Consider the following 70,598-nt stretch of genomic DNA (forward strand, 5'->3'; position numbering starts at 1 on the left):
CGTTTGTGAGCACAGCACACACAAGCCAGGAAAAGATTAACACCCAGCCCAGCCAAAGTGGGAGCTTCCCCACCTTCTCGGCCACAGGTTCACGGGGCTCATGGATGGAGGAGTTTGGTGGGCTGTGGGGGCCCCTGAAGAACTAGCTCAGCGTGTGAATGAGTGACTGGGATGTATGTGGGGCCGGACTGTGGGTTGGGGTGTCCAGGGGGACCCCAGGGAAGGGACTAGGGGGATTAGGGATAGAGGAGGGTGGGGTTAGCGAGGTGCATTGTGGGAATGTGGGATTTAGAGAGCCCAGAGTGGATGGGTGGGGGGGGGTTGGAGGACCCCACAGTGGCTGAAAAGGGGAACCCGGCAGGTTGGGGGGCAGCAGCGAAGCCTGGGGGCGAGGGAACCGGGGCCCCCCCCCCACGCCGAGTCTCCGTCCCACGCTCTCTCCGCCAATCAGGGAGCGGGGAGGGGCGCGGCGAAGTGACAAGACAATAGAGGCCGCGTGTGTGTGAGAGAGAGAGAGAGAGAGAGAGAGAGAGAGAGAACTACGCTTCCCAGAGTGCACCGGGAGGGGGCGCGTTGTCTGAGCAACCGACTCGTCACTTCCGCTCTGAGACGAGCCAGGAACTACAACTCCCAGCCTGCCCCGGGCGCCTCCGTCCTCTCCAGCCCAGGTAAGGGCGGGTCCCTGGGTCAACCTGACACCTCCCCCCCCAATGCAACTCCTCATCCCCGCCCCCCAGAGAGCCCCGGCCCCGCCCCGCCCCCCTCTGGCTCCTGATGAGTCCCAACGCCCACTACCCCTGCTTCTCCCTTGGCCTCTCCCCACTCGGGGGGGGGGGGCTGTTGGATGGAGCCATATGGAACTCTGGGAGGGGGGCGGGGGGGGGTAGAGTGGGGGAGGGGTTGGGCTGCCTGCTGCCCTCTCGGTGACCAGCCCCCCCTGCAGCTTGCCCCCCCGCAACCACGCGCTGGGTGTGCTGGTGCCTGGAGCCGCCCCTGGTTCCAGCCCCTCTGCCCAGGCAGCTCCCCCAGCCTGACACACACACCCAGCCCCTGCACCCGCCCACCCCAGGGCTCCTCAGCCCAGAGGGGAGCCCCCCGGCTGAGTGGGGAATCAGAACCCCCCGAAATTACCCTGGGACCAGCATGATCTGCCTCCGCCCTGCCCTGCTCCGCATGTATTCGGAGTGAGTCAGTTTCCCTGTCCCAACATGTGTCCTGCCACCAGGGCCGGCTCCAGACCCACGCGCACGCTTGGGGCGGCATGCTGCAGGGGGCGCTCTGCCTGTCGCTGGGAGGGCGGCAGGCAGCTCTGGTGGACCTCCCGCAGGCGTGCCTGCGGATGCTCCACCGGAGCCGTGGGACCAGTGGACCCTCTGCGGGACCAGCGGACCCTCCGCAGGCACGTCTGCGGGAGGTCCACTGGAGCCGCGGGACCGGCGACCGCCAGAGTGCCCCCTGCGGCGTGCCGCCGTGCTTGGGGTGGCGAAATTACTAGAGCCGCCCCTGCCTGCCACGTGTCTCTTCTCATCCCCAGTTCCTTCCAAACCACCCCATTTCCGCTGCACCCTGGGCTGGGTCTCTGCCAACCCCCCTTCTCCCCTCCTACCCCCAATATCTCCCTGCCCCTACAGGTCTATAGGGCTGGATCCCTCCCTCCCTCATTTCCTGCCTCTGGGGGTCTATTCGGCTGGGTCTCTCCTCCCTCCATCCCCTCCCCTGCCCCCAATATCCCTCTGGGGCTCTGCGGGGCTGGGTCTCTCTCCCTGCCCCTGTGCTCCCCCCTGCACAGCATGTCCTGGGAGTGACTCAGATTCCCTGGACCAATGTTTCACACACCCCACCCCACATGTCTCCCTCCACCCCACCCCATTTCCCCTGCACCCCAGGCTGGGTCTCTAACAACCCCCCCTTCTCCCCTCCTGACCCCAATAGCTCCCTACCCCTACAGGTCTATGGGGCTGGGTCTCTCCCTGAAGCCCCGCCCCCAGCGCGGGGCTCACAGACGATCCCCGCCCGGCGGCTGTGACGTGAAGTACGATTGTGACGTATGGTGATGTGGTCACTCCCCGCAGGCAACGCCTTCACTGGAGACCAAAACGACAGAAGGTGTCACGTGTCCATGGGCGGGGTTATGCAGATGAGCAGTGTCTGGCGGCAGGACGCAGAGCAGCGAGAGGAACCGAAGGAGCCCGGCGGAGAGAATTCTCTGCGTGTGGACAGAATCCAGTGTGGGGAGTTCATGCTGTGGGTGCCTGCACCGGAGTCACTTCAGGGCAGTGATTGCCACTGAGCTACGTATTGACCAAAGGTGTGTGAATGGGGTGTGGTGCCTGGCGGGGAGCAGCTCCTGGTGAAAAGAAAGCAGCAGATCCTGTCCTAGCAGTGGTTTGTGGGGATTTGTGTGCAACCATGAGTGGGATTGTTGTGGGTGCAAATAGATCCCCCCCTCCTTTCTGGTGGGTCAGGGCTTCTACTGTCTGCCTTGGGGAGGGAGGGGTCCATGATGTCACAGCCTATGGGGGATGGGAGGGTTTAATCATGTGGGGGAGCAACTTCCCCCGCTCCCGCTCACTCTCCACTAGGGGGCTGGGCTGGGATCTCTAGGGAGGGAAGCCCAGGAAAAAAACAGTCTCCCCTATGGAACCCAGGAGTCCTGGCTCCCAGTCCCCCTGCTCTAGACCCCCTCCACTCCCAGAGCCAGGGATAGAACCCAGGGGTCCTGGTGCCCAGCCCCCTCCTGCTCTGACCACTCGACCCCACTCCCCTCCCAGGGTGGTGCAGGGGTCACTGGGTCCGTGTCCCAGATCAGCTAAGGGCCTTGGCTGATTTTCCCAAAGTGCTTCCTTCTGAATCCAGCACATCTGCCCCCCCCCGCCCTGCCCAGTCACTGCCCACCCCCGTGTGGGGGCACCAGCACTGTGCCGGGTCGTGATGGGAAATTGTCCAAGCTGGCCCAGGAGAGACGTGTGTGTCCCTGCTGCCCCCTGCTGGTGGGGCTGAGCCCTGCTCTGTGTGTGTGTTGGCTTTGCAGGCTTTTGTATCCTGCAGAAAGTGACACACACACACACACACACACATTGACGCACAAAGGGACTCACACAAGGGACTCACACAATCCCAAGAACACTCACACACAACACACCCAGAGGGGCATGCTAGCCCAACCCACAAAGAGAGAAACAATCACACCCCCAGACACACTCACAATCACACACACACACACCAGAATATTCGCAATTGTGCTCAGAGACACAACCGCACACAGTTCACTCCCACTGCTCCCAACACAAGGACCTCCTGCCCCACACAGCCTGTGCCGAGGCCTGTGGAACTCACTGCCACTGGACAGCTACCCATGAGAATGGACCTTTCCAGGAGACCAATAGACATGGCCGTGGCGACAGAGGGGGCTGGGCTCCCAGGGTCTGACCCAGGCTGAGACTGGTTCTGACCTAGAGGGGTCTATCCAGCAGGGGGCAGCGTGACCCACACACAAACCCACCAGAAGCGCCTTTCTTAGCGGGTCTCCCAGGCCATCCCCCACTCTGTCCCGGGTTGGGTAACAAAGGGGCAGTACGGGACTCTGGGCTGTGTCACAACCCGGCCCAAGCCCCTCGCTCCCACACGCTGGTGAGTTGGGTAACTGCCGAGGGATTACACAAGAGAGTCAGAGCCAGGGAGAGAACCCAGGAGTCCTGGCTCTCCCCCAACACACACCCTAACCACTGGCTCCCACTCCCCTCCCAGGGCTGGAGATAGAACCCAGGAATTCTGACCACCAGCCCCCCACCCCCGCTCTGACCACCAGACCCCACACTCCCCTTTTAGATTTTAGTCCCGCTGCCTCTTCTATCCACCCACCCCACCTGTCCATCCCTTTGCTGCAGGTTTCTGGGGTGTCACCCCTGCTCTGCACTCCCCCAGTGCAGCCCAAGGCTTTTCCTCCCCCAGCCACACATCCTCTCCCCCCTCGTGCTGGATCGTCTGCTTGGCCCCCTGCCCCCTCTCGGGGTGCGCTGTGCGGCATGGCTGGGGATTGTGCAATGGCCCAGCACCAGGCAACACAGAACGGACACCACACGCCCTGCCCCACCTCATCTGAGCTGCTCTCCAGGTGCATCGGAGCCCAGTGCCCCACACCTGGGCCCTCCTGCCCCACAGGGGGTGAGCTGCAGCCCCCGCCACACTCCGCAGAGGGGAGAAGGGTCAGGCCAGCCAGCCCTTGTAACATGGGGAAATCACCACCGGGGTCGACGGTATGGGGGCTGTAACATACAGAGAAACGGTTGTTGCACCGGCAAAGGGCAGCTGAGCATTCGCACACACATACACACACACACACAATTGCAAACATACACGAACACATGCATGAATCCAGCCACACACACACACAATTGCTAATATACACAAACACCCACACAAATCCAGCCAACATCAACACAACTACTAACAGATGCAAACACATGCACAAATCCAGCCACATGAACACACACACATTTGCACAGCCACAAACACAACCCCCACAGCTGTAATAACACCCCCCACACACAAAACCCTTGCAGAAAACCACACAAACACATGCAGAAATCAATTCATCCATCCATCCACCCACCCACACATACACCGTCCCCATTCTGTGCACACACCTTGGGTCACTGTGACACCGAAGACTTCAGTTGGATGGGGGGCCCAGCACCATGTGTCTTTCCAAGCAAGGTTGAGCAATTCCCCCTGTGTGGCCTCATGCAGGTGATGGCTGATTCCCCCAGCTTACAGCCAGTGGTGAGCTCCAGCCAGTTCACACCCATTCACAAGAGCCAGTTGTTAAATTTAGAAGCCTTTTTAGAACCGGTGGTTCCAGGACAACGGGTTCTAAAAAGCTTTTAAATTTAACAAAGGCTCAGGCAGCTGTCTGCCCGGCCCCAGCTCACCTCCCCCTCTCCCCTGAATGCTCCGCCCTCCTTCTCCCCTGCTTCCCGCAAATCAAATGTTCACGGGAAGCCAGAAAAAAGCAGCAGGGCACGGGGGCGGAATGGCTCCCTCTGGCCCTGGCCGAGTGCCCCAGCCCGGTCCCAGCCAAGCACCCCCAGCTTGGGCGCGGCCCAGGGAGTTGGGGCCCGTGTCTCCGGCCCCGGTGCCGGCGGAGCGGCTCTGGCCCCGGTGCCGGCCCGGCCCGGGGAGTCGGGCCCCGCAGGGCCGGTTGAGGTCCCGGCGGAGTGGACCCGGTCCCGGCCCCAGGCAGTGTGGTAAGGGGGCAGGGAGCAGGGAGGGGGTATTTGGTTGGTTGTGGGGGGGTGGATAGGGGTCAGGGCGGTCAGAGGGCAGAGAACAGGGGGATTGAATGGGGGCAAGGATCCCGGGGGGCAATCAGGAAGGAGCAGGGGTTGGATGAGGTGGTGGGGGCACTCAGGGACAGAGAGAAGGGGTGGTTGGATGGGGCAGGGATCCCGGGGGGCCATCAAGAATGAGAGGAGGGGTTGGATGGGGCTGCAAAGGGCAGTCAGGGGACAGGGAAAGGGGGGGATGGGTCAGGGGTCCTGGGGGGGTGTCAAAAACATGGGGGGTTGGATGGGGCATGACCTCCCGGGGGGGCACGACCCCCTCGTGAGGTGAGAAGGAGGGAACCGGTTGTTAATATTTTGGCAGCTCATCACTGCTTACAGCATAGTGACAACCATACTACACAATTCTTATAACTTCATATGCATGAATGGTATACATCTATGGGTAGATAAATGACTTTCAGCAGATCATATCCTTTCCCCTGATACCTTACAAGTCATGCTCTATATGTAAGATCACGATTATATGAAAATGAGGACTATGGGGGTTACAGCCGCTCCCCCAAAGGTCTAGAATGTCACACTAAGATTCTATTTTCATTTACGTAACCAGCTTTGACCTCTCTGCCTAACACTTATAATCACTTACAATCTATCTTTCTGTAGTTAATAAACTTATTTTAATGTTTTATACTTGTGAAATTGTCCAAAGTGCTTGGGAAAGCTGCTCAGATTAAAAAGGCTGGTGCATGTTCACTTTCTTTTTGAGGAAGTGGTGAATTAATTAATGAGCTTGCACTTTTCAAGAGGTTTTGAGCAGTGTAAGATAGTACATTTCTGAGGTGCAAGGCTGAGGGCTGGGGAGATATGCTGGTGTCTCTCTATGTATAATTGAGGAGTGGCTTATAGAGCATTCATGCAACTTAGTTGGGTGCATTGCTGCATGTTGCTGGCTGAGTGATCACAGCATATGGAGGGGATTTTGCTGCTTGTCACTAGTGCAGCATTGTAAGACATAGCCCAGGCTGGAGAGATAAGAGGACAGAGCAGTTCCACAGTTTGGGATTGTACCCCACGGATCCCACCACACAGAGATCCTGCTGTGACCAGCCGTGGTAATACTGTGCTTAGTGCTCTGCCTTGTAGCTTCAACAGCTGCACATGCAAGATGAGTTACAGTGACCTTGACCTTGTTTCCATGTTTATCCAAAGCCTCCTTTTGACACTTGTCAGCAGAAAGACCCGTTTCTTTTGCAAGCATTTGTATGGCTAGCCAGAGTCGAGCTTCTCCATTAACAAAAAAGATTGACCAAAAGGGGACAAGAAGAGGCACGTTCAGCAAGGCAGCACTGGATGCTGGATCCTGAATCTGCGCTTTATCCAGCAGCTCTCTTGGCAAGCTCTGCCATGGTGCCACGCTCTGGGACTTCTCCCCTAACTGCTCCATTTTTCATCAACAATAACATGAAAAGTGAAAGGACAGTAATTCTCCATTTCCTGCAAGCCCTGCAGAGAACCCTCTAGAAGGGGCTCTGTGCACAGATATCCCCAGTGAATTGCATGGCCGCACAACACAGGGTCTCCTGTCACAGCAAATTGCAGCGGAAGCAACCTCCTTGCCAATGCCAATAGCCTTTTCATCAACACCAGACTGAAGATTTGATTCTCTCCAATGCTCCGTTGGAAAGAAGCCTTTTTCTTCACAAGCAATTACTTGGATTGTCAAGGGAGGTCTCTTCTGTTTCCTAGGAAGAGACAGGAAAATGTGAGCAGAGGAGACAAAAGCTGTAGAACAAGGCACCACTGGGAGTTGAACCCAGGAGCTCTTGTTTACTAGTCAGGTGCTTTAGCCTACTAAGCCATGGTGCCTTCCCTAGCAGACCCTTTGCAACCGCTCCACTTGATGGTCCAAGACTACACCTTCAAATTCCAAAGTAAAAATGTTCCCCATTTCCCTCAAGACTTGCAGACCTTGAGCAGGCTGGCTCAGTGCACAGAAAGCCACAGCTGAGCTGACAGAGGGCTTCTAACATGCACTTCTCCCACAAGCTGCTGTGATCGGATACTGATTAGTGCTCTGTGTTTCAGTCACAGCAGCTTCAGCTCAACTCTGAGTCATGGTAACCTTTCCATCAGCTCCAGATTTACCACTTAACACTTTCCAAGACTTAGCTGCAAGGAAGGGTCTCTGTGTCTTGAACAAGCACTTACAAGGATTGTGCAGTGAGGTCTTTTCTTTTCATTAGAAGAAATAAAAGAAAGGAGCCTGACAGACAAACTAGGTTCAGCAAGGAAGAACTGGCAGGCCAAGCCAGGATCTCCTGGTGAATAGGAAGGCTCTTCAGCCAGCTCTTCCCAAAGATCACTATCCAGAGGCCACTTCCCACAGAGTCCAGTTATGATTACAGACCCATCCTGAAATTAGAGCAGGATATTTTAAAGCTTATTCTCACAGTAAAGTAACACAATTCAGCCATGTCGGCACAGAGGAGAAAGCACGCCATCATTTCATAGTTATTGCGACTGATCTCACTGACAAACTTCCTTTTCTCGGGGCTGCTCCCAGCACTTTAGGGAGTTTTTCCTCTTCTCCCTTCCAGCTGTGGTGATGGGACTGCAGCAGCTCCCCGGATGGCCAGCTTTGCTCTTTCACTTATATCCTTCTCTTCTTTGGCTGAAGCTGTGTTTGCCCCCAGTTTAATCTGTAACTGAGACCTCAGGTACAAGCAGCTAGTTACAAAGGCTCAATTCCCATTGCCATCAGTGGGAGGTTATCCTGGGCTGCAGGATTTAGCCCATGGACAGTCAAGGTGCTACAGCAGCTACATTCTTACGTGGTGAGTCCTGCAGCCTATTACCAAACTGCTCTGCCATAGTCTGCAGGGGGCCTGACTTGCTGAGAATCAGGGAGAAGAGAGACCCTGGAGCAGAGAAGGAAAATGTCCTCAGCAGTCACAGCTGGCAGGAGCAGCAAAGACTGAGTATCAGACACACTTTTTCACCAGGACAGTAAATGTGCACAACCCCCTGATATATTGTCAATTCACGCCCACACCCGGCTTGCTGCCTGGAATGAACGCTCCTTGAGTGGGGTGATCCACAGGGAGTAGCTCAAACCCCCAAAGTGCCTGGCCAGGGGCAGGATATTAGCACAGGAAGGGAGGGGTGTGGCAGTGACATCACAAAGGCCTTTTGCAGGACCTCAGACTATTGGTCAAAGGTGGTGGGGAGTTGGTGACCTCACAGAGAGATGCTGACATCAGCCAGGGAGGACAGGCGCGAGGGGCCAGGGAAACCTCAGAGACCCCTGTGGCTTTGCTTCAGCAAGTCTCCTTCTCCAGGTCTCTCTTTGAGGACTGAGGGAGTATTCGGGTTCAAGGACGTGAGCGCCAGGAGGAACCTCTTCGAGTTTTCTCCTTCCCTTTTCCTGATTTTACTAGAAAACAGACGTCCCTGTTAAGAGCCTCCTTGATGGAAGGGGTGTCATGGGGGCATCACAGTTTGGATGCTGGTGCCCCCCCCATAATGTATGGAAGTTCCCACCACCCTGCTCTGTGTTCGCAGGGCGGGAGAGAGCAGCATCCATGGCAGTGATTTGCTCCTGGCTGCCAGAGCAGAGCAGCAGGCTCAGCTGTCAGAACTTCCCAGAGCGATGAAAGGGGAGGGGCCCGTGGCTCTGTAGCAGGAATGCAGGGCAGGCAAGTTCACGGCAGGCATTGTGGGATACATGAGGAGGCCAGTTATGGTGATATAATGAACAGCAGCGTCTACTCTGTCACTTTAAGTTTGCTGCAAAAAGCTCCAGACTGCTCATCGAAGTTGTTTTATTTGGTCACCAAAACAGGGCAGTTTTGTCGCCAGACGTGGCATTGCAGTGTGTACACCAGCCACAAGCTGCCAAACGAGGGAGCATAGTGTGTTTTTCACACACCTGAGCAATATAATTCTGCTGAAACAACTTTGTAGTGCAGACCTGGCCAAAGAGTCACTCACACACAACTTGTAAGGGAAACGTCACCTGCTCCTCTGCTTTGCAGAATCCAAACACAAGCAAAGCTTGTCAGGCCCCAATGGCAGGGAGTCAGGTGTGGGCAGACCCTATGTTTCAGCTACCCATCAGCACCATGGCTTAGCTGGCTAAATCATCTGTTTTGTAAACAGGAGATCCTGGGTTCAACTCCCAGTGGTGCCTTGTTGACTGGTTGTTGCGGTACCTGCTATTGGCTACTGTCAGAAGACAAGTTTCAGAGCTAGATGGGCCTTTGGTCTAGCCCAGTGTGGTTTTTCTTATGGTTTAAATAACACTCACAGGCACAGATAATAGAGTTAATGAAAGTTTGGGAGTTAGGAGCGGGTAGGTCAGTGGTCCAGTCCCCACACAGATGACACCCTCCCTATGGGACAGGAGCAGGTCTGAGCTCTCACACCAAATACTCATTGTCACTGCCAGAATCTGTGGGTCGCTTGTTTAGTTTACGCCAAAGGTTGAGACCTGCTTTGTGCACCGTGTGTGAGAATGAAAATCCTAAACTGCCCTTCGAAATAACGAATGCAGCAGGACGTGTTATTGTCCCTGCCCCAAAGCAGACAGACCAATGGAGAAATGCCGTCGAGTCCAAGGTGATACTCCACTGCCATTTTACCTTTTTTGCTGGCTAAACTCCTTCTTATCTGCCCGGCCCAGGCTGTCCTCTGCCTCAGCTGCTGCTCCTGGCCTGCTCTAGAGTCAAACACGCAGGGCCCCCAGGGGAACAGAGGCTGGGACAGGGCAGCAGCCTGGGTTGGGCTGGGAAGATGCTGGGAGTTCTCGTTCTCTGAGAACTGGCCTGGCTCCCTTCTCAACAGCAAACAAATCAATTCCATGTCCCCTCCCCAGAAAAACCAGCCTGGAGCCAAGGGCAGCAGGGGACGATTCCCTCCAGTTCCCACCGAGGCAGGAGAGAAGCCAGGGTGTTTCTAGCAGAGTTTATGGAACTGACGTGGGGAAACCAGCCTTTAATAACAGGCAGTTCCAGTTTAAGCTCAGTGTTTTTAACAATTTCTACAACATTAAATAACCCTTCAATCGTAGTGTCACCATCCATAACATTGCTTCAGCCTTATAGGTTCCCAAGTGCAAAACTAAACATCTCTTGAAACACAAGGGAGTGGAGATCAGTCAGTGTTCAGAATCATCCCACATAAAAGAACCATGTTGTGGTACATACTGGCCCCATCATGTGGCCATCGCCTTTCCCTCCTCTCTTCTTAAAAGTTTTAGTATTTTGCACAGAAACTTTCTTCCCTCAGGAGAGACCTGGGAACTAGGGCTGCCAGCCAGACAAACACTTTTAGGAGAAGGCGTCATCTGTCAAAAAATGATCTCTCTCCTTCAGTTCAGTGACACCCTGAAATATTACTTATCAGGGCAGAGCCGGAGGATTGAAAGCAGCTACATCAAACCCCTGTGTAGCTAGCAGGAATGAACACAAACACTCCCTTGTATCTGAAGTGATGTTTAGTTTTACCCTTGGTAAACTACAAGACTAAAGGTAAAGGCAGCGGTGGTGCCAGATATAAAGAGTGAAACACGAGACGATCATTATAGTTATGTCCATAGTGACTGCAAAATATTTCTAAATTCTTCTTATTATCATCAGTGTATTATTTTCTCTGGAGTCTAGACATTGACTAGACCTTGACCAAGAAATCTGGATCTTGATAAAATAATCGACTATCCCTGGTTAAGGCAATGGACTTGACATCCACTTGGGTGTCCCTACACAGGTTCAAGTACTAATAACAGTGGCTGCCTTTTAGCCATAGATTTTAATCAGGGCAATAAGTCGATACGAACTCCTGTAAAATAATTTTTCAGCCCAAGTCCTTCACCCACATTCGTTAGGGCATTGGGCCACCATGTGAACATTTCATTTCCCTCCTCAATTTCATACAGAGACACAATTTCCTTTGCACAGATCCATGAACAGCAAAACCTCCCTGTGTCTCTTGTCTGAGCCAGGGCTTTCGATTCCATTGAAACCTTCTCTCCTGCAATGGCGATGGTCAGACAGAGGGGACGTGGCCACCTTCACCTCTGACAGTGAGATATTGGCTCAGCTCTTTCTTTCTGCTGCTGTTGTTAGTCCATGAAACACAAGGGATGGAATGCAAGGCTGAGCTCACGCACCAACCCCCTGAAACACTTCAGTGCCCAGAGAAATCCTGACCCCGGCTATTGGAATGATATGGTGGAGATTCGAATAGGAAAGGGACTCTCTGAATTGTCAGAGTGGGGAATGAACAACAATCTATAGCAATGTTGTTAACCACAAACACACTCTAATCATACTCCAGCCGGAAGGGAAATGGGCAGGAACTCTAGCTGTTCAGCCAAGGACACACTTACACTAATGCATAGCCGTGAGTGTGCTGGGGAAGCTGGTCTGAGCTATTTGAAGTGACAATTCTGTGAGAACAGAAACATTGTGTAGTAAAGCACTTGTACATCAAGTAGTTGTGGCTGAGTGGTTAAGGCAGTAGACTAGCAATCAATTGGGGTCTCCCCACACAGGTTTGCATCCTGCCAATTATGGAGGCATTAGTATGCTGTTAGTGCCTGAGCATCCATGGAGACAGATTTTGTCTCACTGTGAGGCTGGCTACAGTTAAAATACTGCTGTAGCACTGTGGAGTAGACAGCTGTTACAGTGATTGGAGGGGTTTTGCATCCCTGTAGTAGTTACATTGGCAGAACAATCTTTTCTTTCATTTAGCACTATCTAACCACGGCTTAGGTCAGCTTAATTATACTGGTTCTGGGGTTTTTCACACACTGAAAGACGTACTTGTTAGAGGGTTTATCCCATCACCCTCCCATTCCCTGGTCCTTCTCATGTGACCAGAGAGCAGCAATGCAGGAAGCTCAAAGGTGCAAACAATTCAATGTTTATTGGGGTAAACTTCCAGCAAGCAATGATTCCAATTTCCTTCCTCGGTGTCCCCCTTCCCAGCTCTGACACCACAGAGCCTTGCCTGTGTCCTGTTCCCCTTCCCTGTTCCTATTCCCCCCCTTAGCAAAACCAGGGGGGCTCTAGGATTTCCGCCGCCCCAAGGAGGGCGGCACGCCGCGGGGGGCGCTCTGGCGGTCTCCGGTCCCGCGGCTCCAGTGGACCTCCCACAGGCATGCCTGCGGATGCTCCATCTGAGCCGCGGGACCAGCGGCCCCTCCGCAGGCATGCCTGCGGGAGGTCCACCAGAGCCGCCTGCCGCCCTCCCGCGGGATGCCGCCCCAAGCGTGCGCTTGGCGCGCTGGGGTCTGGAGCCGGCCCTGAGCAAAACATAATTCTAATTCCCCTACCCCCATTCCCCTCCTTACTTCCTAATTGACTGCAGACTATATAGTAAAACTTGAGTTCTGCTTAGCTATACCCTAACCAATCATTTTACTGAAATGTAACTAACCAATCTTAACATACTGTAACATGATTATCTAATCAATTATACCTCACCACCTTAATTGGTTTATACCCAACAATTTAATTATACAGCAGACAGAAACAGTCATAGAACCAGACAGAGATTATACAGACAAGCAATAGGAAAGTGGGGACTACAGTGACAGAACAACAAAGAAATGGGGATTTCACGCCCCAGCTGTTGGTAAGTGAGTTGTTGCCAGACAGGATGCTATCATGGTAGGGGTTGTGGGTGCTGGTTGCTTAACTGTCTGGCCCACAGGGCAGGATTTTGAGGTTCTCCATTACTGTCTCAGAATGCCAGCACTCATCTTTTGTTCACTTAAGAAGCGAGCAGGGAGATTACCACAGAAGTCATGGAGCTCCAGGAAACGTGCAACTTTAGGTCTGGGTGAGTGTGTCTAAAATTCAGCTGTGCTGTAGAAGGTCTCTAGGGGTTGAAAGAGATGTGCCATCTTGACCTCCCTAAAGAGTCCATCAACTATTAATGAAAACTAAGGTTGATAAGTCACATTCTTTGTAGTATCAGGATGGTGGACTGGTCTAAAGTGCTAGTTTTAAAACTCTTTTTTTTCCAGTTCCTTGGGTGTTCTGGTCTCTGCATAGAGATGTGGTTTCACATCCCACTCCTGACATTACCATTGAATTCTCTCCGGAGAAAATGGCCTCACTTCAATCTCCTTTGGAACAATAGAACCACATTTGCTTAGCTTTTCTATTCCAGTAGTTGTTGTGAGAGAAGCTCCAAACCAGAGGGAAACAGGGCCTGTTCCCTCGACCGATCAATTTTTGTCTTCCTTCATTCCAAGCCATTTTCTCAGATATGTCCGTATTTCCCACACTTTTATGAAACTTTCGGGTCATCATTTAATTGCCACACAACTGTACTTATGAAGTGAAGTGAAACACAACATTTTTTGGATATTCTTACAGAAGAGTTTTGCTTTCTGATCTGGAATTGAACAGGGGCTGCCCGAGGGGGACAATGCTACTCCCTTTTCTTGACTCATCCAAAAAAACATAAGTTCATGGTGCCCTTTGTTTCCCTGTTCTTCAAACACCATCAGGGTGGCCTAAGGGAGATTTGGTCCTGACTCTCCAGGTCCCTCCCTGCTCTACCTTTCTATAGGATTCTATTGTGCGGGTTTGTGCTGTGTCGTTGTTCCACACTGAGCTGTTTTGCACAGTGTCACTGTGCACTCTGACGCATTGTTTCGTGTTGTATGGTTTTTGCACTGCCTTGTGTTGCGTTGGTTTGAGCTGAACTCTTTTGCAGTGTGTCATTTTGCCCCTTGGGGCGTTGGTTTGCATGGTGCTGAATTGTCAGGCTTTGCACTCCTACATGTTGTCACTTTGTGCTGCGGAATGTCAGTTCACGCTGAATTGTTAGATTGAAGTGTTTTCACTTTTGTTGTTGTTTATATTACATTGCAATGGCATCGAATTACAGAGCTGTATGGCTGCAAGGGCCCTGGAGAGGTCATGAAATCCAGCCCTGTCTGCTGAGGCAGGGCCAAGCAGAGATGATGCGTCAGGGGCATGTGGGGTCAAATGCCCACAGCAGTCAGCCCAGGCAGGGAGCAGAAGGAGGGAACCAGAGCCAGTTGTCTGTAAAGGTAATAATTGGAGATATACCAATCTCCTAGAACTGGAAGGGACCTTGAAAGGTCATTGAGTCCAGCCCCCTGCCTTTATTAGCAGGACCAAGTACTGATTTTTGCCCCAGAACCCTAAGTAACCCCCTCAAGGATTGAACTCACAACCCTGGGTCTTAGCAGGCCAATGCTCAAACCAATGAGCTATCCCTCCCCTTTTGGTCTGTGGGACCAAGTATATGTAAAGTATCCTTGACAGAGGTTTGTTCAACCTGTTGTTAAAAACCTCCGAGGACAGAGACTCCACAGATGCCATTGGGAGCCTATTCCAGAGCTTAACTACACTCAGAGTTAGAAAGCTGTTCCTAACATCTAACGTGAATCTCCCTGGCTGCAGATTAAGCCCATTACTTTTTGTCCTACCATCAGTGGACATTGGAGAACAATTGATCATCGTCTTATTTATAATGACCAAACTTTTCCCTTTGCAGACATCCGTTAAATGGTTATTATCCCCTCTTCTTGCCTGGGGTAGAATGGAAGAGGAGAAATTCCTTTCTTAACGGAGGGTGCAAATGTCAGTTTGGTCTCTCTTCATGTTCTACTGAAGCTCAGAGAGAGGAAGAAACATGACCTGCCGAAGAGCATAGAGAGTTTGTTTCATTTTGGTCTGTGACTATTAGCAGAAGAGTAACACCTAAGGGCTGTCGCTACCACCCACCATGGGGCTTGAATTTATGATGGTGGGATTAAGAGCATCAGGCTCTACCAACTGAGCTAGCTAGCTTGAAAGTCAGTCAACTGCCCAGTCGCAGTGTAGAAGGAGCCTGAGGGTGTTTATTTGTGAGCTGAGGTTCCCTGTCTGACATTTGCCTTCTTTCCTGGTTCGTTATGGCTCCAGCGAGCAAACCGGAGCTGTCACAAGGCTGGTTAGATGCTGCGTTTTAGACCAGAGAGTTGGGGTTGATGTAGCATGCTGTCGCCATCAGCTGGTCAGAGTAACCAGGGTGGGAGGGTGGAATTTAGGATTCTCCCACCAAGGGGAGGTGCTGTTGGACTCATCTAGTGGGGGAGAGTCTGAGTCTGAGTTCCCCACACGCCACACACACATTTTCACAGGGAATCACGTCCCCTGGGGAAAAACTCAAAAGAAGCCCAGGCCCAGAAGTGTCAGAGAAGGGAATCACTGTTTGCCTTAAGAGGTGGGTTCGGGAAACCTGCAGGTCCTTAGATCCCTCCAGCGCCTGATAGAACCATTTGTAGGGAAGGTCTGGGGAAGCCGAGGAGGACAAGGAGACGGGAAAAGGGCTTGCAGCTGTTGTGCAATCCCCATGCTCCCAGCAGAAGGGTCCGGGGGGCTCAGCACTCAGAACTCACAAGATGGCAAAGCTCAGAGCCCGGTTACACGGAGTCAGAATGTGATCAGCTCACACCAAGGGGGAGAAACACCCCTCCCTTGGTCTCTATGCCAGAGCTCCTATCAGCTCAGTCCTTCCCGCGAGAGTCGGCTGCTGATAGGGTTGCGATGGGGTAAATGAAGGCAGAGGAGGATTGTTCCTCATGGGGTTTTTTGTGTGGCTCTGTGATCCTGCTGGAGGAAGCATCATTTGAGTTTGTTTCAGTGACTTGTGTTGGGCTCAGGTTGTGACCCTGAGCACAGGGTTCCTGCACTCTCTGCTCTTAGCCCCTCAGGGAGTGGACAATGGAGCGGTTTCAGAAAGTGGCTAGAAAGTAGCCTAAGAAAGTGTAGCATAAGTGAGCAGAAAACCACCATCATCCCCTCCCTGGTGGTCTAGTCGTTAGGTTTTGGTACTTTCACTGCCCCAGCCTGTGTTCAATTCCCAGTCAGGGAAAAGTGACTTTAAACCAAAAAACCTTCAGTTAATCTTCACTTGCAGTGTAAACAAATCCATGGTTTTTTCCTGATTCCCTCATCTTCCCAGTGTCTCCATGGCAGGGCTGGCACCAGGCACCAGAGCAGCAAGCAGGTGCCTGGGGTGGCCAATAGAAAGGGGAGGCACAAAAGCAGGTCTGGCCCTCTCAGTCCCTCTTGGAGGGAAGGACTTGCCGCTGAATTGCCCCCAAAAGCAGTAGCGGTAGAGCTGCCTCCGAAGTGCCACAAATTGTGGCTTTTTTATTTTATTTTATTGTTTTTTTCAGTTGGGGTGGCAAAAACACTGAATCTGGCCCTGCTCCATGGAAGAGAATTTCTTAAATCCCAGATGAGTGCAGTTCTATCAGTTCTCAGCCTGAGTCCTTAGGTCTTAATCCTGAGGATATTGTCCCATCACAGGGCCATTTCCCGCCTCTCTTTCCTAGGGAAGCACAATTTTCCTTGCACAGACACAGGAACAGCAAGATCTTTCTCTGTCCCTTGTGCAAAGCAGGGGGCCAAATTCCATGGAAACAATGGACAAGCAGGGGGCCCTGGGCACATCCAGCCCTGGCTGTGAGATGTTCCCTCCCCTCTTTCTTTATGCCCCTGTTGTTATTTCATGGATTGTCTGGGATGGGAAAAAGCTGAGTTCACTCCAGGTGGAGGGGGAAAGAACCCTGAAAATCTCAGGACCCAACCCCCGCTACCAGGATCACCGAGGTGCTGGGGATTTGAGCAGGAAAGGGACTGTGTGAATTGTCAAGGCGGGGAATGAATAACCATCTACCACAAGATCCACCTCATTAATCACTGACACAGGCTAATCCTGCTGCCGATAGAAGGGAAACTGGGAGTGATTCTTTGCTGATCAGCCATGGAAACAGCGACCCAAGTGCACCGCAGTGAAAGTGCTGGGGAAAGCTCGACTTTACAGGCAGGTGGAAACACCTAGAACTCCCCACCCCACTTCTGCTACCAGGGTGAGGTGTTGAGCTGCTCACAGCATCCCCCACCATGACCTTGCAGCAGGGGATTGCAGCAACCCCCACCCAATGCAGGGGAGAGGGCTGAGTGTATCTCTGCACCCTGAGTCCAGGACACAAACTCTCTCTGCCCCACACATAGAATCTGGCCCTGCTGAAAAGTGACCCCTATGAGCAAGTAACCTGTGGGAGAGCAGGTCTGGCCCTCAGAGAGGGGAATGGGCTTCTTGTGAAGCTTATAGGTCACTGGATGCAGTGGAAACAGGAGGGCTCTGAGTGTAACCCATAATACACATGTTGGGGATGTAGCTCAGTGGTAGAGCACATGCTTTGCATGTATGAGGCCCTGGGTTCAATCCCCAGCATCTCCAAGCTCATTTTTTCACCCTGCTGCTTTGCTCATGCCCGGAGGGGATGTGGCCCTGCAATCTCCAGGCACCAGTTTTAGTCCCGCTCAGTGAGGGGCAAGTGCCAATTGCATGGAAGGTCTGGGGCGGTTTCTGCTCCGAAGTCACCTCAGTACATGTAAGATTCCCACCCGCTGTGTTGCTTGGGACAAGGGTAGATGAGAAGGGCGAATCCTCCAGCACTGGAGGGAAAGGTCCCATCTGCACAGACTGAGAGGCCAGGAAACAGAGGGGCAGTCAGTGCTCAGGGAGGAGAGAGGTCAGTGATTTACACCCAACAGGGGACACTGTCTTTTTGAGTATCACAGGGGTAGCTGTGTTAGTCTGGATCTGTAAAAAGAGAGAGAGTCCTGTGGCACCTTATAGACTAACAGACGTACAGGAGCATAAGCTTTCGTGGATGAATCCCCACTTCGTCAAATGAATGGAGTGGGAATTCTGTGCCTGGCTAGCCAACTACAAAAGCAGTTTCTCCTCCCTTGATGCTCACACCTCAACTGCTAGAAGAGGGCCTCATCCTCCCTGATTGAACTAACCTCCTTAACTCTAGACTGATTCTTACCTGCATATTTATACCTGCCCCTGCAAATTTCCATGACATTCATCTGACGAAGTGGGGATTCACCCAGTGATGAGCTGCCAAAATCTTAACAACGGGTTCCCTATAAAAAGTTCTGATTTAACAACGGGTTCCCTATAAAAAGTTCTGATTTAACAACGGGTTCCCTATAAAAAGTTCTGATTTAAGGGATGTTCATCCACTCATTATATTCAGCAGTTCCTGGAGCTTCATAGAGGACAGAAGATGCTTTTGTGTGGGATTTAAAGCCTATTTCAAACCCTTGGAGGGAGAGCCCTATAGGTCTTGGCTGCAGACTCAGTTCAAATAGGCAAACGGGGATATTTGCAGTAACTGTATAACAGATTGAGGAGGACAACTGGGGAAGCTGAGAAAATAGCAAAATGAGAAACCCTTGGAGACAATGCTGAGGACAGTCTCTGGCTCAATGTCCACCCAAGCAACACCCAAGGAGGAGTCCACTCAGAGTCTGACAGAGAAGGATGTTCCACACGAGCAGCCCTTCTCAGCCTGTGGATTGCTCACCACCTGGAATGAGTTGCGGATTAGCTCTGGCTGAAATCCACCATTGCACCTTTCACAAAGGCCAGGCTGTCCACATCCACAACAACACGAGCACCACCTTGTTCAAACAACCTGTCATCAGGATTGATAACTGTGTCCAAGGAAAACTTGTACTGGAATCCAGAGCAGCCACCTCCCTCCACCTGCAGCCTGAGAAACTCAGACCCTTCTATAATCTCCAGCAGCCTCTTCACACAGCTGTTGCTGAGGTAGATCTGTCCCTCGCTAGAGTCAGACACTGGTTGCCCTGGCTTAGAAGAGGATGATGCCCACTGCACCCTGATGCTTGGTACATAGGCTCCATTCTGAGAACAGGGTGGTGTTCTCACTAGGCGCAGTAAAGTAGGAGAAAGGCTGCTGCTGCCAACTCCTGGCCCGGCACCGGGCCCTAGCGAGTCCCTGCGCATTATTCCTCTGGCAGGGTCACACTGCGCGGCGGAGCTAACCGCGCCCTCGGCCCGAGCCCTCTCCAGGGGGCCCCCCCCCGGGAACGGCCGGGTCAGGTGCCGCAGCGGGGCTTGGCGGCGCCGCACGCTCTCTGCACGGCAGGGGCCGGGTGCTCGGGCGAGGCTCCAGGAGTGGAGCTGCAGGCGCTCAACAGCCGGGCGGCGCGGGGACGGCGATGCCGCCCCGGCCGGGCGGCGCCCCCCACACGCGCCAGGGACGGAGAGGGGACCCCAGGCTACTGTCCTAGCTCCACCCGAGCCAGTAGGGGGTGGCCTGCGGGGCCAGGCGGCGGCTCTTCTCCCCACCTGGGCAGCGGGACTCGGGAGCAGCCGCTGCTGCAGCTCCCACTGCCGCGGAGGGAGGAAGCAGCCGCTGGCCAGGCTCGGCAGCTGCAGCTCTGGCGCCCACAAACCCCCCGAGTCTGGGCCTGCTGCGGGGACCCAGCGGGCACACCGCGCGTGCCCAGCCCCTGGCCAGTCGTGTCTGGGCTGGCTGCCCAGCTGTTGCAATGCCGCGGGCGGCCCCGGAATAGGGGCAGCAGGCCCCAGCCCCCCCAGGTCCCACAGGGGAACGAACGGGGCTGGGCTGCCGATGCCTCCGCCGCGGGATTGCACCAGCTGGGCAGCCAGCCCAGACGCAACTGGCCAGGGGCTGGGAGCAGCGTGCGCGCTGCTGGGTCCCTGCAGCAGGCCCAGATTCGGGCCCGGGCGCCACGTGCTTGGTCACGTCCTCCCCCCGCGGCAGTGGGAGCTGCAGCAGTGGCTGCTCCCGAGTCCTGCTGTCCAGGTAGGGAGAAGGGCCTCCCCCCTACTCTCCCTCCAGGTGCCAGCCCGGACTCACACTCACCCTGACTCCGTGCTCCCCTGCGTCTCCTGGGCATGGTGTGCTTGGTAAGAGGCGGGGATTTGGGGAGGGATCCAATGGGGCAGTGAGGGGGCGGGGATTTGGGGAGGGATCCAATGGGGGAAGGAAGGTGCGGAGTCGGGGCAGGGGAGGGTGCGAGCCCTTTCGGGCTCCGGAGCCTTTGCTTGTTTGCCCAGTATCCCGACCTAACATTGGTCGGGATGCGGGACAAACAAGCAAATATCGGGACGTCTGGTCACCCTATTTGCAACGGTTCGCGCGAACCGTTTGCTAAAATTAGACGCCGGACAGAGAACTTTAGCATCCAGTTCTCTGTCCGGCGTCTAATTTTAGCAAACGGTTCGCGCGAACCGTTGCGAACCGTCTGCAGCTCACCCCTGGATTCACCCACTAAAGCTTATGCTCCAATACTCTCTGTCTTTTTGAGGTGAGTGCAGCTTGCTTGGGATGGTGCTGACGATGGATAGAAAAAAGGCTGGAGTCAATGACAGATGAGACCACAGAAGGGGAAGGGGAATGGCAGCCTCACAGAAGGTCCTGGGTGCTCAGATGCCCCAGTTATTGCACCCTGGCCTGTCACAGAGAGAGAAAAGACCCAGCGGGACCCAGCCCCCCTACAGTGATCCCATGGACAAGAACCTGGCTGGGAGTGGGGTGAAGGTTCCCTCTGGGCAAAGGGGAGCTGAAATCCCTCAGTGTCCTGGAATTTAAGCAATGGAAGCTTCAAACCCTGCACGGGTGTGGGCTGAGGTGCGTCAGCAGAAGGTTGGGCTGGACAGGGGCGGCAGGTTTGGATAATTTTTGGTCGTTCCAAGAATGGGACCAAGTCCTGCCCCACCCCACAGCTGTGTAAGGCTCTGGGGGGGAGTTTGGGTGTGGGAGGGAGAGGGATTGGGCTCTAGGAGAGAGTTTGGGTGCAGGGTCTGAGCTCAGTCAGGGGGTTGTGCTGCAGCAGGGTGTGGGGGGGCAGGGTCTTGGAGAGAGTTTGGGTGCAGGTGTGGGGTCTGGGTTGGGGGTGCAGGAGAGGGTGAGGGGTGCAACCTTTACCTCGGGCATCTCCTGAAAGCAACCCGCACCCCCTTCTGGCAGCAGCCCCTAAGTGGGAGGGCAGGGGGCATCTTTGAGCATGGCTGCCCGCAGACTCCACCCCTGCAGCTCCCATTGCCACAGTTCTCAGAGTTGGCTCTCGGGGCGGGGGCAGCATGTGGAGACCCCAGCCCCCCACCCCAGGGGCCGCAGGGACGTGCCAGCCGCTCCCGGGAGTGGCGTGCCACATGGAGCGAGGGTGGGCAGGACACCGCCTTAGCCCCCTTGTGCTGGTGGTGGTGGTGGCAGGGGTCCTCAGGCTCTTTTAAATTGCCCAGGGGCAGCAGGCGAGACCAGGGGGACACTCCCAAGGGCCTAACATTGCTTTGCACAACAATAAATCTTGGAACAGGACAGAAATGAAATGGCAGCAGAACCTAAGGAATTAAAAGCCTCTGGATTCTTGTGTGCGCACTGACTCTGAATGGAAACTGTAATTTGACTCGCTTTGTGTCTGCGGCTGGTAAAATATCAAGGCAAAGCCATTCCAGTGATTGTGACCCTGGGATTGAGGAGGCTTTAGTCTTATTAAAATGTAACTAGCATGTTACACTTGTGTTTTTAAAGGTGGCTTCCCCAAGCAATCCCAAGTTGTTCTTCCCACAGCTGGCTGATGGGGGGCAGGTGGGGATCTCCCCAATCTGGGGGAATCTCTCTGGGCCCCACTGTTAGTTCTCCATCCTTTCTCCTCCTAATCACAGACACCCCTCCCCTCCCCATTATCAGTGTTTTGGAACGACCCCTCCCTCCCGTTATGGAATACAGACTCTGTGACAGAGACTGACAGGGGCTCCTCTCTTCATGGCCCCAATGGGGAAGGAAAGAGACGGGGTGGGGCAGGGCGGGGAGACAGGGGGAGAAGATGGGCAGGAGTCAAATGGGACTAAACCAGAATCGAGGAGATTTTCTTCCTGTTAAAATGTCCTGGAGTCTCATCACTGAAAAGCTGCATCTTGAGTTAGGTTTGATGCATCAGCCTTTCAATTACCAGGCAAAGGTGTGAACCACAGAGACTGATAACTGCCTGCTTCCCAGCTTTCTCTGAAAAGCACCTGCAGTGGTGCAACTGGTTGGTATAAAGGGGGATACTGCTGGGGTTATGAGTTTAAGCCTGGTCTGAAGCACTGGGTTTTGATACCCATGTAGCTTCCCCAACTTGCTTTGTCCACTGCACAGGCAAAGTGCCCTGCTAGGGAAAGGAGATTGAGTTCGAACATGTGGCAGTGGGTGCACAGCTTGGAAACATCCCCCCTGTGCTGCCATTAGCTCCAGTACGTTATTCACGGGCAGGGAGAATTGATGTATTTGCTCCTGTGAAAGCCGCCAGGACAGGTCGGTGGGCACCAGATCTCCCTGCTTTTTCCAGCACACCCCTGGCTCCTTCCCTGCCCCAGTCACTGCTGTAGGAGTATCCTGTATGTACTGAGCCTAAACATTTCACTGGGTCTTCTTAGCACAGTTGGCAGCATGTCAGTCTCTTAATTTGAAGGTCTCAGAGCTCAAGCCTCACGGAAGATAATGGTTCTGTTTCCTGCTTTGGATTTTCTAAAGGAATTCAGAGAAAAGAAAGTAGAGGAAAGTGGTTTTTAGACACCCTCCCACCCATCTAACACAGAGAGGCTTTTCCAAGGCATTAATTTTTCCTTCTCTGTGCAGTTTGTATTCTCCATAGAGCAAAATAAACCAAAAACATGCAAGTCTAAGCCTAATACAGTACAGATAAAATCTCACCCTCAGAGATCTTCCAATAAGCTTCTTTTGCAGACTAGACTTATTTCTTGTCTGGGCCCAATCTTTTCACCTGGTATAGTCCTTGTTCCAGCTCAGGTGGTAGCTAGGGGATGTCTCATGACTGCAGCCACCTTTCTCTGTTCCACCCCCTTATATAGCTTTGGTACAAGGCAGGAATCTTTTGTCTCTCTCCTGGGGAAAAGCCCCAGGTTTAAGATGGATTCCTGTACCAGGTGACATGGTCACATGTCCTGTGAGACCCCAAGCCTTCATTCTTCCTGGCCTGACTCACAGATGGTGCAGGACAGAGCCATCTCCAGTCAATTGTCCTGGTTAATGGGAGCCATCAAGAGTCCAAACCACTATTAATGGCCCACACTTTGCATCATTACAACAGGACCTCAGAGTTATAGTTCATATTTCTAGTTTCAGATACAAGAATGATTGAATCATACAAATAGGATGAACACACACAATAGATAATAAGCTTTGTAATGATACTGTACGAGACCTTTTGCATGAAGCATGTTCCAGTTACATTATATTCACAGGTTTCAGAGTAGCAGCTGTGTTGGTCTGTATCCACAAAAAGAACAGGAGTACTTGTGAATACTCAAATACTTAGAGAATAACAAATTTATTTCAGCATAAGCTTTCATGGGCTACAGCTCACTTCTTCGGATGCATTCCTAGCCTCGGTTTGTCAGAGGGTGGAGATGGATGGCAGGAGAGAGATCACTTGATCATTACCTGTTAGGTTCAGTCCCTCTGGGGCACCCGCCATTGGCCACTGTTGGCAGATAGGATGTGAGGTTGGATGGACCTTTAGTCTGACCCAGTACGGCCATTCTTATGGTCTTATGAAGGGAGGGGCAGAGCCCTGTGACAGAGTTTCTGTAGTGTAGTGGTTATCACATTTGCCTCACACGCAAAAGGTCCCTGGTCCAAAACCTGGCAGAAACATACTGGCTTAATTTTCCCAGCTTCTACTGGCCTGTCCCTGCTGTTGTAGGAGCAGCAGTGATTTCTATGCTCAGAAGGTCCGTTATACTTCCCCTGCTCCCACTTTTGTCTCCTCTCCCTCTCTGAATGCCTGTGAAGTGGCTTTTCCCCTCCCACTCCACCCTGGAATGCTCGTGGGATGAATGGGCTGAAGAGCTTCCAGGTAGACAAGGTGTCTGGGACGCTAATTAGGCAGCGATCACACACCCAGAGCATGGACACTGCCCAAGGTGGAGTGTGACCAACCAGATGCAGCCAAGTCATCTCTAGTCGCAGGCCATGAGGTGCAGGCCCTTAAAAGGGGAAGGGGCCCTGTGCTCAGGAGAGCACTCACAAGCTTGTACCTCCAGTGAATGCCCTTCGCCCAGACTGCCTGGCCAGTGGTTCTCTGCGTTGTATTTCATTGTGCCTCAGGGAGACTTACCTTCATCGCACCGTCCATAGCTGCGCTGTGGGACACTTACCTTGCAGAATCTTGACATCTCCAGTGCCGTGCCAGTCCTGGGAGCGTGAGTATGCAAGTGTGAGTGTGACACTCCCCACTTCTTCTTTTGAGCTTTGCTGTCAGTATAATAAATGTGCTACTTTCTGCCAAACTCTGGTGGGTCATTAGTCCTCCCTACTGACTAGCTGGCCCAATTTTGGGTAACACCTGCGATAACCCCAACCCCTGCAGGACAGAGGGTGGTGAAATGAGCTGAGAAAAATCCTTGGCATCAGCAGGGGAAAGCTAGAGGATCTGGGCCAGTCATCTTTTGAAGCCTTGTGGCTTGGTCTTCTCTGCCCTTGGAGACTGGCCTATGGCGGCGGGCTCTTCCTGCTGGCCTCCTTTGTGTGACTTGCAAAAGGAGGGAGTGAGGCAGGAATGGGGAAAAAGAGGAAAGTCGAGCTGAGGAAGGCAGGGCAGAAGCTAAGCGCCTCAGTGCAGCTAAGTGGGGTTAGTACAGCACCACCTTATGCTTGCCCAATGAGGCTAGACAAGCATTGAGGAGCTTTTCTGTCTGTTAAAATGTACTGGATTCTCGTCACTAAAAAAAAACCACCTCCATCTTCACTTGGGTTTGAACCATCAGCCTTTCAATTAGCCACCAAAGTTGTTAATCACAGGGTGTATCTACACTACCGGATTATTCTGATTTTACAGAAAGTGGTTGTGGCCTCTCTCCCCCATAATTCAGCAGCTGGAAACACACCTGGAGGACAAAGACTGAACTAAACTGATTAGGAAACGAGAAGAGAATAATAACAATAATACTTTCAAACCAAAGTCCCCAAACAGACTAGTATTGGTTTGTCAGCAGAAAATTTTCAGTTTGGGGAATTTTGTTTTCTCAGTCAGACCTTGCCAAGGGAAGCAGGGAGAAAATGTTTGAGTTGTCTCCTTCAGAACAGCTTGGCCTAGACACTAGCTCTGGTTCACTGCTCTGGCCTTGCTCAGGATCGGAGTACTTTAATTATTTGGGAAAGTCCCATAGTGTTTAGGGGAGAAGATGAGGATGTTCCCTTTTGAGATAAAAACTAAGAAATACAGGACTAGAGAATTTTTATTTTTTAGAAATCTGGGATTTAGACGTTTAATTTAAAACAAGGGAGGGGGTCTGTGTTTGCCCCAAAAGTAGCTATTGTGTCATACAGGAGGCCTGTGATATGCAGGGGGTCAGATTAGATGCTCTAATGGTCTCTTCTGGCCATAAAGTTGACTAATTTCTGAAAAACTGAGTGTAGCATTGAGAGCAGCATCTGATGTTTTCCTGTCTAGCCGGCTTGTTTCCTAGAACGAATGCTCCTTGAGTGGGGTGATCCACAGGGAGTAGCTCAAACCTCCACAGTGCCTGGGCAGGCGCAGGACATTGGCACAGCAAGGGAGGGGTGTGGCAGTGACATCACAAAGGCCTTTTGCAGGACCTCGGACTATTGGTCAAAGGTGGTGGGGAGGTGGTGACCTCACAGAGAGATGCTGACATCAGCCAGGCAGGACAGGGGAGAGGGGCCAGGGAAACCTCAGAGACCCCTGTGGCTTTGCTTCAGCAAGTCTCCTTCTTAAGGTCTCTCTTTGAGGACTGAGAGAGTATTCGGGTTCACGTACGTGAGCGCCAGGAGGAACCTCTTTCGAGTTTTCTCTTTCCCTTTTAGTGATTTTACTAGAAAACAGCCGTCCCTGTTTAGAAGGTAAGAGCCTCCTCGAGGTTTGAAACCTGTTCAGTCTGATCCATCAGGTGACAGTTGAATTCTAGGCATGGAAAACACGAGCTTAAGGAGGCAGAATTTTATTCTGCACCTGGGATTTTGTCCCTTAGAATCACTGGGGACATTAGGGTTTGTCCTTTTTGTTTCACCTTTTCCTCCATCCCTCCCTCCCTCCTTTCTCTTTGTCTCTTGCTTCTTTTTTCCTTTCTCCTGTTCCCCTCCCAACACCAGGAGGTAGGTAGGGTGTGAGTGTGAGTGTGTGTGTGTGTGTGTGTGTGTGTTGCGGGGGAGTGCTCTGCAGCTCCCACTGTGGGAGGTCCACCCAAATACTTGGGGCTGAAATAGTGCTCGGGCAGTGATCCCCATCAGTGACCTGGGCCATCCTTTGGGCTCTCTGGTGAGAACCCTCAGCCTCCCGTCCTCAGTCTCTACCCTGATTGGCTGAGCAGGGGGTTATTGACAGGGAGGAGACTCAGGTCCTTGTTCTTCTCTCTTAAGACTAAGTAAATAAGTCAGAACCACTCATATGTTTGATGAATTTTGCTGCTTCTCTGCATTAATGGTCTCTGAGCAGTTCATGATTCTCTCTAACATTGCAGTTCTCCTCAAATACTTGCTGAATAATTACTGTGCACTGTTGTTGGTCTGGAGCTCATCTGAGAGCACGTATTCAGGTCATTCAGTGTCTGAAATTCAAGATTCGATGGTTAGTTTGAAAATCAGGGCTCTTGGGTCCTATTCCCAACTCTGCCACTGACTGGCTGTGTGACCTAAGACAAGTCAATTCTCCTTTCTCAGCCTTAGCTTCTCCCTCTTTCAAGTAGGGATAATAATGATCCGCTCCTACCTACCTCATGGTGGGTGGAGGACGGGGATCCATTGGAGAGTGTCACTAGGATTAGTGCATAATATGAGGTGTCCTATCACGTTTACTCAGAGCAGATTATGACATAATAGAATAGCTGAAATAGTCTATTTTATTTGTATTTTTTATTTTGCAATTGTGAAGAGCAGCAACTTCTTAGCTCAGACTGAAGCATCTTATCTAATGTTTGTGATCTAAGTGTCTCCCCTTTGTGTGCGAAGAGACAATTTAACACACTGTGACAAACAGGAGATGCTTTTGTTTTGCAACAAAATATTTTTGTAAAGAACTTTCATCCCACTTGTTTTGATTTTGAGAAACAAACTGGTTTAGTCTGAAGGGGATTTTCTGACAGAAATGGTTTCAATGACATTTCCCCACCATCTCGATTCCTGGGCTCTATCCATGCCTCTGGGGGTTTGTTGTCAGAACAGGAGTCAGGACTGGTGGCGTCTCTTTCTGGCTTTGGCACCACCTTGCTGTGTAGGCCCTTGGGTAGGTCACTTCCCTTCTCTGGACCTCAGACTTCTCCCGATCTGTCCAATGGGAACAGGGACAATTCTCGAACTCTGGGCAGTCGCGAGCCTGAGTGAGATAAGGGGCGTTAAAACCCTTTGTGAAGGAGAAAGGGGAGTTTCACGGTGTTTAGTGTTAAGTCCTTGGGGCAGCCGATGTAGGAAGCAATCACTTGAGGCCAGAGAGCAGACAGCTAACCCAAACCTCCATTTTATTTACAGAAAAAGAGAGCTCACTCAGCCGGTTGAAACCGGCTGAGCTATCCCTTAATAGTCTAACTCAGTTGCCATAGTAACAAAACCCATGACAACCAAATACACAACATATTCCTCCCCCCCAATAAGAACATCCCCTAAATAAAACACACACTAAACTAGAGAAGGAGGGTAGACTGCCTCCATTCCCGGCTAAACCCTGGGGATTATTTTGCCCCATAACCGTGGGTTCGCCCTAACTAAAGATCCAGCCGATGAGGAGGCCTTCTGTCTCTAGGTGGATTACGGCGAACTTCTGGTGTTGTTGCACCCGAAAGTACTAGGGGCTCAGGGTCCGCAGCACGAATAGGTGAGGAGGTGGTATCAGCTCGTGCTGGGCAAAGGGGTATCTCAGCTGCCGGCAGTAATGGAGGAGAACAGTCAGGAACAGGTGACTCATGATTCGGTGTCTCACCAGGAGGGGTGAAGTCAGACCCCTCAACTGCAGATGGGTCCTGAAGACTGGCAGGACCTGGCAACAGCTGATCTACATGTTGCCGCCAGGTAAGATTCTCTGCAGTCCGGACTGTATAGGAAACAGGTCCTGTTTGAGTGATGACTGTGGCCGGGACCCATTTAGCTCTGGAAGTATAATTCCGAGCCAAAACTGGCTGTCCTGGGCTAAAGGTTCGGTCTTTTGCTCTGGGTGCCTGTCTGATGACTTGATATTGCTGCTGATGTTGCACAGTTTGTCTGGGTTCAGAAGGTTTCAGCAGATCAAAGCAAGTGCGCAGCTGTCGTCCCATCATTAGAAAGGCTGGGGAAGCCTGGGTCGTAGCATGAGGTGTGTTTCTATAGGAAAGTAAGAAGGTATCCAGACGCTTTTGAATGGAGTGTTGTCCCTTTGCTGATTTCAAAGCGTTTTTCATTGTCTGCACAAATCTTTCAGCTAATCCGTTGGTGGACGGATGATATGGTGCTGACGTGATGTGGTGTATCCCATTTGCCTTCATAAAATTTTGAAACTCCTGAGAGACGAACTGCGGTCCGTTGTCACTCACAAGTTGTTCTGGCAGACCAAAACGACTAAAGAGTCCTCGTAGTTTTTGGATAGTACTCTCTGCAGTAGTGGACTGCATTATAGAGACTTCTGGCCATTTAGAATGGGCATCTACTGCCACCAAGAACATGCTTCCTTCAAGGGGGCCAGCAAAGTCAACGTGAATACGTTGCCACGGGTTTTCAGGCCAGTCCCATGGGTGTAGGGGTGCCCACTGGGGTGCATTCCTCACACCCTGACATGACATACAAGCTTTTGCCTTCTCTTCAATAGCGCTGTCCAATCCAGGCCACCAAAAATAGCTTCATGCAATTTCCTTCATGCGCACTATTCCACAGTGACCGGAATGTAGCTGTTCTAACATCTGTGATCTCAGGGGTGGTGGAATAATGACACGCCTCCCCCACAACAAACAACCAGATTGGACCGATAACTCCGTCCGCCTGGACATGTAGGGAACAAGGTCAGGTGAGACCGGAGAGGTTTGTCGAGATTCATGTGAGCCCGCTGCCAAAGACAAAACATGCAGTGGCACTTCCTCTTGTGACCATCCTGGGTCTGCTCTAGGGTATGCAAGGTTCCTCTTTTTGTCGGCCAGACCACAGGCCTCTTTTTCTTTTGTTTACAGGCATACTCAATGTGTCCCTTTTTGCCACAGTGTCGACACACCGTGTCCTTACACCAGCATTCTGATGCCTGGTGACCCAGCTTACCACAGCGGTAACATTCTTGACTCTGCACCAAATACACAACATTTAGCACCAAGGAATTCTAAAGTTTGCTAAAATGTCTAGTCTGTGGAAACAAGAAATGGTCGGGACCAAACTTTTTAACCACTGCCTTTTTTAAAGCCCATTCAGGGATGTGAGTCCCTGTCTGTTAGGTACCTGGGGTTCTTTGCCAGCAGGAGAGAAGAGGTTCCTGCCTCTGTTTTTGTGGCCTTAACAAACCAGGTGTTGTGCCCCAGTTCTCGTCTGAGATCCCTGAAAAAGAACATCTTCCCATCCATGAACAAGACAGGACCTATCTTTAAAAGGGGAACAAAGAGACCCCTGGGACTTACAGACTAGCTAGTCTCACTTCCAGAGCTGGAGAGATCCTGGAATACATTCTTAAACAATCTGTTGGTCAGCTGCACCTACAGGACACTTTGGTTCTTAGGACTAGTGAGCACGGATTTGTCAGGAACAAATCATTCCAAACCAATCCTCTTTCCTTCTTCGGCAGGGTTCCGGGCCTAGTGGAGGTGGGTAAACAGTAGATGGGATCTATCTCGGTGTTACTAAGGCTTTTGACACAGTCCCGTAGGACATTCTCACAAGCAAATGAGGGAAATGCAGTCTAGATGCAATCAGTGTGATGTGGGTGCAGAGCTGGTTGAAAGCCCAGACTCCAAGAGCCCTTCTCCATGTCTGGCTGTCCAACGGAGAGGGCGCACCTAGTGGGTCCAGCAGGGATCAGTCCGGGGTCCGGTACTATTCAATAGTTTCATGAATGATTTGGAAAATGGAGTGGAGAGCATGCTTCTAAAATTGGCAACTGACACCAAGCACTTTGGAGCACAGGATTGGAATTGAAAACGCCCTTAACAAATTGGAGACTTGGTCTTCTTGAGCCAAACTTCATGGCTGGGCCCCTCTCTCTAGACTGGGCTGAAGTGAAACCCCAGAGCCAAACCCTCCTCCTCCTGGGCCGTGCGCTCCGCCCTGGAATGGTCAGATGCTGCTTAGCGCTGTCCGAGCAGCTTTGGCTGGGGGATTCTCCCAGCACTTTCCACTAGCAGGAAAGTATGAAATCCCCAGCAATGGAACTCAGGAGTCCTGACTCCCAATCCCCTGGCCCAGTCACTCCAGGAAGGGCGGGGCAGGGCGCTGAGGATGGTGGGCGGGGGGAGGAGGAGCAGGGCGGGGGAGGGGGCCAAGGGACAGGCCGGGCAGAGCGGACAGGGTGGGGGAGGGGATGCCGGGGGCGGGGCTGGCGGGAGGGTCACAGCGGGGGGGGGGGACACTGCGGGGGCAGGTTGGGGGGGGCTGAGGGGCCCCCCGGCCCCAGGCTGCCGCTTGTGGGGCTGCTCCCAGGCAGCTCAGCCCCCCCCCGCTGCTGCCCCCCAGGCCCAGCTGGGGGGGGGTGAAGCCCTTTCACTCCGTGCTGCCTCTGCCCTGGGCCCCCCCCGCCCGGATCCCACGCGGGATTCGAATCCCAACTGCCGCACCGCCCGCCCGGGGGGGGGTGGGCAGCGAAGCCTCGGGGCGAGGGAACCGGGGCCTCCCCCCACGGACCGAGTCCCTGTCCCGCGCTCTCTCCGCCAATCAGCGAGCGGGAAGGGGCGCGGCGAAGTGACGAGTTACGGCCCCTCCTCCAATAGAGGCCGCGTGTGAGAGAGAGAGCGAGAGAGAGAGAGCGAACTACGCTTCCCAGAGTGCACCGGGAGGGGGCGCGTTGTCTGAGCAAATTGTCCGTCACTTCCGCTCTGAGACGAGCCAGGAACTACAACTCCCAGCCTAACCCGGGGCGCCTCCGTCCTCTCCAGCCCAGGTGAGGGAGGGTCCCTGGGTCAACCTGACACCTCCCCCCCAACGCAACTCCTCATCCCCGCCCCGCCCCCAGAGAGCCCCGGCCCCGCCCCCCTCCGGCTCCTGAGGGTAACTCGCGTGTCCGGGGGTCTCGGCCCGGCCCTGCCAGCCCCCCCCCCACACCTGCTTCTCCCTTGGCCTCGTCTCTCCCCACTCGGGGGCGGGGGCGGGGCTGTTGGATGGAGCCATATGGAAATACGGGGGAGGGGCAGGGCTGGGAGCCAGGACTCCTGGGTTCTCCCCCACCTCTGGGAGGGGAGTGGGGGAGGGGCAGGGCTGGGAGCCAGGACTCCTGGGTTCTCCCCCAGCTCTGTGAGGGGGGTAGAGTGGGGGAGGGGCTGGGGTGCCTGCTGCCCTCGCGGTGACCAGCAGAGCCCCCCCCCCTGCAGTTTGCCCCCCCAACCACGCGCTGGGTGTGCTGGTGCCTGGACCCGCCCCTGGTTCCAGCCCCTCTGCCCAGGCAGCTCCCCCAGCCTGACACACACACCCAGCCCCTGCACCCACCCCACCCCAGGGCTCCTCAGCCCAGAGGGGAGCCCCCCGGCTGAGTGGGGAATCAGAACCCCCCGAAATTACCCTGGGACCGGAATGATCTGCCTCCGCCCTGTCCTGCTCCGCATGTATTCGGAGTGAGTCAGTTTCCCTGTCCCAACATGTGTCCTGCCCTGTGTCTCTTCTCCTCCCCAGTTCCCTCCAAACCAGCCCATTTCCACTGCACCCCGGGCTGGGTCTCTGCCAACCCCCTCTCCTCTCCTCCTCCTGCCCCGAATATCTCCCTGCCCCTACAGGTCTATAGGGCTGGATCCCTCCGTCCCCCCTTCTCCCCTCATTTCCTGCCTCTGGGGGTCTATGGAGATGGGTCTCTCCTCCTTCCATCCCCTCCCCTGCCCCCAATATCCCTCTGGGGCTCTGTGGGGCTGGGTCTCTCTCCCTGCCCCTGTGCTCCCCCCTGCACACGATGTCCTGGGAGTGACTCAGATTCCCTGGACCAACATTTCACACACCCCACCCCCACCCCACATGTCTCTTCTCTCCCCCAGTTCCCTCCACCCCACCCCATTTCCCCTGCACCCCAGGCTGGGTCTCTGCCAACCCCCCTTCTCCCCTCCTGACCCCAATATCTCCCTGCCCCTATGGGTCTATGGGGCTGGGTCTCTCCCTCCCCCCTTCTCGCCCCATCCCCTCATCCCTTCTCCCAATATCTCCCAACCCCAGACTATCTATGGGGCTCACAGACACTCCCCGCCCGGCGGCTGTGACGTGCGCTGGGGCTGTGACTCCGGTGTGGGGAGTTCGTGCTGTGGGTGCCTGCACCGGAGTCACGTCGGGGCAGTGATTGCCACTGAGCTACGTACTGACCAAAGGCGTGTGACTGGGGTGTGGTGCCTGGCGGGGAACAGCTCATGGTGATAAGGAAAGAGGTGGGAGCAGGAGCTCCTGTCCTAGCAGGGGGCTGTGGGGGGGTTGCTTTGCAACCATGAGTGGGCTTGTTGTGGGTGCAACTAGACACCCCCCCTTCTCTGGTGGGGTGGGGCTTCTACTGTCTGCCTTGTGGGGGGTTGAATCATGTTTCTGAAGTGGGAGAGCAACTTCCCCCGCTCCCACTCACTCTCCACTAGGGGGCTGGGCTGGGATCTCTAGGGAGGGAAGCACAGGAAAAAACAGTCTCCCCTATGGAACCCAGGAGTCCTGGCTCCCAGTCCCCATGCTCTAGACCCCCTCCACTCCCAGAGCCAAGGATAGAACCCAGGAGTCCTGGTGCCCAGCCCTCTCCCTGGTCTGTCCCCTCGACCCCACTCCCCTCCCAGGGTGGTGCAGGGGTCACTGGGTCTGTGTCCCAGCTCTGCTAAGGGCCTTGACTGATTTTCCCAAAGTGCTTCCTTCTGAATCCAGCACATCTGCCCCCCCTGCCCGGTCGCTGCCCACCCCCGTGTGGGGGCACCAGCACTGTGCCGGGTCGTGATGGGAAATTGTCCAAGCTGGCCCAGGAGAGACGTGTGTGTCCCTGCTGCCCCCTGCTGGTGGGGCTGAGCCCCGCTCTGTGTGTGTGAGTGTGTGTATGTGTGTGGTGGCTTTGCAGGATTTTGTATCCTGGAGCAAGTGACACACACACACACATTGACACACAAAGGGACTCACTCAATCCCAAGAACACTCACACACAACACACCCAGAGGGGCATGTTAGTCCAACCCCCAAAGAGAGAAACAATCACACCCCCAGCCACACTCACAATCACACACACACACACCAGAATTGTGCTCAGAGAAACAACCAGGGTCTGACCCGGGCTGAGACTGGTTCTGACCTAGAGGGGTCTATCCAGTAGGGGGCAGCGTGACCCACACACAAACCCACCAGAAGCGCCTTTCTTAGCGGGTCTCCCAGGCCATCCCCCACCCTGCCCCGGTTGGGTAACAAAGGGGCAGTAGGACTCTGGGCCGTGTCACAACCTGGCCCAGGCCCCTCGCTCCCACACGCTGGTGAGTTGGGTAACTGCCGAGGGATTGCACAAGAGAGTCAGAGCCAGGGAGAGAACCCAGGAGTCCTGGCTCCCCCCGACACACACTGTAACCACTGGACCCCGCTCCCCACCCAGGGCTGGAGATAGAACCCAGGAATTCTGACCACCAACCCCTCGCTCTGACCACTAGACCCCACACTCCCCTTTTAGATTTTAGTCTCGCTGCCTCTTCTATCCACCCAGCCCACCTGTCCATGCCTTTGCTGCAGGTTTTAGGGGTGTCACCCCTGCTCTGCACTCCCACAGTGCAGCCCAAGGCTTTTCCTCCCCCCAACCACACATCCTGTCCCCCCTCATGCTGGGTCGTCTGCTTGCCCCCCTGCCCTCTCTTGGGGCGCGCTGTGCGGCGTGGCTGGGGATTGTGCAATGGCCCAGCACCAGGCAACACAGAACGGACACCACACACCCTGCCCTGCCTCATCTGAGCTGCTCTCCAGGTGCATCGGAGCCCAGTGCCCCGCACCTGGGTCCTCCTGCCCCACAGGGGGTGAGCTGCAGCCTCCGCCACACTCCGCAGAGGGGAGAAGTGTCAGGCCAGCCAGCCCTTGTAAGATGGGGAATTCACCACTGGGGTCGATGGTACGGGGGCTGTGACATACAGAGAAACAGTTGTTGCGCCGAAAGAGGGCAGCAAAGCATGCACACACACACACACACAATTGCAAACATACACAAACACGTGCATGAATCCAGCCACACACACACACACACTTGCTAATATACACAAACACCCGCACAAATCCAGCCAACATCAACACAACTGCTAACAGATGCAAACACATGCACAAATCCAGCCACATGAACACACACACTTGCACAGCCACAAACACAACCCCCACAACCCCCACAGCTGTAATAACACCCCCCCCACAAAACCCTTACAGAAAACCACACAAACACATGCAGAAATCCATCCATCCACCCACACACACACACACACACACTCCATCCCCATTCTGTGCACACACCTTGGGTCACTGCGACTCTGAATACTTCAATTGGATGGGGGGGCCCAGCACCATGGCTATTCCCTGCCCCCCAGGGCTCACAGGGGGTGGATTGGGGGGGGTACAGGGGGCATGATCCAGTGCCAGCCAATGGTGGGTTAGAGATGGGATGGGGGCCGTGGTTTCTGCACCACCCGGTTCCTGGCACAGGCTCCTTCCAGGATTTGCATTTCTTGGTAGTTTTCACCCCATGACCACTTCCTGCCCAGCCCTCTCCTGCTGTGCAAGGTGGTTCGGGGGGGATGGGAAGAACCCAGGAGTCCTGGCTCCCAGCCCCACCTGTGCTAAGATACGAGACTCCACTCTAACCCCAGCACTGGGACTGGAACCTAGGAGTCCTGACATCCATCTTCCTTTCCTCTAACCACTAGACCTTCCGAGCCAAGCAGGTTCTCCTCCCACACAGATTTTGACAGGTTTTCCTCCTGATCAGCAAGTGGATTAAGCACGTCTTCAGTGGGTGTTTGCCATGCCAAGGAGCAGGCTGGCTGGGTGTCTTTGTGGCTGTCTGCTGGCCACGCATAGGCATGGTCCTGCCCTCCTCTGGCCCTGACCTCGGTTGCTCTGTAGCTTTTAAGCCTTCCCTTGGAGCTGTCAGCACCAGCCGCCTCTGCTCTAGGTGCCCAGAGGAGGAGAGGTGCTGGGCTCCAGCCTGGGACTCTGCCTCCCTCCTGCCTAGCCCTGACTATGAAGCCTGGCCCTGGCCCTCCTTCCTTCAAGTGCCAGGTGGACAAGAGGTAACGTGGCTGCAAGCAAAATGGCCAAACTTGTGGGCCTCATGTGAATCAGCAAGAATCCCAACCACCTGGTAACAAGTTCTAGAGCCCTAACCAATTTTGGCCATCACTACCCGAGACCTGGCTCCTGTGGGCAAGTCACCCAGCAGGAGGGGAAAGATTTGCTCTTGCAGAGCTGGACACAGGGAAGTTGAGCACTGGGAGCTCCAGGGCTTTATCACAAGCCAACACAAGGTCCCATTGAGATTTGAACTCAGATTGGAGGATTCAGAGTCCTAAGTGCTACCCATTACACCATGGGACTAGCTTGTGCTGTTTTCTCTGCACATCAGTGACCCTCACGGGGCTGGCTTGTGTAAGGGACTGTTGGCCCCTTACTAAAAGTTAGTGAGGGTTCGGTTGGCTAGTTCCCAGTCCCAACAGAAGGGGGAAGGGCCAATGGGAAATCAGGACCCTGAGACTGACAGTCCCCTGGGCAATGGGGAGAGGCCAAAGCTCCAAGTTAGCCACACTGACAGGCCAGGCAGTGTAATGAGGGAGTCACCAGGCCAGGGGGTCCCATCCTCCGTGGGAGCTGGAACTGCCTGGGCCAGAGTGGGGCGGAGCTAAGGAGAGAGCAGGAGCCCGAGAAGAGCTGGGGAGCAGAGCTGCACCAGCCAGGGAGAACCAGAGCAGATCCATGCTGGGAGCCGAGCCGCAGCAGCACGAGCCGTAGAAGCTGCCCAGGGAGCAGATCTGTGCTGGGAGAAGAGCTGCAGCAAGCGGAGCCAGAGGAGCAGCCCAGGGAGCTGGAGGCAGAGCCGCAGCAGCACGGGGGCTGGAGGTGGGTGCAGTGAGCAGCGTGGGGGAGCAAGGGGGACCCTGGGCAGAAGGCCCAGCGCAAGGAGATGCCACCCGTCAAGAGATCTTGAAGGCCAGACTTTTGGGAGTGGGGGGATCATATCCCCTGCATGGGGGCTGACACTGGGAACAAGGGGCCTGTCACCTAGAGCATGTGGCCACTGCCAGAGCAAGTGTCCAGCCCGTGGTGTCCCTGCAGCACAGCCAGGGCCTGGGGAAGAGGCCTGGGACATGTGAGGGAGAGACTGTGACCTGCCCTGACCCTCCAGAGACACTGGTTGTGATCTCCCTGCACCACAGAACAGGGTGACGTGTTTTCCTTTCCCGTCTTTCCTTGTGTTTTACATTGATTGCTGGGTAATAAATGGTGTTTGCTTGAAGCACATGCAATGAGGAGTGGGTCAGGGAAGTGCCCAGAGTGGGGACACTGTAGCCCTGTTCAAGTGAGCACAGGGCTGCCCAGAGGGGGAGGCAAGAGGGGCAATTTGCCCCAGGCCCCGAGCCCCACAGGGGCCCCCACGAGAGTTTTTTGGGGCCCCTGGAGTGGGGCCCCTCACTTGCTCCGGTGGGCCCGGAAAACTCTTGCGGGGCCGGGCGCAGGAGCTTCTTCGCTCCCGGTCTTCGGCGGCAGGGGGTCCTTCCGCTCCGGGGCGGAAGGACCCCCTGCTGGTGAATTACCGCCGAAGACGGAGCGGGACCCGCTGCCTAAGTTCAGCTCGGTCTTTGGCGGTAATTCGGCGGCGGGGGGCTCTTCGGTTCTGGGACCCGCCGCTGACGTGCCCCGAAGACCCACGGCGGGGGCCCCCCTCCGCCAAATTACCGCTAAAGACCAGACTGCACTTCGGCGGCGGGTCCCTCTTCGGCGGTAATTCGGCGGCGGGGGGGCCCCCACCGCGGGTCTTCGGGGCACTTTGGCGGCGGGTCCCGGAACGGAAGGGCCCCCCGCCGCCGAAGACCCCGGGCCCCTGGAATCCTCTGGGCGGGGCTGAGTGAGAATGACAAGATTGTGGGTCATCAAACCCCCCAGGATTCCTGGGCCCAGCCTTGTTGGGGTTATGAGGACTCTGCCACACACCAGAGTAGAAAGAGCCTCCTTGGGGTCAGGCAGCCTCTGGGTAAGGGGGTGGGGACTCAGATCCTTTCTCTGGCCAATTGCACCAGGGTCGTGGATAAACCAGAGAAGTTCCCCACAATAGCCAGACCTGAACCCCCTGTACACTTGTGCTCTGTCCTCATTGCTTCTCTGTCTCTCTTCCCCCCATCTCTGCTGCTCCCCCTCTGAGCTTTCTCAGCACCTGGCCCCACAGCACTTCCTGCCAGCCAGAGACTGTGTGTTCCAGGCCTGCTCCTGTGGATGTGGCCTCTCTCCTGATTCCTGAGGAAAGGAACCTTTCCAGGAAATGGCCACAGCTTCTGGGAATCCGCATGTGGCTGGTGGGGCAGCACCAGGAATCATTTGGCTCCTGGCACACAAGGCAGCTTAAAAGCTCAGTACCCAGACAGGGGCTTGAACCCTGGACCCTCAGATTAAGAGCCTGATGTTCTACCAACTGAGCTACCTGGGCTTGTTGAGACCATCTTCACCGTTCACCACAAGAGCGAGCAGGCAGGCAAAAGCGAGGCAAAAAAAGTCCCAGGAACCCCTCCTCTTTTTCCGCACAGCCACTGCCTGTTAGCAGGATTCCTCCTCCTCCTCCCTCCTGTGCCTCAGTGCGACTAAATCTCTGCACCTAGACAGCCGGTCCATCCGCTGCACCCCAATCCCCCATGCCTGAGCCTCTCTGCCAAAGCCCTGCACCTGGCCCCATAGAAATAAGTCTCACGTGTCACTGGGAACTCGACTTCTTGTGCCCAGAGAAATACTTTGGCAGATACATGGTAGTATTTTGGCCTGTTGCTTCTCTGTCTGGGATGTTTTTGTCAGCAGTTGCACACAAAAAGGACAGGAAAACGAACGGCTGCTCCAAACCCCCACCGGAGGAACCCGGCGCCCTTAGCTGTGGGGAGTAAGAAGTGGCTGTTGGCTGACAGGGCCTGTCCCCGAGGAGCTGGAACAGCAGCTGCCGCCTCCCCCTCAGCTCCAGGCTGTGGGAAATGCTCATTGCCTGGCTGCATGGGCGGATGATGCTCCGTGCTCTGGAGAGCGTCTGTATTGCTCTGTCAACCCCCCGTCTTCACTGAGCCAGTCTGGTAAGGGCCCAAGTGCCCCCTCCAGCCTGGCAGCTGAGAGTCTGTGCAGACATCGGCCTCCCTGCCAGCCCCACAGGCAGCAGCAGCGCCAGCCCCCCAGCACCACAGGGGCACTCAATGCACTTCCTGTGGGGAAATGGCTCCTTGGCGTCCAGCTGCTCAAGTGAGAGCCAGGAGAGAGCAGTGTCTGGCTCACCGTGGGGGAGAGAAGAGACCTGGTGAGTGCGGATCTCCCTCAGCCTCCCCCGCAAGGCTGGTCAGTTGTATTGTCACTGTGATAGTCGGTGCTTCCCTTCAGGGCCGGCCATAGAGGGATCCCCCCTTTCCTCCCCAGGCCCTGCCCCCACTCCACCCCTCCCCCTAGCCCCCAACCTTGTCCCATCTCTTCCCACCCTGCACCTTCCTGCCCCATTCCTCTCCCTCCCCCACCTCTTCCTCTCCCTGCTCCTCCCCCTCACCCCTTCAGCACCTCCTGCACCCCACTGAACAGCTGATCACTGGCAGGTGGGAGGCGCTGAAGGGGAAGAGGAGGAGCTTGTCGCAAGGCCTGTAGTGGGGGGTGGGGAGCTGGCTGCCAGTGGGCGCTGAGCACCTATTTTTCCTCTGTTGGTTCTGCAGCCCCGTAGCTCCCATGGAGTCGCTGACTTGGCTCCTTTCACACGCTAGAGAGAGGAGCAGAACCAGGGCTATGGCTGATCTATGGGGCACCAGGTGAGTGGCAGACGGTTCAGGTGCTGAGAGTTTGCCTGACCCCTCAGGGACACAGTGTGACGGGATGTCCCAGGGATCTCTATGAAAGGAGCAGAACAGGATTTACTTGGGGTGGGGAGAGAATTGAGAGTGTCTCAAGGGGTTGTACAGAGGTGTTGCCCGGGTGAGAGACTGGCTAAAACACAGGCCTCGCTGTGAGCAGGATTTGAACCTGTGCAGGGGAACCCTATTGGATTTCAACTCCAACGCCTTAACCATTCGGCCATCACAGCCATGAGCACAAAACTGCCCCAACGCCAGAGAAACTGGTAAAGTATCCCAATGCCCAGGCTTGAAGTCATCTGAACTACAGAATTCCCACCGCAAACCTGGCTCCCAAAGCACATGGGGGATTTGGGGTTTGTTCTCTTTGCTTAGCCATGTGCAGTAGCTCATGCTCCAATACATCTGTTAGTCTATAAGGTGTCACAGGACTCTTTGCTGCTTTTACAGATCCAGACTAACACGGCTACCCCTCTGATACTCCTAGTGACACTCTCTAATGGATCCCCATCCTCCACCCACCGTGAGGTAGATAGGAGCGGATCATTATTATCCCTACTTGAAAGAGGGAGAAGCTAAGGCTGAGAAAGGAGAATTGACTTGTCTTAGGCCACACAGCCAGCCAGTGGCAGGCTTGAATTTCACACATTGAATGACCTGAGTAAAGTGCTCTCAGATGAGCTCCAAACCAACAACAGTGCACAGTAATTATTCAACAAGTATTTGAGGAGAACTGCAATGTTAGAGAGAATCATGAACTGCTCAGAGACCATTAATGCAGCGAAGCAGCAAAATTTGTCAAACATATCACAGGTTCTGACTTATTTACTTGGGCTTAAAAGAGAACAACAAGGACCTGAGTCTCCTCCCTGTCAATAACCCCCTGCTCAGCCAATCAGGGTAGAGACTGAGGACGGGAGGCTGAGGGTTCTCACCAGAGAGCCAAAAGGATGGCCCAGGTCACCGGTGGGGATCACTGCCTGAGCACTATTTCAGCCCCACATTTTTGGGTGGACCTCCCACAGTGGGAGCTGCAGAGCACTCCCCCGCAACACACACACATACACTGCTCCTGGTGTTGGGAGGGGAACAGGTGAAAGGACAAAAGAAGCAAGAGACAAAGAGAAAGGAGGAAGGGATGGATGGAGGAAAAGGTGAAACAAAAAGGACAAACCCTAATGACCCCAGTGGTTCTAAGGAACAAAATCCCAGGTGCGGAATAAAATTCTGCCTCTTAAGCTAGTGTTTTCCATGCCTAAAATTCAACTATCACCAGATGGACCAGACTGAACAGGTTTCAAACCTTGAGGAGGCTCTTACCTTCTAAACAGGGATGGTTGTTTTCTAGTAAAATCAGGAAAAGGGAAGGAGAAAACTCAAAAGAGGTTCCTCCTGGCGCTCACGTACGTGAACCCAAATACTCTCTCAGTCCTCAAAGAGAGACCTGGAGAAGGAGACTTGCTGAAGCAAAGCCACAGGGGTCGCTGAAGTTTCCCTGGCCCTTCACCCCTGTCCTGCCTGGCTGATGTCAGCATCTCTCTGTGAGGTCACCACCTCCCCACCACCTTTGACCAATAGTCTGAGGTCCTGCAAAAAGCCTTTGTGATGTCACTGCCACACCCCTCCCTTGCTGTGCTAATGTCCTGCCCCTGCCCAGGCACTTTGGAGGTTTGAGCTACTCCCTGTGGATCACCCCACTCAAGGAGCGTTCCTTCTAGGAAGCAAGCCGGCTAGACAGGAAAACATCAGACGCTCCTCCCAATGCTACACTCAGTTTTATAGAAATTAGTCAACTTTATGGCCAGAAGAGACCATTAGAGCATCTAATCTGACCCCCTGCATATCACAGGCCTCCTGTATGACACAATAGCTACTTTTGGGGCAAACACATTCCAGAAAGGCATCTAGTCTTCAGTAAATGACATCAGGAGATGGCAAATCCACCACTTTCCTTTGTAGCTTGTTCCTGTGGTGAATCATCCTCACTGTTGAATATTTGTGTCTTATTTCTAATATGAATTTGTCTTTTTTCATCTTCCAGCCACTGGGTCTTGTTAGGCCTTTCTCTGCTCGATTCAAGAGCCCTTTAATAGCCAGTCTTTTCTCTCCATTAAGGCCCTTCAACACTTCAATGAAGTCACCTTTCAATCTTCTTTTGATAAGCGAAACAGGTTGAGCTCGTTCAATAGCTCACTAGAAGGCATTTTTCTCCAGCCCTCAGAACATTTATTTTCTCTTTTGTTATCAGACTCCTGAACTGCAGCTGGATGTGGTTCTTGTTCTTCTGCACAGCACAGCTCCTGGAGAAGAGGGATCTGCAAATGTACATTCGTATGATACCTTTGTTTAATTGATGAAAACATAAATTGACACTTAGAGGATTGGAACTGATTTCAGCTGATGGACAGCTTTGCTAGGGTTTTATGCATTTGGACAGTGAAATGCTGAGTGTTTACATACATATCAAGGACCCCCGTATAGCGGAGCTCCTGAACATAATGGAGAATGGAAATGAAAATGTTTTCCTTTTTTTTAAAAAAAGAAAGAAGATTATAAGAGAACACTGGAGCTTGAATCAAGGACCACTTGATCTGCTATTAAGCAGTCTACCACTGAGCTATACCACCATGACCAAAGGAGTATGGACTCATGATCTCCAGGACTTTGAAGGACAAACCCTGCTTCATCGAGGTCCTTTGCCATTCCCAGACCACAGGTGGTTTTAAAAATGGGGTTTGATTAAACTTCTTAAATGTGGCAAACACCACAGCTTGCACACCCACCGATATAGCTTCTCCCACTGACATAGCTGCCACCTCTTGAGAAGTGGATTAACTACACCCACAGGAAAACTCTCTCCCATCAGCATAGAGCAGTGGTTCTCAAACTGTGAGATAGGACCCCAAAGTGGGTCATAACCCTGTTTTAATGGGGTCGCCGGGGCTGGCATTAGACTTGTTGGGGCCTGGGGCTGAAGCCAAAAGTCTGAGCCCCACCACCCAGGGCTGAATCCCTAAAGATCTGGTTTTGCCCTCCCCCAACTGGATAAGAGGGCACAGTGTGAAATGTTTGGGGACCACTGTTTTAGGGTGACGTTCTCAATCACTTCTATGAAGTCCAATAAAAGCTATTCCTCACCCACCTACCCCTCCATCAGGACTGACTAGGTATGTTCTGCTGCCCTTCACTCATGCAGGAAGGATATTAACATTTCATTCCACTCAATCCTAAAGTGATTTGTAACCTGCCACCAGCCAAAACTGGTCATTTTGGGAAAGTAGCCCCATCATGCTGCATAGCTAGGCAGACTAGGTGTGTCTGTGCAAACACAGTCTGTTCCTGAAGTCTTTCCCCCAGCTCCTCACTAGATGTGAGGGGGGAGCTCATTCAGCCCCTGCTTCCGCTTAGTATTTAAAAATGCCTTATTGGCCCTGTCTCTGCTGACCTTAGATTTCTCCTCCTGTCCTTTCTTTTACAGTTATGATGAGCTGGCTGAGTGGTTAAGGTGATGAACTGCTACTCTCTTGTGCTCTGCACACATGGGTTTGAATCCCATCCTCCTTGGATGCATTTAGTATTCACCCATCCTTTATAGAAAACCTACTTCCCCTTTGGTACAATGACAGATCAAACAATGGTGCTTCTTGCAAACAAAACCTGTCTCAGAAACTCAGAACTCCCTTGCTTTAAATAAAATGTCTAAAACCCAGATTTCTAAAAAAAAATAATTCTCTACTGCTGTATTTCTTAGTTTTTATCTCAAAAGGGAACAGCCTCATCTTGTCCCCCAAACACCCTGGGACCTACCCAAATTATTAAAATACCCTGAACCCAAGCAAGGCCAGAGCAGTGAACCAGAGCTAGTGTCTAGACCAAGCTGTTCTGAAGGAGGCAACTCCAACATTTTCTCCCTGCTTCCCTTGGCAAGGTCTGACTGAGAAAACAAAATTCCCCAGACTGAAAATTTTCTGCTGAAACACCCATACTAGTCTGTTTGGGGACTTTGATTTGAATGTATTATTATTCTCTTCCAATTTATCTCAGTTCAGTGTTTGCCGTCCAGGTGTGTTTACAGGTATTGAGTTGTGGGGGAGAGAGGCCAATTCATAATGTCTCTACCCCCCTTTCATAGTTTCTTCCAACTTGCTAGGAAGCTCCTTTGCTTCAATGTGAGTCAAGCAGTGTCCATTGTCGCTGTGCTATCTCGGAGAAGCCTGCATTGTACACGGTTCCTGGGATAGTCCTTGGGAGTGTGGATCTCTTGAATGGGCCAGCAGCAAGTCTGGCTCCTCCATTGTCACACCTGAAAGGCTGGTGGGGGGCATTTCCCAACCTCATAACATATCTCAGTAACATACACAGAGCAAAACTTCATAACTTCCCAACCAATGTGAGCACACACAATCCAACATGATATTAATGTTCAACAGAGCAAGACTTTTGAAATGATACCTCACCAGGCAGACTTTGTACAAACCATGTCATCATTATATGAGAGTGGTGAATATGGGGCTTCCAGGTGCTGCTCTGAGCACAGCGTGCCACACCTGGGCTTACACTGCAATGGAGACGTACCCTTAGAGTCCATCTCTCCTGGGATAAAGATGGCAGCAGGGCTGGCCTGGGTCATCTGACTTGGGCTCAAGGAGCTAAAGCTGAGGGGCTAAAAACTGTGGTGCAGATATTTGTGTTCACGCTGAAGCCTGGGCTCAGAAACCCTCACCCCTCATGGGGCCTCAGAGGTTGGGCTCAAGCCCATATGTCTGCACTGTAATTTTATAGAGGTTGGGAGGGAGTTTAGCAAGTGGAAATGGTAAAACCGCATTGAGGGGAGTGGACCACTGACCTATCAGCTCTTAACACCCAAACTTTCAGTAACTCTATTATCAGTGCCTGCGAGTGTAATTTAAACCATAGGTCCATCTAACTCTGAGTCTTGTCTTCTGACAGTAGCCAATACCAGGTGCCCCAAAAGCCACTCCCCAAGGTACCACTGGGAGTTGAACCCAGAATCTCCTGTTTATAGGATAGGTGTTTTAATTCACTAAGCCACAATGCTTGTTGTTACTTAAAACATTGTGTCTGCCCACACCTGAATCTCTGCCAATCCCCACTGGGCCCTGACAAGCATTGCTCCTGTTTGGATTGTGTAAAGCAGAGGAGCAGGTGAAGTTTTGCTCCCAAGGTGTGTGTGTGATTCTTTGGACAGGTCTGCACTATGAAATTAGATTGGAGTAATTACATTACTTAGGCTGTCAATGCAGTTCTATCAACTTAATCACGGTGTACATAGCAACTCAGCTGTCAGAACTTTCTGGAGCTATGAAAGGGGAGGGACCCAACCTCTGTAACAGGAATGCAAGGCAGGTGAGTTCATGGCAGGCATGGTGAGATACTGGTGGAGGCCTGTTATGGTGATATAATGACCAGCAGCATTTACACTGACAATTTGTCACTTTAAGTTTGCTGAACAAAGCTCTAGGCCTCTCGTCAAGGTGGTTTTATTTTGTCACCAAAACAGGGCAGTTTTGTCACCAGATGTGGTATTGCAGTGTGTGCACCAGCTACAAGCTGCCGACCGAGGGAGCGTTGTGTGTTTTTCACACACCTCAGCAATATAATGATGCTGAAATAACTTTGTAGTGCAGACCTGGCCAAAGATTCAGTCACACACACAGACACAGCTTGCAAGGAAAATGTCACCTGTTCCTCTGCTTTGCAGAATCCAAACACAAGCAAAGCTTTTCAGGCCCCAGTGGGGATGGCAGGGAGTCAGGTGTGGGCAGACACTGTATTTTAGCCACTCACAGGCACCATGGCTTAGCTGGCTAAAGCACTTGCTTTGTAAACAAAAGACCCTGGGTTCAACTCCTCGTGGTGCCTTGTTGAGTAACTATTGGGGTACCTGGTATTGGCTACTGTGGGAGAACAAAACACAGAGCTAGATGGGCCTTTGGTTCAGCCCAGTATGGCTGTTTAAATTATACTCACAAGGCACTGATAACAGAATTACTGAAACTTTGAGAGTTAAGAGCTGATAGGTCAGTGGCCCAGCCTGTCACAGATGACCTCTCCCCCCCCTCTGGGACAGGGGCAGGTCTGAGCTCTCACACCAAATGGCTCATTGTGGCTGCCAGAACCTGTGGACAGCTCATCTAGTTTGCGCTGAGGGTTGAGCTCTGCTTTGTGCACTGTGTGCGAGAATGAAAATCCTAGACTGCCCTTTGAAATAACAAAAACAGCAGGATGTGTTATTGTCCCTGCCCCAAAGCAGACAGACCAATGGAGAAATGTCACTGAGTCCAGGGTAATACTCCACTGCCTTTCTACCTTGTTTGCTTGCTAAACTCCCTCCCAACCTTGAGGGCTCCCAGAGCTTGAGCTTGAGCCGAGATGTCTACACTGCAAAATTACCACCCCACGGCCCTAGCCTGGGAGCCTGCACTGGCACGGGACAGCCATGGGTGTTTCATTGCAGTGTGGACATAGCCTAGCATTATCTCTACACTGCCATTAACACACCCAAGCCACTATTCTCAAACCCTGGGTCAGTTGATTCAGGCTTGTGGGGCTTGTGCTGCAGGGTTATAAAATTACAGTGTAGACACTTGGGCTTCAGCCCAGCCTCTGAGACCCCACGAGGGGTGAGGGTCTCCAAGCCTGGGCTCCAGTCTGAGCCTCAGGAGCCCAAATCAGATCATCCAGGCCAGCCAGGCCACAGGGATTTTGTCACAGTATAGACGCCCTCTCAGGGTATGTCTACACTGCAAAGTAAGCCCAGGGTTAGCAGAAGTCATGTCAGCAGCCCCAACACATAAACATAAACAATGAGGGAAAGACCCACCCCCAAATAAGCTGGGCAGTGTCCTTCTCCCTACGGTTCGTAAGTCCGGCAACCAAAAGTCCTTTAACATGAGCCATCCCCTCTCTGCACCCCACTCACAGCTGTTGTCCTTAGTCAGTGCAAGCCCAGAGGTGCCTCTGTACAGTTCACCTGCCATCCTGGGTGGAAAAGGGGGAAAATAAGAAGGCACTGTACTCACTATGTTGTCTAGGGACTCACTCATCCTTCCACTGGCACTCTGTGTTAGGGTTGGTCTAACACCTAAATTTTAGTATTAGGACCCAGGACACAACCCCCTTGGCTTTGGAACCCCTGTTCCCTGCCTAGCAAGTGCTATTGAATTGAGGGTGAGTCCCTCCATCAGGGTGTGCCAAGCCCAGTTCTGCTGCCCTCGAATCACACAACAAGGATAACAACCCTTTATTTTACTCCTGCCCCTGTAACATGGAGACTGGGAATCCAACACCAGCCACAAGTGATCATTTCGGCAAGCAACCCAACCTATTTCCAACATACTGTAAAATCCACATGCAGACTCATACACGAAACCTTGCAAGAAAATCTTCCTGAGGGGGTCTGAAGCACCTGTTGCTGGAGGGAAGGAGGGAGCCGTGGGCTGGGATTGAGGAGCAGCGTGAGGAGGTGGGGCCTGTGGGTTGGGATTGAGGGGCACTGGGAATAGGAGGGGGCTGTGGGTTGGGACAGAGGAGAAGGGTGAAGAGGAGCAGGCTCTGGTTGGGACTGAGGAGCAGTGAGCATAGGAGGGACTGAGGGTTGGGTCTGAGGGGCACTGGGAAAAGAGGGGACATGGGTTTAGGCTGAAGAGCATCCTCGTTTGGGGATCCAGCAGGAAAGGGGAAGGCAGCAGGTGATTCTAATTCCTTAGGGATATTCTGTGTGTTTGTATGTATGTGTGTGTGTGTGTGTGTGTGTGCAGGGAAGGAACATGCTGTATGCCCAGAGGCCTTTATTCCTCCAGGCTGCAAGGACAGAGGGGCTGTCAGGAAGTTGCCCCTTCAAACCCACACACAAAAAGGCTCTTCTGAGGAAAGGGAAAATCCTGAAGGGAAAAAGTAACATCAAAGAGGACTCCATAAAGATAGTTTAAGAACTTGGTGAGTAGTTTATCATCTGACCAGAGACTTGAACCCTGGGCCCTCAGATTAAAAGTCTGATGCTCTGCCCACTGAGCTAGCCAAGCTCACAAACAAAGAATGGAAGTTGGTGCAGAGGAGAAACTAGTCAATAAAACAAGAGCAGGAAACAATAGGGGAAACCTGCTGCTCTCTCTGGCCTGGTCAACACTACGAGTTTATATCAAACTTAGCAGTGTTAAATCGCATTAACCCTGCACCCGGCCACACAACGAAGCCCTTTATATCGATATAAAGGTCTCTTAATACCGATATCTGTACTCTTCCCCGACGAGGGGAGTAGTGCTGAAATCGATATTGCCATGTTGGATTAGGGTTAGTGTGGCCGCAATTCAATGGTATTGGCCTCCAGGCGCCATCCCACAGTGCACCATTGTGACTGCTCTGGACAGCAATCTGAACTCGGATGCACTGGCCAGGTTGACAGGAAAAGCCCCGCGAGCTTTTGAATTTCATTTCCTGTTTGCCCAGCGTGGAGCGCCGATCAGCACAGAGGACCATGCAGTCCCAGAATCAAAAAAGAGCTCCAGCATGGACCGTACGGGAGATACTGCAGCTGATCTCTGTATGGGGAGATGAATCTGTTCTATCAGAACTCCGTTCCAAAAGACGAAATGCCAAAACATTTGAAAAAATCTCCAAGGCCATGATAGACAGAGGCCACAACAGGGACTCAACACAGTGCTGAAACTTAAGGAGCTGAGACAAGCGTACCAGAAAGCCAAAGAATGAAATAGACGCTCACAGAGGGAGGGGCGACGGGCGACTGTAGCTATCCCACAGTTCCCGCACTCTCCGAGAACCATTTGAATTCTTGGCTGAATTCCCAAAGCCTGAAGGGTTAAAAACATTTTTGCGGGTGGTTCAGGGTACATGTCGTCCCCCCTCCCCCCATGAAAGCAAAGGGAAAAAAATCATTTCTCGACTTTTTTCAGTGTCACCGTATGTCTACTGCATGCTGCTGGCACATGTGGTGCTGCAGCGCTACACAGCAGCATCCCCTTCCCTTCCCTTCCCTTGCAGACAGCAGACGATACAGTAGGACGGGTATCAGTCATCGTCATCCCGTGAGTGCTCCTGGCTGGCCTCGGTGAGGTCGCCCAGGGGCACCTGGGCAAAAATGGGAATGACTCCCAGGTCATTCTCTTCTTTAAGCTTTGTCTAATGGAGATTCAGTCCTGCCTGGAATATCATAGCAGCTGGAGGCTGCCCTCCCCTCCCCCCTTTGAGCTCTACTTGCAGAGGTAATAAAGTCAGTGTTGTTTCAAATTCATGCATTCTTTATTACTTCATCACACAAATGGGGGGATAACGGCCACGGTAGCCCAGGAGGGGTGGGGGAGGAGGGAAGCAATGGGTGGGGTTGTTTCAGGGGCACCCCCTTGAATGGCATGCAGCTCATCATTTCTGTGGGATGTCTGGGGCTCTGACCCGGAGCGGCCGTTTGCCTCTCTGGTTCTTTTGTAGGCTTGCCCGATAGTCCAGACAGGACTGACTCTCCCTTTAGACAAAACTTAAAGAAGGGAATGAACTGGGGAGTCATTCCCATTTTTGTCCATGCGCCCCCGGCCGACCTCACCAAGGCCAGCCAGGAGCACCCATGACAGCAGCAAATGGTACAGTATAACTGGCAACTGTCATTGTCAACTTGCAAAGCAGCAGACGGGACGGTATGGCTGGTAACCATTTCTGCTAACTTGCAAAAGGCAAGGGGATGCTGCTGTGTAGCGCTGCAGTACCACGTCTGTCAGCACCATCCAATAGAGATACAGTGACAGTGAAAAAAGGCTGAACGGGCTCCATGGTTGCCGTGCTATGGCGTCTGCCTGGGCAATCCAGGGAAAAGGGCGTGAAATGATTGTCTGCCGTTGCTTTCACGCAGGGAGGATTGAGTGACGATATTTACCCAGTATCACCCATGACACTGTTTTTGCGCCATCAGGCACTGGGATCTCAACCCAGAATTCCAATGGGTGGGGGAGACTGCGGGAACTATGGGAAAGCTACGGGATAGCTACCCACAGTGCAACGCTCTGGAAATCGATACTAGCCTCGGTACATGGATGCACACCCCCGAATTAATGTGCTTAGTGTGGCCGCATGCACTCAACTTTATACAATCTGTTTCCAAAAAACAGTTTCTGTAAAATTAGAATAATCCCGTAGTGTAGACATACCCTGTGATTAACAACTTTGGTGGCTAATTGAAAGTCTGATGGTTCAAACCCAAGTGAAGATGGAGGTGGGTTGTTTTAGTGATGAGAATCCAGTACATTTTAACAGGCAGAAAATATCCTCAATGCTGGTCTAGCCTCTTTGGGCAAGCATAAGTAACACTTTTGTGAGATGCATTGGTGGTATAGTGGTGAGCATAGCTGTCTTCCAAACAATTGACCTGGGTTCAATTCCCAGCCAATGCAGGGATGTCATGTTTTCTCCCCTGGAAAGTGGTTTAATTCCAGTCACATTGTATCAGTTTATCAATGGAATGAGAGAATCAATGTCCTGCAGGTCATTCAACACACAATGGAGGAAGAAAGAGGTGGGACTGTACAATGAGCTGTTGGAGTTATCCTGGTATTACAATGTTTGGTTTACTTTTTAAAAAAAAATTCTTTACTTCCCTCTGCCTTTTAGACTCAGAGCCTTTAAGGTCAGAAGGGACCAGTGTGATCATCTAGTCCGACCTGCTGCACCTTGCAGGCCAAAAGACCCCACCCACCCACTCCTGTAATAGACCCGGGAGGGGAGGCAGCTCTGTGCACTGCCCCTACCCCAGGCAGCACATGGAGGCCCTCTGCTCCCCTCCCCCAATGGATGTGCAGAGATGTGCCAGCAGCACTGAGGTGGCTCCCTGCCCACTCTGCCTCCGTCCCTCCATGCCGCTCCCAGAAGTGGCTGGCATGTCCCAGCATCCCCTGGGGCGGGGGAGTGTCTCCATTCACTGCCCCTGCCCCAAGTACCAACTCCACAGCTCCCATTGGCCAGGAACTGCAGCCAATGGGAGCTCTGGGGGCAGCGCCTGCAGGCAGCGGCACACGGAGACCCCCTGGCCCCGCCCACCTAGGAGCTACTGCCGCAGGGTTGTGTGTACCGGTCACTTTGGGAGCTGCAGTGCCCGGGGTAAGCGCCACCCCTCCTGCACCCCAAACCCCTCCCCCAGCGCAGAGCCAGCACCCTGCTCCCAAATTTCCTCCCAGAGCTTTGCTTGTCTTCCTTTCACCCAGAACTGTCCTTCTTTTCCTGGGCTGCAAGTAGCCATCCCTGGGAAGTGAAGAGACAGGCACAGGATTCTACCTCCCAGCAGCCAACCGCACCTCCCCAGGCTTTGCAGAACGACTGGTGGTGCTCTACTAACCCCACTTAGCCGCACTGAGGCGCTTAGCTTCTGCCCTGCCTTCCTCAGCTCGACTTTCCTCTTTTGCCCCATTCCCGCCTCACTTCCTCCTTTGGCAAGTCACACAGAAGAGCCTGCCACCATAGGCCAATCTCCAAGGGCAGAGGAGACCAAGCCACAAGGCTTCAAAAGGTGACTGGCCAAGATCCTCTAGCTTTCCCCTGCTGATGCCAAGGCTTTTTCCTCAGCTCATTTCACCACCCTCTGCCATGCAGGGATTGCGGTTATCGCAGGTGTTACCCGAAATTGGGCCAGCTAGTCAGCGTAGGAAGCACTAATGACCCACCGGAGTTTGGCAGAAAGCAGCACGTTTATTATATTGATAGCTAAGCTCAAAAGAAGGGGGGGCGGGGGGTGTCACACTCTCCCTCCCAGGACAGGCACAGCACTGGAGATGTCAGGATTCTGCAAGGTAAGTGTCCCACAGCGCCATGATGGATGGTGCGATGAAGGTAAGTCTTCCTGAGGCACAATGAAATACAACGCAGAGAACCACTGGCCAGGCGGTCCGGGTGAAGGGCATTCACTGGAGGTACAAGCTTGTGAGTGCTCTCCTGAGCACAGGGCCCCTTCCCCTTTTAAGGGCCTGCACCTCATGGCCTGCGACTACAGATGACTTGGCTGCATCTGGTTGGTCACACTCCACCTTGGGCAGTGTCCATGCTCTGGGGGTGTGAGTGCTGCCTAATTAGCGTCCCAGACACCTTGTCTACCTTAGAGCTCTTCTGCTCTTCAACCAGCCCATTCATCCCACCAGCATTCCAGGAGGGAGCGGGAGGGGAAAAGCCACTTCACAGGCATTCAGAGAGGGAGAGGAGACAAAAGTGGGAGCAGGGGAAGTATAACAGACCTTTTGAGCATAGAAATCACTGCTGCTCCTACAACAGCAGGGAATAGGCCAGTAGGAGCTGGGAAAATTAAGCCAGCATGTTTCTGCTTGGTTTTGAACCAGGAACCTTTTGCGTGTTAGGCAAATGTGATAACCACTACACTACAGAAACTCTGTCCCAGTGCATTGCTCCACCATTCATAAGACCATAAGAATGGCCATATTGGGTCAGACCAAAGGTCCATCCAACCCTGCATCCTATCTGCCAACAGTGGCCAATGCCAGGTGCCCCAGAGGGACTGAACCTAACAGGTAATGAGCAAGTGATTTCTCTCCTGACATCCATCTCCACCCTCTAACAAACAGAGGTTAGCAACACCATTCCTTACCCATCCTGGCTAATAGCCATTCATGGACTTAACCTCCATTCATTTATCTGCAAAAAGAACAAGGAGTATTTGTGGCACCTTAGAAACTAACAAATTTATTTGAGCATAGCTTTCCTGGGCTAAAACCAACTTCATTGGATGCATGCAGCGGAAAATACAGCAGGAAGATATAGATTATCTATCTATCTATATACATACATACAGACGCACACAGAAGATGAAAAATTGGGTGTTGCCATACACACTATAATGAGAGTGATCAGTTAAGATGAGCTATTATCAGCAGGAGAAAGAACCCTTTTGTAGTGGCTTTCATGGCCTTTGAGAAAGCAAGACAGAGCCTTGGAAGACCCAGCAGGGTTTGTGGCACAGGAATTGTTCTCAGATTCCACTGAGACTTCAACTCAGATTGCAGGATTTAAAGTCCTGAGTGCTGGCCCTTACACCATGGGACCAGCAGAGCACCTGTTGATTCCTGTAGACTTCCAGCAGGGAGGACTCTGTGGGCAGGTGCGGCTCTAGGCATTTTGCCGCCCCAAGCACGGCAGGCAGGTTGCCTTCAGTGGCTTGCCTGCGGGAGGTCCGCCGAAGTCGCAGGACCAGCGGCCCCTTGACAGGCATGCCGCCGAAGGCAGCCTGCCTGCCGCCCTCGCTGCAACCGGCAGAGCACCCCCCGCGGCTTGCTGTCCCAAGCACGCGCTTGGCATGCTGGGGCCTGGAGCCGCCCCTGTCTGTGGGGACAATTTTTTCTGGCAGGGAGGACTCAGTGGGAAGATGCCTCTCTGGCCAGCCCTGCATTTGCTCAAAAAGTCAGCGCACGGCACTTTGCTGCAGCCCCAGAGGCCTTTCTTCCTCCAGACTGTGAGGCCAGTGGACAGGTGAGGCAGTAGCACCTTCAGTCCCAGGCAGTAAAGGGCCCTTCCTAGGAAAGGCCATGTCCTGAAAAGGAAAAACTAAAGTCAAGGAGAGTCCTTCTTAAACTCTTTGGGGATATCACAGGAGAAAACTGTTTCTTCACTTGACCAGGGATTTGAACTCTGGACCCTCAGATTAAAAGTCTGATGCTCTGACAACTGAGCTAGCTACACTCACATTTTAAAAAAGGAAATTTTGTGCAGAAGAGAAACTAATCATGAAAATGAGGGCAGGAAACTATACAGAAAATCTGCTATTCTCGCTCTCTTAGCAGTCCTAGCCCCAGCCTGCTCCTCCATCTGGTGGCTTGAGGCCGTATTCTTTTTTTCATTAAACATCAAATCCAGGAGAAAACACAGTTATACAAAGCAAAACAAAATCACAAACAGAAATCTCATTGGAAATACAAAAATAAAAAAGGAAAATGCAATTCCCATCACTTTATCGTGTCGGGGCCATTCCTGTATCGAGAGCACCCGCGAAGGTCCCTGTGTGTTTACGAGAAACCTGGAGGAACTCATACCACAGCCTGAACATGAAACTCAACTGCTCCCAGGTGCCGCAGTAAAACCCTTTCCCAGCTGTGACCTTGCACTCCATAGGATTTTATGAATATATGCTAATGAGTGTGAATATAAAGTGACTGGACTATGCTTCATGCAAAAGGTCTCTTGTACAGTATCATTACAAAGCTTATAATCTACGGTGTGTGTTCATCCTATTTGTATGAACCGATCATTCTTGAATCTGAAACTAGAAATATGAACTATAACTCTGAGGTCCTGTTGTAATGATGCAAAGTATGGGCCATTTACAGTGGTTTGGACTCTTGATGGCTCCCATTAACCAGGACAATTGACTGGAGATGGCTCTGTCCTGCACCATCTGTGAGTCAGGCCAGGAAGAATGAAGGCTTGGGGGTCTCACAGGACATGTGACCATGTCACCTGGTACAGGAATCCATCTTAAACCTGGGGCTCTTCCCCAGGTGAGAGACAAAAAATTCCTGCCTTGTACCAAAGCTGTATAAGGAGGTGGAACTGAACAAACATGGCTGCAGTCATGAGACATCCCCAGCTACCACCTGAGCTGGAACAAGGACTATACCAAGAGAAAAGATTGGGCCCAGACTAGAAATAAGTCTAGTCTTTGCCTCTCAGTCTGTGCAGATGGGACCTTTCCCTCTAGTGCTGGAGGATTCTCCCTTCTCATCTACCCTTGTCCCAGGCAACACAACTGGTGGGAATCTTAAATGTACAGAGGAGACTTAGGAGCAGAAACCCCCCCGACCTTCCATGCAATTGGCACTTACCCCTCACTGAGCAGGATTGAGATTCCTGCAGGGAGACTGCTGGGCCACATCCCCTGTGGGCATGAGCAAAGCAGCAGGGTGGAAAGAACTTGGAGATGCTGGGGATTGAACCCAGGACTTCATACATGCAAAGCATGTGCTCTACCACTGACCTATATCCCCAGATAGGCCATGTGTGCTATAGGTTACACTCAGAGCCCTCCTGTTTCCAGAGCACCTAGTGGCCTAAAAGCAGCATGAGGGACACATTCCCTGCTCTGAGGCCAAACCTGCTGTCCTGGAAGTTGCTGGTTCTTAGGGGTCACTTTGCAGCAGAGCCAGATTCGATGTGTGGGGCAGAGAGAGTGGGTGCCCTGGACTCAGGGTGCAGAGATACACTCAGCCCTCTCCCCTGCATTGGGTGGGGGGTGCTGCCACCCCCTGCTGGAAGGTAATGTGTCGGGGGGGGCACTGTGAGTCACTCAACACCTGACCCTGGTGGCAGAAGTGCTGTGGGGAGCTCCAGGTGTTTCTAGGATCTGCTCTTTCTACCTGCCTGTGAAGTCCAGCTTTCCCCAGCACATTCACTGCGGTGCAATGGGGTCACTGTTTCCATGGCTGAGCAGCAAAGAATCACTCCCAGTTTCCCTTCTATCTGCGGCAGGATTAGCCTGTGTCAGTGGTTAATGAGGTGGCTCTTATTGTAAATTGTTATTAATTCCCCACCTTGACAATTCACACAGTCCCTTTCCCATGCAGATTCCCAGCACCTCAGTGATCCTGGTAGCAGGAGTTGGGGCCTGAGACTTTCAGGGTCCTTTTTCCCCTCCACCTGGAGTGAACTCAGCTTTTCCCCCATCCCAGCCAATCGATGAAATAACAACAGGGGCATAAAGAAAGAGGGGAGGGAACATCTCACAGCCAGGGCTGGATGTGCCCAGGGCCCCCTGCTTGTCCATTGTTTCCATGGAATTTGGCCCCCTGCTTTGCACAAGGGACAGAGAAAGATCTTGCTGTTCCTGTGTCTGTGCAAAGAAAATTGTGCTTCCCTAGGAAAGAGAGGCGGGAAATGGCCCCATGGTGGGACAATATCCTCAGGATTAAGACCTAAGGATTTAGGCTGAGAACAGATAGAACTGCACTCATCTGGGATTTAACAAATTATCTTCCATGGAGCAGGGCCAGATCCAGCGTTTTTGCCACCCCAAGCGAAAAAAAAAATAAAATAAAATGTAAAAAAGCCACAATTTGCAGCACTTCAGCTCTACCACTACCGCTTGTGGGGGCAATTCAGTGGCAGGTCCTTCCCTCCAAGAGGGACTGAGAGGGCCAGACCTGCCTTTGTGCCTCCCCTTTCTAATGGCCACCCCAGGCTCCTGTTTGCTGCTCTGGTGCCAGCCCTGCCATGGAGACACTGGGAAGATGGGGGAAATCAGGAAAAACCCATCAGTTTGTTTACACTGCAACTGAAGAATAACTGAAGGTTTTTTTGATTTAAAGTTACTTTTCCCTCATTGGGAATTGAACCCAGCCCATGGCAGTGAAAGTGCCAAATCCTAACCACTGGACCACTAGGGCAGTGATGATGGTAGTTTTCTTCTCACTTATGCTACACTTTCTTAGGCTACTTTCTAGCCACTTTCTGAAACTGCTCCATTGTCCATTCCCTGAGGGGCTAAGAGCAGAGAACCCCTGTACTCAGGGTCACAACTTGAGCCCAACCCAAGCCACTGAAAAAAACTCAAATCATGCTTCAGCTTCCTCCAGCAGGATCACAGAGCCACACAAAGAAAACCCATGAGGAACAATCCTCCTCTGCCTTCATTTACCCCATTGCAACCCTCTCAGCAGCCGACTCTTGCGGGAAGGACTGAGCTGATAGGAGCTCTGGCATAGACACCAAGGGAGGGGTGTTGCTCCCCCTCGGTGAGAGCTGATCACAGTCTGACTCTGTGTAACGGGGCTCTGAGCTTTGCCATCTTGGAGTTCTGTGTCCTCAACAAGCAACCACAGTGCTGACCCCTCCAGATCCTTCTGCTGCGAGCATGGGGATTGCACAACAGCTGCCAGCCTTTTTTCCCTTTCCTTGTCCTCCTCGGCTTCCCCAGACCTTCCCCAAAAATGGTTCTATCAGGCGCTGGAGGGATCTAAGGACCTGCAGGTTTCCCTCACCCACCTCTTAAGGCAAACAGTGATTCCCTTCTCTGACACTCCTGGGCCTGGGCTTCTTTTGAGTTTTTCCCTAGGGGACCTGATTCCCTGTGAAAATGTGTGTGTGGCGTGTGGGGAACTGGCTTGTCTGCCCCCCTCTCTGGGAGCTGAGAAGCTTTTTCAGACTCTCCCCCACTAGATGAGTCCAACAGCACCTCCCTCTGGTGGTAGGAGAATCCTAAATTCCACCCTCCCACCCTGGTTACTCTGACCAGCTGATGGCGACAGCATGCTAAATCAACCCCAGCTCTCTGGGCTAGAAAGCAGCATCTAACCAGCCTTGTGACAGCTCCAGTTTGCTCGCTGGAGATATAACGAACCAGGAAAGAAGGCAAATGTCAGACAGGGAACCTCAGCTCACAAATAAACACCCTCAGGGCTCCCTCTACATGGAGACTGGGCAGTTGACTGACTTTAAATCTAGCTAGCTCAGTTGGTAGAGCATGAGGCTCTTAATCCCACCATCATAAATCCAAGCCCCATGGTGGGTGGTAGTGACAGCCCTTAGGTGTCACTCTTCTGCTAATAGTCACAGACCAAAATGAAACAAACTCTCTATGCTCTTCGGCAGGTCATGTTTCTTCCTCTCTCTCTCAGCTTCAGTAAAACATGAAGAGAGACCAAACTGACATTTGCATCCTCTGTTAAGAGAGGAATTTCTCCTCTTCCATTCTAGCCCAGGCAAGAAGAGGGGATAATAACCATTTAACGGATGTCTGCAGAGAGAAAAGTTTGGTCTTTATAAATAGGACGATGATCAATTAGTCTCCATGTCCACTGACGGTAGGACAAGAAGTAATGGGCTTAATCTGCAGCCAGGGAGATTCACGTTAGATGTTGGGAACAGCTTTCTAACTCTGAGTGTAGTAAAGCTCTGGAATAGGCTCCCAAGGGTGTCTGTGGAGTCGCTGTCCTTGGAGGTTTTTAACAACAGGTTGAACAAACCTCTGTCAAGGATACTCTCCATATACTTGGTCCCATAGACAACCTGCTCTGGCTCTGGTTCCCTCCTTCTGCTCCCTGCCTGGGCCGGCTGCTGTGGGCACTTGACCCCACATGGCCCTGATGCATCATCTCTGCTTGGCCCTGCCTCAGCAGCGAGGGCTGGATTTCATGACCTCTCCAGGGCCCTTGCAGCCGTACAGCTCTGTAATTCGATGCCATCGCAATGTAATATAAACAACAACAAAAGTGAAAACACCCCAATCTAACATCTAACAATTCAGCGTGAAATGACATTCCACAGCACAAAGTGACAACACGTAGGAGTGCAAAGCCCGACAATTCAGCGCCATGCAAATGAACGCCCCATAGGGCAAAATGACACACTGCAAAAGAGCTCAGCTCAAACCGACACAACACAAGGCAGTGCAAAAACCATACAACACGAAACAATGCGTCAGAGTGCAAAGTGACACTGTGCAAAACAGCTCAGTGTGGAATAACGACACAGCACAAACCCACACAACAGAATCATATAGAAAGGTAGGGACCCCAAGAGTCAGGGCCAAGTATCCCTAGGGCACCCCGACAGGTGTTTGTATAATCCCTTCTTATAACCCTCCAATGAAGGAGATTCTGCAACTTTCCACTGGGCCCTCTGCCATGCAATCGACAACTTTTGGCTTGGCTTGTGGTTCAGGACAAGTCTGTGGCTCAGAAAATCTGGATTCAGTTCCCAGTTTTGCCCTCTGAGCAAACATGGACAAATTGCACCATATCTTTGCGGCTCAGTTTCTCCTTCTATAAAATGGGAACCGCCCTCCCACACTTTGTCCATTTCCCCTGTGAGCTCTTGGCAGCGAGGACTCTCTCTCTCCCTGTGAGTTGTACAACTTCCGGCAGAATCAGGGCCCCCACCCTCATCAGGATCTCTGCAGTGCCTGGCACAACTGGAGCACCTGCTCTTGGTTGGGGCATCTGCAATACCCAGCACAGCAAGGGCCCCAATCTGGGAACCATACGATTTTTGTTAAGTCCATTTTTAGCCTTCAAGTTCAGCCAGAAAACATGGCCCAAGAGTCTCAGAAGAACCAAGAAAAAAATAACATTACTCCCAAAAGGCAGCGGTTCTTAAACATAAGCAACCCTTGGGATTTTTTAGGCCTGACTCCTGGTTATTGAGTGTTGGGTGCTGCATAGATAACAAATATTATAATTAATAACTATGTGCCCCAGTCATCATGGGGCTCTCTATTTATCATCTCGCAATGACTCTAGGTTCAACTTGCTCAGGTTAGAAAGAAAGATTTTTTTTTTTTATTGCGAGCCTGGAAATAGTCTCCGGTGTGAAAGTCAGAGCGGGATTATTTCGAGTTCATGCACCCTTATCACTAATGAAGGAGTAAAGGAACGTGCAAACCAATGAAGCCTTAACATGTCATTTGCATCCTCAAGGCTTGTCTCTGTGGCAGGATCTCAAGGACAGACAGAAATGTTACTCGGTATCAGGAGGGGAGAGGAAAGCACTTTCCCTCATGTATTTCCCCAGGCTGTTGTGCAAGGCAGCAGAGGCGCTTTAGGGCATTTTCTGTCACTGATTTTTTCACGTTGCTGTGGGAGGAAAGACTTAGACCTGCCCACTTTCTGAACGTGTGAATGGGAAGTGACCAAGTGGTGAGTTAACCATGATGCTGTTGCACAGGATTTGACTGGAACTAGAAAACAAAAAGCCCTTAAAGTAGAACTCTTGGGTGAACAGAATGATCTGATTTGTATTCAACCTTGGAAGGCAATAGATTGTTACATCAGTCAGAACAGCCTGGTTTGGTTTGTTTGTTTGGTTCATTGGTTGTTTTCCCTGATAAATTGCAGAGGGTTCAGAGAAGAGCCACAGGAACGATTAAAGGCTTGAGCAGGGAGAGAAGTTTAAAAAGAAACCGAACCTTTCCTCCGCCTGCCGGCTGTGACTGCTGAGGACATTTTCCTTCTCTACTCCAGGGTCTCTCTTCTGCCAGATTCTCAGCAAGTCAGGCCCCCTGCAGACTATGGCAGAGCAGTTTGGTAATAGGCTGCAGGACTCACCACGTAAGAATGTAGCTGCTGTAGCACCTTGACTGTCCATGGGCCAAATCCTGCAGCCCTGGATAACCTCCCACTGATGGCGATGGGAATTGAGCCTTTGTAACTAGCTGCTGGTACCTGCAGTCTCAGCTATGGATTAAACTGGTGGCAAACACAGCTTCAGCCAAAGATGTGAAGGATGTAAGAGCAAAGCTGGCCCTGGGGAGCTGCTGCAGTCCCATCACCACAGCTGGAAGGGAGAAAAGGAAAAACTCCCTAAAGTGCTGGGAGCAACACTGAGAAAAGGAAGTATCAGAGGGGTAGCCGTGTTAGTCTGGATCAGTAAAAGCAGCAAAGAGTTCTGTGGCACCTTATAGACTAACAGACGTTTTGGAGCATGAGCTTTCGTGGGTGAATACCCACTTCTTCGGATGCATGTTAAAAACACTTAGTTTAAACTGGAACTGCCTGTTATTAAAGGCTGGTTTCCCCAAGTCAGTTCCATAAGCTCTGCTAGAAACACCCTGGCTTCTCTCCTGCCTCGGTGGGAACTGCAGGGAATCGTCCCCTGCTGCCCTTGGCTCCAGGCTGTTTTTCCTGGGGAGGGGAGGTGGAATTGATTTGTTCGCTGTTGAGAAGGGAGCCAGGCCAGTTCTCAGGGAACGAGAACTCCCAGCATCTTCCCAGCCCAGCCCAGGCTGCTGCCCTGTCCCAGCCTCTGTTCCCCTGGGGGCCCTGCGTGTTTGACTCTGGAGCAGGCCGGGAGCAGCAGCTGAGGCAGAGGACAGCCTGGGCCGGGCAGATAAGAAGGAGTTTAGCAAGCAAAAAAGGTAAAATGGCAGCAGAGTGTTACCTTGGACTCGACGGCATTTCTCCATTGGTCTGTCTGCTTTGGGGCAGGGACAATAACACGTCCTGCTGCATTCGTTATTTCAAAGGGCAGTTTACGATTTTCATTCTCACACACGGTGCATGTTGTGTATTTGGTTGTCATGGTTTTTGGTTCCTATGGTAACTGAGTTAGATTATTAGGGGATAGCTCAGCCAGCTTCAGCCGGCTGGGTGAGTTCTCTGAGTCTGTAAATAAAATGGTGGTTTTGTTAGCTGTCTGCTGTCTGGCCTCAAGTGATTTCTTCCTAAACCGGCTGCCCCCAAGGATATAACAGGGGGTCATCCGTAGGGGCTTGGACCACTGACCTTTCAGCTCTTAACTCCCAAACAATCAGTAACTCTATTATCAGTGCCAGTGAGTGTAATTTAAATCATAAGAAAAACCACACTGGGCTAGACCAAAGGTCCATCTAGCTCTGAATCTTGTCTTCTGACAGTAGCCAATACCAGGTGCTCTAAAAGGATCTCAACAAGGCACCCCTGGGAATTGAACCGAGATCTCCTGTTTACAAAACAACTACTTTAAGCCAGCTAAACCACGGTGCCTGCCTGTAACTAACATACAGTGTCTGCTCATACCTGATTCCCTGCATTCCCACCTGAGCCTGACAAGCTTTGCTTGTGTTTGGATTCTGCAAAGCAGAGGAGCAGGTGAGGTTTTCCTTGCAAGCTGTGTGTCTGTGTGTGAATCTTTGGCCAGGTCTGCACTACAAAGTTATTTCAGCAGAATTATATTGCTCATGTGTGTGAAAAACACACTATGCTCCCTTGGTCAGTGGCTTGTGGCTGGTGTACACACTGCAATGCCACGTCTGGCGACAAAACTGCCCTGTTTTGGTGACAAAATAAAACGACTTTGATGAGCAGTCTAGAGCTTTTTGCAGCAAACTTAAAGTGAGAGTGTCAGTGTAGACACTGCTGTTCATTATATCACCATAACTGCCCTCTTCCAGTGTCCCACAATGCCCGCCGTGAACTCGCCTGCCCTGCATTCCTGCTGCAGAGCCATGGGCCCCTCCCCTTTCATCGCTCTGGGAAGTTCTGACAGCTGAGCCTGCTGCTCTGCTCCGGCAGCCAGGAGCAAATCACTGCCGTGGATGCTGCTCTCTCCCGCCCTGCGAACACAGAGCAGGGTGGCGGGAACTTCCTTCAATGGGGGGCCCCGGCATCCGAACTGTGACACCCCCAGGACACCCCTTCCCTAGAGGAGGCTCTTACCTTCTAAACAGGGATGGCAGTTTTCTAGTAAAATCAATAAAAGGGAAGGAGAAAACTCAAAATAGGTGCCTCCTGGCGCTCACGTACCTGAACCCGAATACTCTCTCAGTTCTCAAAGAGAGACCAGGAGAAGGAGACTCGCTGAAGCAAAGCCACAGGGGTCTCTGAGGTTTCCCTGGCCCCTCGCCCCTGTCCTGCCTGGCTGATGTCAGCATCTCTCTGTGAGGTCACCACCTCCCCACCACCTTTGACCAATAGTCTGAGGTCCTGCAAAAGGCCTTTGTGATGTCACTGCCTGTCACGGACTCACAGATCGTGCCCACTCATGGCCCTGTGCGGTCCGTGGGGGGTGCCCCTTTCAGTGCAACAGCCCTTCTCAGGGGTCCACTCTCTCCCAGGGTCAGGCCCCTCCACCTCCTGGAGCCGCACCTCTCTGAGCCTTAGCACGTCTGTCTCTGCCGTGGGCCCCATCAGGGAGTCCACGCGCTCTGGATCCCCTGGGCCTCCTCAGCCCCGAAGGGGTTGATGCCCCCTGTTCTCTAGACCGGAGTGACTCTGAGCCAGCATAAAACAGGAGGGTTTATTGAGAGTTGAACACAGCACAGGAAACTCTCAGGGCCTCAGGCCTGGCCTCTCACAGTAGCAGCACATCCCAGTCCCCCTGCATCCAGGTGGGCTCTCTGCCTGCAGCCCCGAGCCCCCCTGCTTCCCAGCTGGGCCTCTTATATCCCCGGCCCCAAGCCCCACCTCTGTCCATTGTCTTTTCTCCAGGTAAACAGGGTTGCCTGGGCCTCCTCTCCTCTCCGCCCTCCTCTGGCTGGAACAGGTTGGTCACGGGGACCTCTCCCCACAGCCCATTGTCCTCTCACTGGCCAGAACTGGCTGTGACTCCTGAGCTGGGTCTCCAGGTCACCAGTCGCTGGGGTCTCCATCCTCCAGGCCTTCAGCTGGGGTCCCAAGTCCCTCTCCGGTCCTCTGTAACAACAAACTCCCTCTCCCCTCACCTCGTTAAACCAGTAACACCTGGGGACACTGAGTCCCGCTCCCTGTGCATGCGAACCACTGGAAAACACAGAAAACCCCAAGAAAATCCCCAACTTCGTCACAGAGCCCAGCACACCTCTCCTCCTCTGGGCACCTAGAGCAGAGGCGGCTGGTGCTAACAGCTCCAAGGGAAGGCTTAAAAGCCACAGAACAATTGAGGTCAGGGCCAGAGGAGGGCAGGACCATGCCTATGTGTGGCCTTCAGACAGGCACAAAAGCACCCAGCCAGGCTGCTCCCTGCCATGCCAAACACCCACTGAAGGGAAGGATCTGCGTGCCTGGGAAGCTGCGTCCCTCCAGAGGCGCTTGAGAAGCCAAAGGGGCCGTGGGTGAGTTTGTGATGAGGTGAGTGTGAAGTGTGGAAGGGGGAGGGTGGCAAGAGGAGGTTTTGAGAGGAAAAAAGGTGCTGCTGAGCTGGTAGGGGAGGGCAATGTCCCAGGCGGGTGTTGTGTGAGGAGCTGTGTAGGTCCGGAAAGGCGTCCTGCTGGGCAAGGGCAGGTGAGGAGGGCCAGGGCTGTTGCTGCGGCCAAAGCCTTTGGGAAGCAGAAGAGGGCCAGGGGTGTTGTTGCCTGCTGGGGCCCATGCGACGGTGTAGGTGTACGCTGACCATAGCTGGTCTGTGGGAGCTGGTGCTACTCAGCATGCCCCTTTCCTCGTTAGTATAGTGGTGAGTATCCCTGCCTGTCACGCGGGAGACCGGGGTTCAATTCCCCGATGGAGGGTGACCCCTTTTGAAGGGGGGACAAAGAAATCCCAGGTCTGCCCACCACATGCCTTGCATTCTCCTTCGACGGCCACTTCCCTTCGCACCCCGCACTGATGACTTTCACCTCCAGAGAGACAATTACCTCGCAAGCACACGCTTGCCCTAGCCAAAGTCTCCCCCGAGGCCTGCATGTGGGGGCACGTTTCAGAGCGGCAAAGGGAAATAGGCTGGCCAGGGCCATGAGGACAATGGCCCAGACAAACGGGGAGGGACCTGGTCCAGGGGTGGAGGAAGACAGAAAAAGGGACAGGCATGGGATTGGCTTCCTGTCTTTTTTCCTTTGCTCAGCATTTGACCTGTGACTGTAATGGGGAGACTTGAGAAAGACCTGTGGCCGCCGGCGAGGTAGGTGGCCGCCCCGAGAGCGCAGAGCTGAGCATTTTCCACTGGGCTGCTGCCTGCACCCCCAGCGCCTGGCCGTGATCGTATAGTGGTTAGTACTCTGCGCCGTGGCCGCAGCAACCTCGGTTCGAATCCGGGTCATGGCATTGCTTTTTGGTGGGGAGGGGCTATCCTGCAGCACGCCTCGTGGCTCAGTCTGATGGCGTCCGTTTGCAAAGAGAGCCATCAGCCGGTCCTTAGTTTCTGCTTGGTAAAGGCAAGTCAGTGGGGTCCATCGGTCAGAAAAAGAGTCCCAGGACTTCTTGCTGGGCGCCAGGGTCCAAAAGCAGCGCATTCCCTCCTGGAAAGGGCTGTGTTTGGAATGTCCGTCCAGTGCGCGTTGAAGGGAAGGATCTGCGTGCCAGGGAAGCTGCGTCCCTCCAGAGGCGCTTGAGAAGCCAAAGGGGTCGTGGGTGAGTTTGTGATGAAGTGAGTGTGAAGTGTGGAAGGGGGAGGGTGTCAAGAGGAGGTTTTGAGAGGAAAAAAGGTGCTGCTGAACTGGTAGGGGAGGGCAAGGTCCCAGGCGGGTGTTGTGTGAGGAGCTGTGTAGGCCCGGAAAGGCGTCCTGCTGGGCAAGGGCAGGTGAGGAGGGCCAGGGCTTTTCCCAGGGCTGTTGCTGTGGCCAAAGCCTTTGGGAAGCAGAAGAGGGCCAGGGGTGCTGTTGCCTGCTGGGGCCCATGCGACGGTGTAGGTGTACGCTGACCATAGCTAGTCTGTGGGAGTTAGGGCCACTCAATGTGCTCCTTTCCTTGTTAGTATAGTGATGAGTATCCCTGCCTGTCATGCAGGAGACTGGGATTCAATTCCCTGACGGGGAGGGTGACCCCTTTTGAAAGGGGGACAAAGAAATTCCTGGGCTGCCCACCACATGCCTTCCATTCTCCTTCTACTGCCACTTCCCTTCGCACCCCTCACTGATGACTTTCACCTCCAGAGAGACAATTACCTCGCAAGGACACGCTCATCCTGTCCTTCCGCCCCCGGACCCAGCTTCGGGGTCTGCATGTGGGGGCACGTTTCAGAGCGGTAAAGGGAAATAGGCTGCCCAGGGGCATGAGCAGTGATTTCCCAACACCCCCCCTAGTTTTGTGAACTAGTTACATGCCAAACCTGGTGGCTGAACTTCGCGACTTTGTCCTCACCCACAACTATTTCACATTGAGGACAATATATATCTTCAAGTCAGCGACACTGCTATGGGTACCCACATGGCCCCACAGTATGCCAACATTTTTATGGCTGACTTAAAATAACGCTTCCTTAGCTCTCGTCTCCTAATGCCCCTACTGTACTTGCACTACACTGAAGACATCTTCATCATCTGGACTCATGGAAAAGAAGCCCTTGAGGAATTCCACTGTGATTTTAACAATTTCCATCCCACCATCAACCTCAGCCTAGATCAATTCACTCAAGTGGTCCATTTCCTTGACAGTACTTTGCTGATAAGCGATGGTCACATAAACACAACCCTATACCGGAAACCCACTGACCGCTATACTTACCTACATGCCTCCAGCTTCCATCCAGGACACACCACATGATCCATCGTCTATGGCCAAGCTCTAAGATACAACCGTATTTGCTCCAATCCCTCAGACAGAGATAAACACCTACAAGATCTCTATCAAGCATTCTTAAAACTACAATACTCACCTGCTGATGTGAAAAAACAGGTTGACAGAGCCAGAAGAGTACCCAGAAGTCACCTACTACAAGACAGGCCCAACATAGAAAATAACAGAACACCACTGGCCTTTACATTCATCCCCCAATTAAAACCTCTCTAGCGAATCATCAAAGATCTACAACCTATCCTGAAAGATGATCCCTCACTCTCCCAGATCATGGGAGACAGGCCAGTCCTTGCTTACAGACAACCCCCAAACCTGAAGCAAATCCTCACCAGCAACCACAGAACAACAACACTAACCCAGGAATCTATCCTTGCAACAAAGCCCGATGCCAACTCTGTCCACATATCTATTCAAGTGACACCATAATACGACCTAATCACATCAGCCATGCCATCAGGGGCTCGTTCACCTCCACATCTACCAATGTGATATATGCCATTATGTGCCAGCAATGCCCCTCTGCCATGTACATTGGCCAAACCAGACAGTCTCTGTGCAAAAGAATAAATGGGATGCAAATCAGACGTCAGGAAATATAACATTCAAACACCAGTAGGAGAACACTTCAACCTCTGGCCATTCAGTAACAGATTTAAAGGTGGCAATTTTGCAACAGAAAGCTTCAAAAACAGACTCCAAAGAGAAACTGCTGAACTCGATATGCAAACTAGATACAATCAATTTAGGCTTAAATAGAGACTGGAAATGGCTGAGCCATTACACACATTGAATCTATTTCCCCATGTTAAGTATCCTCACACTTTCTTGTCAAACTATCTTAAATGGGTCATCTTGATTATCACTACAAAAGTTTTTTTCTCCTGCTGAGAATAGCTCATCTTAATTAATTAGCCTCTTAGAGTTGGTTGGGCAAATCCCACCTTTTCATGTTCTCTGTGTGTATGTGTGTGTGCATATACATATATCCTCACTATATGTTCCATTCTATGCATCCGATGAAGCCATTTATCAACATTGAATTTCATCTGCCATTTTGTTGCCCAATCACCCAGTTTTGTGTGATCCCTTTGTAACTCTTCACAGTCTGCCTGGGACTTAACTCTCTTGAACAGTTTTGTATCATCTGCAAATTTTGTCACCTCACTGTTTACCCATTTTTCCAGATCATTTATGAGTATGTTGAACAGTAATGGTCCCAGTACTGACCCCTCTGGGATACCACTATTTATCTCTCTCCATTCTGAAAACTGATAATTTATTCCTACCCTTTGTTTCCAAAATTTTAACCAGTTACTGATCCATGAGAGGACTTCCCTCTTATCCCATGATGGCTTACTTTTCAAAAGTCAATTTAAATTAAATACATTTTTTTAATTATATATATTTTTAGAAATCTAGACCTGTTATGTGTAACTTGCATTATCCATATATTAAATTTGCATTATCCTAACAAAACATTTACTTTATTCACATCTCTTGTATATATCTCATTGGCCCTGACACCCCCCCCCGTAAATTCAAACACCCCCCCTAATTTCAATTCCTGGGGAAACTACTGGGCGCCGCCTCCTGCCTGGCGAGAAGCCGCAGCACCGGGGGGGGCGCGGGGGGTCACAGGGCGCGATGGGTTTCTGCGCACCTCTGTTTTCTGCCGGTCGAAGGGTGACGGTTCCTGCCCGTGGGGGCCGGGGGGTCCCGATGGCAGCTGGGGGCTCTGGCATCCACCTGTGGCAGCTGGGAGCTACAGGGCCATCTGCAATGGCCGGGGGCTGCGGCTTCTCCTCACCCCCCCGGTGACTGGGAGCTCCCGGCTCTGCCTGCAGTGTCTGAGTGCTGGGGGCTCCCTCTCTTGCCTGTGGCGGCTGGGAGCTCCAGGAGCTTCGGCGCTGCAGGGTCTATTAGCAATGACGTGGGGCTGCAGGGTCCTCACACCATCAATGCCTGTTGGGAAATCCTGGGTCCATCCACAGCGGCTGGGAGCTCTGGGGTCCGCTCGTAGGAGCTGCAGGGTCCATACGCAGTGGTGTGGGGCTGTGGGGGCTCCCCCGCCACCCATGGCTGCTGGGAGCTCCAGGGTCTGCCTGTGGGAGCTGTGGGGAGATGAGGGGTTTGGGGTGGAGGAGGGGGCTCCAGCCTGCAGGATGGGGCTGAGGGATTCAGAGTGCAGGAGGGGGCTGTGGGTTGAGGCAGGGGGTTGGGGTCCAGGATGGGGTGATGGCTCTGGGGTGGGGGCAGGGATGATGGGTTCCAGGTGTGGGAGGAAGCTCTGGGCTGGGGCAGGAGGTTGGAGTGCAGGGGGGTGAGGGCTCTGGGGTGCAAGAGGGGGCTCTGGGTTTGGGGGGGTTCAGGGCTGGGGCAGGGGGTTGGGGTGCAGACTTACCTCGGGCGGCTCCTGGTCAGCGGTGCAGCAGGGGGGACCTACTGGCCACTTCCAGGGCACAGTGCGGTGCCCTAGGACACGTAGGGACCAGCCTGCCTGAGCCCCACAGCACCGCTGACCAGACTTATAACGCAGTCACCCGACTGGGAGCTCCAGGGTCCCCCTGTCACATGTGGTACCTGGGAGCTCTGGGATCCACCCACAACAGCTGGGAGCTGTGGGGTCCATCCGTGGTGGCATGGGCCTGTGGGAGCCCCTTCCGACACTGGTGGCTGATAGCTGTGAGGCCCCCACCGGCCGACAGCTCCAGTCTTGCTGCCCCAGGGCTGAGGAGGAAAATGTCACTGAGATCTCTGAAAGTCACAGATTCTGAGACCCCCTTTATATAATCTTAGCCTTAATAGTTGTTGACTGTCTCTCTCAATGTAGAGGTCTGTTCTAGGGCAGATGGGACAGGGAAGACAGACGCTCACCCCCCAGCACAGGTTTGGGCAGAAATGGCTCTTGGGCTATTTGCTGTGCATGCAGAGGACTTGTCTAGGCCAGTGGAGCAGCTCAGCCAGATGAGGAGCTGGAAGAAGGAGACCTGAGCAGCCTGGAGATCCCACTTTTTCTCCACAGCCACTGCCTATCAGCAGGATTCCTCCTTCTCCTCAGTGAGACCAAATCTAAGCACCTAGACAGCCAGTCCGTCCGCTTCCTGAGCCTCCCTGCCAAAGCCCAGCACCTGGCTGCAGAGAATTGTCTCACATCTTGCTGGGAACTCGACTTCTTGTGCCCAGAGAGTCTCGGCCCCATTCAGTAGAGGACCTGAGAAACACAGTGTCTGCCTTTTCCAAATAAGTGCTTGGAAAGGTTTTGTTTCTATGACCTTGTGGCCTAATGGATAAGGCATCTGACTTTGAATCAGGCAATTAAGAGTTCAAGTCCCGTTGTGGTTGTGCAATTTTACCTTTGTGCTGAACGTCCTGCTCCCTTCAGGGCTGGAACCTCTTCTTGGCCGCTCAGGCCAATGCTCTGGCTTCAGCTAGAGCCCCGGGAAGGAGTTGGGGGTTGGGCGTCACAAAGGCTGGGGCATGAGCCCCAGGGGCTTCCAGTCTCGCCTTTGCCCTTCCTGACTTGCCAAAGAAAATGGGCAGCTGCCCGGGCTAGAGTGTGGAGCAATTTCCCTCTTCCAAGTGTGCACCTGTCCCTGTGCTGGAGGGTACTTGCTACATAGCACCTTGGGAGCCTGGGTGTTTCTCTGCTTCTCGCCAGCTGGGGAAAAGCCTCCTGGGGTAAAATCTCCTGCCCCACTGCCAAAGTGAGCACCTGGAGTGGGAACGGTAAGAGGCCCCACCAGGGGGGCTGGCCCTGCTTTCCTACCGTCTTCTGATGTTGGCCACAAAGCATCAGCAGCTGGCTGTGGGTGGTTCTCAGTGGGGGTTCGGCAAGCCAGGGAGCAGGGAGCAGCCTGGCTGGGTGTCTCTGTGGCTGTCTGCTGGCCACGCATAGGCATGGTTCTCCCCTCCTCTTGCCCTGCCCTTGGTTGCTCTGTGGCTTTTAAACCTTCCCTTGGATCTGTCAGCACCAGCTGCCTCTGCTCCAGGTGCCCAGAGGAGGAGAGGTGTGTTGGGCTCCAGCCTGGGACTCTGCCTCCCTCCTGCCTAGCCCTGACTATGAAGCCTGGCCCTGGCCCTCCTTCCTTTAAATGCCATGTGGGCAAGAGGAAGAGTGTGGCAGCTGCAGGTACAGGGACCAAAGTTGTGGGCATCAGGTGAAGCAGTGAGAAACAACCATATGGTCAACCCACAGGACTCTCTAGCCAGACTGTTAAGCTCATTGAACCAGCCAGACCAAAGACCTATCTCCAGTGGGCATCAGTCACCCAGCAGGAGGGAAAAACCTCACTCTAGTTCATCCTGAGAGAGGGTAGCCAAGCACATTGAGCTCCAGGGGTTTGCAGCAAAATCACATATCTCCAGGAGGTCCCACTGACGTTTGAACTCAGATTGCAGGATTCAAAGTCCTGAGTGCTGCCCATTCCACCATGGGACCAGCTCTATGTGGGTGGCAGACATTGGGAACAAGGGGCCTGTCCCTAGAGCATGTGGCCACTGCCAGAGCAAGTGTCCAGCCCGTGGTGTCCCTGCAGCACAGCCAGGGCCTGCGAAGGAGGCCTGGGACATGTGAGGGAGAGACTGTGACCTGCCCTGACCCTCCAGAGATGCTGGTTGTGATCTCCCTGCGCCGCAGAACAGGGTGACGTGTTTTCCTTTCCCATCTTTCCTTATGTTTTACATTGATTGCTGGGTAATAAATGGTGTTCGCTTGAAGCACATGCAATGAGGAGTGGGTCAGGGAAGTGCCCAGAGTGGAGACACTGTAGCCCTGTTCAAGTGATCATGACAAGATTGGGGGGGTCAAGCCCCCCAGGATTCCTGGGCCCAGCCTTGTTGGGGTTACGAGGACTCTACCACACACCAGAGTAGAAAGAGCATCCTTGGGGTCAGGCAGCCTCTGGGTAAGGGGGTGGGGACTCAGATCCTTCCGCCAGCCAATTCCACTGGGGTCTTGTAAAATCCAGGGAAGTTCCCAACAATAGCCAGAACAGACTCTCCTTACACTTACGGTCTGTCCTCATTGCTTCTCTCTCTCCCTTCCCCCCATCTCTGCTGCTCCACCTCTGGGCTTTCTCAGCACCTGGCCCCACAGCGCTTCCTGCCAGCCAGAGACTGCATGTTCTAGGCCTGCTCCTGTGGATGTGGCCTCTCTCCTGATTGATAAGGAAAGGAACCTTTCCAGGAAATGGCCACAGCTTCTGGGAATCCAGCTGTGGCTGTGAACAGAATTTGGGTCCTGGCACACAAGGCCAGGGGCGGCTCTAGCGTTTTGGCCGCCCCAAGCAGTCATGCGCGGGAGGCGCCCCCGAGCCGCGGGAGCAGCGGACCTCCCGCGGGCATGACTGCTGGTCCCGCGTGGCTCGGC

General features: G+C 52.9%; 5 non-coding genes and 1 pseudogene across 5 annotated transcripts; 3 read left to right on the forward strand and 3 right to left on the reverse strand.

The window, feature by feature from the left end:
- Nucleotides 1–17,492: 17,492 nt before the first annotated feature.
- TRNAA-UGC lies at nucleotides 17,493–17,564 on the forward strand. Its single transcript has one exon. It is a non-coding gene; the product is annotated as a tRNA-Ala (tRNA).
- Nucleotides 17,565–18,367: 803 nt separating this feature from the next.
- On the reverse strand, nucleotides 18,368–19,151 carry LOC123357444 (annotated as a pseudogene).
- Nucleotides 19,152–23,762: 4,611 nt separating this feature from the next.
- Nucleotides 23,763–23,835, forward strand: TRNAV-CAC. Its single transcript has one exon. It is a non-coding gene; the product is annotated as a tRNA-Val (tRNA).
- Nucleotides 23,836–37,869: 14,034 nt separating this feature from the next.
- On the reverse strand, nucleotides 37,870–37,942 carry TRNAK-CUU. The gene has a single exon. It is a non-coding gene; the product is annotated as a tRNA-Lys (tRNA).
- A 1,526-nt stretch (nucleotides 37,943–39,468) lies between these two features.
- On the reverse strand, nucleotides 39,469–39,550 carry TRNAS-UGA. The gene has a single exon. It is a non-coding gene; the product is annotated as a tRNA-Ser (tRNA).
- A 10,116-nt stretch (nucleotides 39,551–49,666) lies between these two features.
- Nucleotides 49,667–49,738, forward strand: TRNAG-UCC. Its single transcript has one exon. It is a non-coding gene; the product is annotated as a tRNA-Gly (tRNA).
- The last annotated feature ends 20,860 nt before the right edge of the window (nucleotides 49,739–70,598 follow it).

The sequence above is a fragment of the Mauremys mutica genome, unplaced genomic scaffold (assembly GCF_020497125.1).
Source record: "Mauremys mutica isolate MM-2020 ecotype Southern unplaced genomic scaffold, ASM2049712v1 000639F_np12_subseq_108309:227698_obj, whole genome shotgun sequence".
Lineage (NCBI taxonomy): Eukaryota > Metazoa > Chordata > Testudines > Geoemydidae > Mauremys > Mauremys mutica.